We start from the raw sequence: 52,545 nt of genomic DNA on the forward strand, positions 1-52,545 counted from the left end.
CCCTTGACTTATTCCACATGTTGCTGTGTTACAGCCTGAATTCAAAATGTATTAAATATGTTTTTCTCACCCAACTACACACAACCCATAATGACATAGTGAAAACACGTTTTAATATTTTTTTCAAATGTATTAATAAAAAAACAACAGAAATATCACATGTAAATAAATAAGTATTCACACCCGAGTCAATACATGTTAAAATCACCTTTGGCAAGCGATTACAGCTGTGAGTCTTTCTGGGTAAGTCTCTAACATGCTGACCACACCACGAGCGTTGCAAAATAAATGTACATATATATGCATGTTATTCAAACATTGCACTGAGACCAACACTTCAGTCCAGTTGGTTGTGGTGATGCACCTTAACGTTGGTTGCCAACCGCCATATAAAGTCCAAAGAAGAAGCCTGAAAGAGGAGAGATTTCTAGAAACAAACTCGGTTCACCGTTTTATCTGTAGATTAATTGTCAGCATAGAGGCCCTTGTGCATTTCAAGTAAAATAACAACCTAACGTTTATATCCCAGGACAAATTAGCTAGCAACAGCAAGCTAGCTAGCTAAATTACTCTAAATGTTTAATGCTTTTTGACATGTCCCCAAATTAATATAGTTGGTTCAGAGTTTGATACTTCAACCTGAGTGTCCTGATTGCGGCTGGTGTGGGGGGCCAAAATCAACATGTGTGCGATGTCACCTGTGCCGTCTGGTCATCATGTAAGAGCTATGCACACCTGGATTGTACAATATTTTAACATTATTATTTTTTAAATTCTTCAAGCTCTGTCAAGTTGGTTGTTGATCATTGCTAGAAAGCCATTTAAGTCTTGACAGATTTTCAAGCCTATTTAAGTCAAAACTGTAACTAGGCCACTCAGGAACATTCAATGTTATCTTGTTCAGAAACTCCAGTGCATATTTGGCCTTGTGTTTTAGGTTATTGTCCTGCTCAAAGGTGAATTTGTCTCCAAGTGTCTGTTGGAAAGCAGACTGCACCAGGTTATCCTGTGGGATTTTGCTTGTGCTGTAATGGGTGCGTGTTGGTGGCAGGGAAGTCAGGCGCAGGAGAATGAACTTGGTATAAACGGAGTCGTTTAATAAGTGCTGACCAAACTTCAAAAAACAAAATTTATAAAAATAACAAAGTGGGTACAAAACCCGTTGCACACCAACACATACTAGCACAGTCACATACAATAAAACAATCTCAGACAAGGACATGAGGGGAAACAGAGGGTTAAATACACATGTAATTGATGGGATTGGAACCAGGTGTGAAGGAAGACAAGACAAAACCAATGGAAAATGAAAAATGGATCAGTGATGGCTAGAAGATCGGTGACATCGACCGCCGAACACCGCCCGAACAAGGAGAGGGACCGACTTCGGCAGATGTCGTGACATGGGTTTAGCTCTATTCTGTTTATTTTTATCCCAAAAAACTCCTTAGTCCGTGCCAATGACAAGCATAACCATAGCATGATGCAGCCACCATCATGCTTGAAAATATAAAGAGTGGTACTCGGTGATGTGTTGTATTTGCCCCAAACATAACACTTTGTATTCAGGACATGAAGTTAATTTCCTTTCCAATTTTTTTTGCAGTTTTACTTTAGTGCATTATTGCAAACAGGATGCATGTTTTGAAATATTTGTATTCTGTACAGGCTTCCTTCTTTTCACTCTGTAATTGAGGTTAGTATTGTGGAGTAACTACAATGTTGTTGACCAATCCTCAGTTTTCTCCTATCACAGCCATTAAACTCTGTAACTGTTTTAAAGTTACCATTGGCCTTATGGTGAAATCCCTGAGGGGTTTCCTTCCTCTCCAGCAACTGAGTTAGGAAGGACACCTGTATCTTTGTAGTGACGTTGTGTATTAGTACACCATCAAAGTGTAATTATTAACTTCACCGTGCTCAAAGGGATATTCAATGTCTGCTTTTTTTGTTTTTACCCATCTACCAATAGTTACCTTTATTTGGGAGGCATTGGAAAACCTCCCTGGTCTTTGGTTGAATCTGTGTTTGAAATTCACTGCTCGACTGAGGGACCTTACAGATAATTGATAAATGTGGGGTACAAAGATGAGGTAATCATTCAATAATCATGTTAAAAACTATTATTTCACACAGAGTCCATGCAACTTACTATGTGACTTGATTGTGGAATTGTGGAAAAGGTCAAGAGGTGTGAATACTTTCTGAAGGCACTGTACCATAAGTATCCCTACTTTAGCAACAACACAAGCAATGTAATGTTTAACAAAAAAGGTTGTTTTATTGCTGTTTTAAATTACATACATCCAAACTCCCAACACCTGGGATGAGATGGCTATCTACATGAAGTTAAATAAAACTAGTAAGTATAATGGGAATTCATCATAATACAAAATTAATAGCATACACCCCCCAAAAAATTGCAACATCCAATACTCATACAAGTAAGTCCTACACTCACACAAAAACGCACTCATAGACAGACAGACAATTCAATCAAAACAATTCAATTCAGGTCAGAAGGATAAGTGAAAGGCAACATCCGTCCTGCGCAGCAACACAGCCTTGAATTGATATGCAGTTATGTCTCTGTTTTTTTCCCCACACTTAAATTCCATGCATTCGTTCAGTACAAGAGCAATTTCATTTTCACCATATCCTGAAAACCTGGATAACTGAATTGACTGAGTCGGGCCCAAAGCTTCATTGATACTTACTTGGTAATTTGAAGCACTGCTAATTTATTCTTCACAATCAGAGTGGCCACTACTGTATGTTTAGAAATGATATAATACAAACCCTTTTGCATCCCTCAATGTTAGCTTGTGCTAACAGACTTGTAATAATGCCACGTCAGGTGTAATATGGCAACCAAAAAAAATGGCTGGGCTTCTGAATGGTGTCAAGGTGGCCCTGACAGTTCAAAGCCCTGCACTACAAGACTTCACAGTAGGCAGAAAGTAGATACTAGTACCGATACTACTACCGACAGACTTGCAAGACTGAAGACAGAGACAGACGAACACAGACAGATAGTTGTAATTCTACAGTACAACCCTCTAGGGAGGTGAAATGTTTTGGTCAACGGGAGAGATACATGTTTGTAGTTGCTGTAAATTGAAAATTACGATCTGTAATTGTATAATGGCTATGTTTTCAAGTAAGCAACCATATTTCCCATCTATAGGAGATGGTGCGCAGTTCAGCCGAGTAAAGACATTGAAAGACAGTGGAATTGAAGGGTTTGGGCAGGACTGCAGCTCTTCCGGTTGGTTTTCTTTTTTGACACGATTGGAGATGCATGTGATAGACAGGCTTTTCAGTCAGAGATGAGACGGTCATATAGAATGACAGTGTTTTGAAATGAGAGAGCGTTGGATTTGAGGAATGATGGTGGAATAAAGGGAATTTAAAGGTTTATTGAGGGGGAACATCGTCCTCCTTTTGACAGCAGAAGAAAAAAAGGAACATTTGTGTTTATTTTTTTGACAAGTCCAGGGAGTCCCTCCCTGTTTCAGTTTGTCTTCACCCATTTGGTGCTTAATGAACACGACCCAGGTTTCTCATGTTGGGTTGAGCTGTGTCTCCCAGTGTTTGTGAATGGCAGTCGTTCTTTGGTGCCCTCTAGCTGGGAGAGAGGGCAGGGCTGTTGTCTGTGCTGATGTGGACCAGGCACTCGCTGGACTTAAGGCTTGCCAGGGACTTGCAGCTGGGCAGGGAGTTTAGAGAACCACACAGGACCATCATGGAAGGGGTGTAGTCTTTATCTAGGGGAAGGACATATGTTGTCAAAACCAACATGAAATGTGTGTTAGCTGTAGGTGTGTTCATGGTTTTATATTTATGAGAGCACAGGAGTGCGTGTGCACGTGCATAATTTCTGCACGCTTGCGTGTGTGGCGATCTTATGCATGCATGTGTCCATGGCTCCATAGATGCGTTGCTGTCTGTGTGTGGTGTAATGGCATGTATCCTTATTTGTGAACAATACGGGTAGTGTGTATGAGTGTGTGACTACAGCACCTGCTGTGCACCACGCCTCTCCATTCTGCTGCCCTGCTGTATTCTGGGAGTCGGAGTCCAGGCTGACCACTGACAGCAGCTCTGTGCTGGGGAAGCTCCTCCTACAGGCATATGGGGACATAGTAAATATACTCTCGTTCTTTTTTTCACACTCCCTCACTCGCTCTCTCAGCGCTGACACGATCCCCGATTCTACATGACAAACAATCATATCTACCTCATATCGTTAATTTCAATCTGAAAGTTCTGTCGTGTTTCAAGGCCAAGCAGACAAATATTTAAAAAACAAACATAATTGGCTGCACCTTTTCCTCCTTATTTCAATTGACTGATCAACAAAATAACCTCTTTATGAATTTAGGAACTAATTAAACAAAATTGTTGCTACATAGATGCAGTACAAAGACAAGCATTTTGCTGGGAGGATGTAGTCACACCTGCGAAAGAGCTTGCCATCGTCATGATTGTTGTAGGGCTGTTGCCATTGGTTGACGAGAGGGATTGACAGGTTTTTGGCCAAAATGTTGGAGTCACACGGAATCAGGCTCGTCCTGCAAAACACAAGAATCCCAGTATAATCAAAGCATATGCAAATTGTGTCAATATGGTAGGCTTTTACAGTGATATCCCTGTACTTCACAGTGAATATGTGTACGCCACACCAAGCTAACAATTCTAGGGAGAGAACATTTTTTGTAAAGTTACCCGTAATGTTACCCTAATGTTTGAGTGTCCAGTTTTCTGTTAATTAGGGGAATATTCTATCTATGTTACAATGTTCTTAGAATATACAAGATGTAAGACATTACTGTTCCAAGCACATTTCATGAGAACGTTGCAAGAACATTCGCGTGTCCAGTTTTCTGAGGGTTAGGAGAATATTCAATTGATGTGACATCAAACATACACAGAACATGGTTGCCATGTTCTCAGAACGTAAGATATTAAAGTTTGAAACATGTTTCATGGGACCGTTGCAAGAACATTTCTCGTGTATCAGTCAGGATGTCACCTGATGGTCCCTTGTTTTCCCCAAAAAATAATCAATACATATCATGCCTTAATTACTACGGCCAAGCCCATCAAGGGCCTGATTGGTGATTCACAACTCTTTTTGTTTGTTGGCAAGGGATACTCACACACAGGGATTTTAACATAGTGTTTTTATCTTACATACTTGACACGCATGATTACATTGTGCATGTTCATTTAGAAAATGTTCAGACCCCTTGATTTTTCCACATTTTGTTACATTACAGACTTATTCTAAAATTGATTACAGTTTTTTTTCATCAATCTACACACAATACCCCATAATGACAAAGCAAAAACAGGTTTTTAAAAGTATATTAAAAATATAAAACAAATAGTTTATTTACATAAGTATTCAGACCCTTTGCTATGAGCTCAGGTGCATCATGTTCCCATTGAGTTTGCCAAAAGGCACCTAAAGGATTCTCTGGTCTGATGAAACCATGACAGAACTCTTTGGCCTGAACGCAAAGCGTCACGCTTGGAAACCTGGTACCATCCCTACGGTGAAGCATGGTGGTGACAGCATCATGCTGTGGGGCTGTTTTTCAGCGGTAGGGACAGGAAGCCACTCCTCAGTAAAAGGCACATGACAGCCCGCTTGGACAGACCATGAGAAACAAGATTCTCTGGTCTGATGAAACCAAGATTGAAGTCTTTGGCCTGAATGCCAAGCGTTACGTCTGGAGGTAACCTGGAACTATCACTACGGTGAAGCATGGTGGTGGCAGCATCATGCTGTGGGGATGTTTTTCAACGGCAGGGACTGGGAAATTAGTCAGGACCGTGGCAAAGTACAGAGAGGTCCTTGATGAAAACCTGCTCCAGAGAGCTAAGGATCTCAGACTGGGGCAAAGGTTCACCTTCCAACAGGACAACAACCCTAAGCACACAGCCAAGACAAAGCAGGAAGGCTACCCAAAACATTTGACTTAAGTTAAAAAATTTAAAGGCAAAGCTACCAAATACTAATTGAGTGTATGTAAACTTCTGACCCACTGGGAATGTGATGAAAGAAATAAAAGCTGAAATAAATCATTCTCTCTACTATTATTCTGACATTTCACATTCTCAAAATAAAGTGGTGATCCTAACTGACCTAAGACATGGAATTTACTAGGATTAAATGTCAGGAGTTGTGAAAAACTGAGTTTAAATGTATTTGGCTAAGGTGTATGTAGACTTCCAACTTCAACTGTATATAGCTGAGCATCTCAAAGAGAACTCCATAGTATTTTTGAACTCGACACCACATACCATGTCGAACAAACATCTGTCATTGAGAAACTTATTTTAATTAGATCAGATAGGTGCATCACAGGGGCCATAATGAATTAGTTGGATGGGAATTTGATTCTATAGAGGGGCACATTCTTTTCATGGGACCTTCTGCATGTGCACGCGCTTGAACTTGCACACATTTTTGATTGGATATTACAGTAAAGACCATAGGCGGCGCGTGAGTTTCAAGTTTGGGGAAGCTTACAATTTATAATACCATTTCTACCAATCTCTGTTCCAGTTATGATTTTCATATGCGCATTTTCGTGGAACAGTTTAATTTCAATACGAACATTTTAATTTCTCAATCCTTGTCACGTGGTTAATCGTTAAAATTTGAATTAAAATGGCAAATATCTAAAAGTTAAAATTCAACTAATGCAAGAGCACCAGCCATTTAACACATTGACACACTGATCGATTGGCGGTTCCAAAAATATTTTCCTATAGGCCAATGCAGCAGTAAGCGTTTAACTTCCATCGTCAACTAAGTAAAATACATAAGCCTAAAGACAAAAAAAATAAAAACAGCAGAGAATATCCTCATGAAAATTCCGGATCTTTTAACCACATTAATCTCTCTACTCAGTCTGTCTGCCTCTCTATCTGTCGTTACTTTAGCTAGCATTGTATCAAATCAATCCGAGAACTTGCAACATTGTATCAACTAGCCTATTCCGGGCCCTCAGAGTTTTCCATGCCAGTGAGCTCGGTACAGACAGCTGTTTTTGAGCAAGGGAGAAGTGTTCAGGTATTTTATGACGTTTACACTGGATATATGGGATCATCCGATCATGATATTTGGCTTGGTGATTATCGGGGCCAGGAGAGTGTTGGAAAGATGTTTAAAATACTGTGAGGAACTATTATCATTCTCAATGGATGTAAAAAATATATATACTTTTGTTGACTTACTGTGTGAGGTGAAGAAAAAATGACAGCGAAGCTCAGTTTATTAGCAGTGGACATGGTGAGTTATAAATGGCCAGAAATCAGATATTTCCAAAGGGGCACTTTCCTACATTTGTGTGCAGCAGGCCAAGTACTTCTATTCGTGCTCAGGTATGCACGCTCCCGCATAATCAGGACAGAGAAATCAGACATATGCTCATTGCTCACATGGAGCACTCCAAACAAAAGCCAATTACATTTTTATTTATTTTTACAAAACTTGGAATTGATGATTATGAAATAAACCAAAACTGATTTCTTAGAAGTGTAGCAGGTTGTGAACTCTGCAAATAACGTTTCCACCACAACAATGAGAATCATAAATTACTGTAATTAATACATGCATTAACAGAAATGAATGTAACCAAATGATGGGGATTAAAGCTACATTTACTGCTGGTGACATATGTAATGGGAAATTTATCAAAATAACCATTCAAAGGGAAAATAATTCCCACAATGAAACTGTGAATGCGCAAGGATTGGCTGTAGATATCGGAGCACATTCTGGAGAGCTGAGTGCATGCACTCTAGAGAGAGACACGTCATATCTTCACCAAACACCCATCCCCTTCGTGTCTCAACATTTCAATTATACTCAAGACACATTATCTTCATACACATTTAGATGCTTTTCACTGACCGCAAACCAATAATCACCTAGGCTGCCCAAATTGCTACATAGGCGTACATTAGGAGGCCCATTATCATCAACCATCACTCCTGTGTTCCAATGGCACGTTGTGTTAGCTAATCCAAGTTTATAATTTTAAAAGGCTAATTGATCATTAGAAAATCCTTTTGCAATAATGTTAGCGCAGGTGAAAACTTTTGTCCTGATTAAAGAAGCAATAAAACTATCCTTCTTTAGACTAGTTGAGTATCTGGAGCATCAGCATTTGTGGGTTCCATTACAGGCTCAAAATGGCCAGAAACAAAGACTTCTCTGATGAAACTCGTCAGACTATTCTTGTTCTGAGAAATGAAGGCTATTCCATGCGAGAAATTGCCAAGAAACTGAAGATCTTGTACAACGCTGTGTACTACCCCCTTCACAGAACAGCACAAACTGTCTCTAACCAGAATAGAAAGAGGAGTGGGAGGCCCCAGTACACAACTGAGCAAAAAGACAAGTACATTAGAGTGTCTAGTTTGAGAAACAGACGCCTCACAAGTCCTCAACTGGCAGCTTCATTAAATAGCACCCGCAAAACACCAGTCTCAACGTCAACAGTGAAGAGGCGACTCTGGGATGCTGGCCTTCTCGACAGAGTTGCAAAGAAAAAGCCATATCTCAGACTGGCCAATAAAAATAAAAGATTAAAATGGGCAAAAGAACACAGACACTGGACAGAGGAATTCAAAAAGGCCAGCCAATGGGGAACGAACTGAACACTGTCCCAATAAGGGTTATCTCATAGGCATGTGCTTATTGGGCCAGTAGAGTTAGGCCCTGTCCAGAAGAAACCCTAACCCCTCCTCCCTAGGCATTTACACTTATGTAGATGAAACAACTTGATAGGTGTAAGCAATAGGGTGAATGCACTTTGAAGTAAATCTCAGCTCTGTTAAAAGTGCACTCAAGAAAATATATTTTATTGATCATAGTGATTCAGGAGTATCATTAAAACATGTTAATATGCCCAACCAACATTAGACAACTATAGAGAAAGGCCTTAAATAGCTGAAATAGGTCAGAATAGTCATATTAACCAATACTTGACATGGACATGGTGTCATACCATAGCGGGAAAGATCAGAGTACCATGAACCAGGAGATTGTGAGTTCAAATTCCAGGTGAAGACAAATTGATTAATAATTACCGTATAAAATGCACAATGTAATCAAGTGTGAAAACGTCTAAAAACACTGTATGTTAAAAGTATCCCTTGCCAATAGACAAAGCGATATGAATGGATCAGTCGTTCACCAATCCGTGCCTTGATTGGCTCAGCAACAGTGACGTGATGTGTACATTTTTTTTGTGGGGGGACACAAATATTCTTGCAATGTTCCCATGAAACATGTCTAGAACATGAATATATTATGTTCTGAGAACATGGCAACCATATTCTGTGTATGTTTACAAAAACGGGAAATTCCATAATTTGGTGTGTCTCAGGTACCTCTCTAGAATGTCCCATAATTCTTAAATTGGTTTAAGATCTGGTGACTGAGATGGTCATGGCATACGGCTTACATCATTTATGCTCATCAAACCCTTCAGCTTTGTATTTACTGCAGTTTACGTTGCCCTCGAAGAGGTTGAGTGGACCTAAACCATGCCAGGAAAATACACCCCACACAATAACAGAGCTGCCAGAACCCTACCCAGCTAACAATTCTAGGGAGAGAGACATTTTTTGTTATGTTATCCGTAATGTTCCCCTAAGATTTTCCATTAGTTAGGGAAACTGCTAAGAATGTGAGAGTATATACTGTGGCCGTAAAATGTATATAGGTTCAGAACTTTTGTGAAACAGCACAGTTAAAAATATATGGCAAATATACAGTTGAAGTCGGAGGTTTACATACACCTTAGCCAAATACATTTAAACTCAGTTTTTCACCATTCCTGGCATTTAATCGTAGTAAAAATTCCCTGTTTTAGGCCAGTTAGGATCACCACTTAATTTTAAGAATGTGACGGGGGTGGCAGCAAACATTTGACTGGTACTCTACATATGGGGGATTGGAAATAATGTAGACCGTTACATTGATGGAAGCTACAATGTATCTGCAATGTTAAAGCTGATCTAACCCCCCCCCCCCCCCCCCCCCCCAGCAAAAATGTTTAAAATAAAATAAAAATGTGAGAGTAGGTAGTCTCCCTATCGAATCCAAGGGCATCAGTACCAATGCTAACCACTGTTTTAAAGTCACCATTGTCCTCATGGGGAAATCCCTGAGTGGTTTCCTTGAATCCATGCAACTTATTATGTGACTTGTTAAGCAAATGTTTATTCCTGAACTTATTCAGGCTTGCCATAACATTGTATTTAATTAATACATTTCAGCACTGTATTTAATTAATTAGTAAACATTTCTGAAAACATAGTTCCACTTTGACATTGTGTGTAGGCCAGTGACAGGTCTCAAACCCAGGCCACCAGCACCAAAGCAAATGGCCTAACCATTGTCCCAATAAGGGATATCTCAATACATGTGCCTATTGGGACAGTATAGTTAGGTCCTGTCCAGAAAAAACCCTAACCCCTCCTCCTCCCTATGCACTTGTGTAAATCTGAAACAACTTGATAGGTGTAAGCAATAGGATGAATTCCATTTGAAGTAAATCTCACCCCCCTTACAAGGACACTCAAGAAAATATGTTATTGATCATAGTGATTCAGGAGTAGGATTAAAACCAGTTAATATGTCCTACCAAATTAAACAACTATACAGAAACCCAGCTAATAATTCCAGAGGGAGAGAGTTTTTGTAATGTTACCGTAATGTTCCCCTAATATTTGAGTGTCCTGTTTTCTGAAGGTTAGTGGAACATTCTATCTATGTTAGCAAAAACCTTCTGAGAACATTTTTTTAATCATGTGGCATTAAAGTTAGTGAAAAATTATCGTAATGTTAAACACAACATACCCATAAATATTCCTGCAACAACCCCATGAAACATGTCTACAACATTAATATCTTATATGTATGTTTGGTGGGACGTTGACACGTATGTTTCTTGCCTAGAACACTAATATTTTACACTTAGAAAAAAGGGTTCTAATAGGGGTTTTCCACTTTTCCCCATAGCATAACCCTTTTTGGTTCCAGGTAGAACCCTTTTTGGTTCCAGGTAAAACCATTTTGGGTTCCATGTTGAACTCTCTGTGGAAAAGAGTTCTATATAAAACACAAAGGTTTCTACTTGGAACCAAAAGGGTTCTACCTGGAACCAACAAGGGTTCTTCAAAGGGTTATCCTATGGGGGACGGCTGAAGAACCGTTTTAGGTTCTAGATAGCACCTTTTTTTCTAAGAGTGTATGTTCTGAGAACATGGCAACCATGTTCTGTGTATGTTTTGTGGGACGTTGATGGAATATTCTCCTAACCAACAGAAAACTGGACACATGAGTGTTCTTGCAACGTTCCTATGAAACGTGTCTAGAACATTAATATATAACATTCTGAGAACATGGTAACCAAGTTCTATTTGACATTAAGGGAACGTTCTCTACAGTTGTGGGAATGTTTGTTGTTAGCTGGGTACCTGTATGTGTCTCTCTAGTTGTGTGTATAGTGTGTGTATGTTGTATGTCTACATGTACGTCGCATGCATGCTCGTGTCTGCACGTGCATGTGTGTGCGTGTGTGTAGCCACTCACAGTTGCTCCTGCAGCTCCAACACGATGGCCTCCAGCTCCCTCTTTTCCTGCTGGCTCTGCTCCTCCAGCTCCACCAGCCTCGCGTTCAGCTCCTTGTTCTCCGTCTCCACGTTTGTCAACTGGGATTCCCGCAGACGCACCAGCTCCTCCAAATAGCCCTGGAGACAAGCACACATCAGGGCTGTTTTTTTTTTCTGGAAGAAAACGGGCTGAAATGGAGTCAAATGGGGAGGTACTTGTCAAATAAGAAACTTGTTTTTGTTGTTGTTTTGAAACATTTTGCTACAGTGTGCCCTATGACCCAGCTACACATATCCAATGATGCCTTCCATCTACTTCTGTCTTATCAATGAGTCCTATGATAGACTACAGAGAACAATTTGTGAGCCACATTATCTCTTGCAGATGAGGCATTTCAAGTTATGGTTGGGCAGGAGCAGCATCTTCATAAGAACAAACTGTGCAATAACATTCAGCCCTGATCTCTGAGGTAACTGTCATTTGGGGCATGCCTGGGCACGTGTATACACCACAATATAGACCTAGTGTCTAGTTTGTGATTATATCAAGGGCTAGTGTACAAGGATACACCTATGACCTAGTGTACACCTAGGAGCAACCTACCCTAGGGAGCAAGTGAGCTGTGAATAGTTATTACAGTACTTGAAGACACCCAACAACAACTATCTTGTCCCCTGTACTTGAGTGCCACTCATAGGCTTACTGTGGGGATCTACAAAGATACAAAATGGCTACCCACCTTCTGAGCATAGACAATCTTGAACCTCTGCTCCATCTTGCGGCACTTGTTGGCCCAGCTCTCCTCGTCGGTGACCAGCGGGACGTAGGGGTGCTCAGGGACACTGTCATCGCTCGTGCTGCTGTCGATGCTCCGACGGTCGTCGTCGTCATCACTCAGGTAGTCATAGCTACACAGACAACAACAGATGACAATAATAGGCCTATTTATGCTATGTAATATTGGGCCCGTTTCCCGAACCCAGATTAAGCCTAGTCCTGGATTAAACATCTTTCTCTATAGAGGATCACCATTAAAAGCATGTTTTAGTGTTGGCCAACGCAGCTGTTTTTATCTCAAAATCAAATAATTTCTGGGTAACAATCAAGTATACAGTATAGTATACAGCCCCCGTGATATGCAGCTGTTCAGGGAAGCTAGAAACCATTATACACAGGCAGTTAGAAAAGCCAAGGCTAGCTTTTTCAAGCAGAAATTTGCTTCTTGCAACACTAACTCAAAAAAGTTCTGGGACACTGTAAAGTCCATGGAGAATAAGAACACCTCCTCCCAGCTGCCCACTGCACTGAAGATAGGAAACACTGTCACCACTGATAAATCCACCATAATTGAACATTTCAATAAGCATTTTTCTACTGCTGGCCATGCTTTCCACCTGGCTACTCCTACCCCTGTCAACAGCACTGCACCCCCAACAGCAACTCGCCCAAGCCTTCCCCATTTCTCCTTCTCCCAAATCCATTCAGCTGATGTTCTGAAAGAGCTGCAAAATCTGGACCCCTACAAATCAGCCGGGCTAGACAATCTGGACCCTTTCTTTCTAAAATTATCTGCCGAAATTGTTGCCACTCCTATTACTAGCCTGTTCAACCTCTCTTTCGTGTCGTCTGAGATTCCCAAAGATTGGAAAGCAGCTGCGGTCATCCCCCTCTTCAAAGGGGGGGACACTCTTGACCCAAACTGCTACAGACCTATATCTATCCTACCATGCCTTTCTAAGGTCTTCGAAAGCCAAGTCAACAAACAGATTACCGACCATTTTGAATCTCACCATACCTTCTCTGCTATGCAATCTGGTTTCAGAGCTGGTCATGGGTGCACCTCAGCCACGCTCAAGGTCCTAAACGATATCTTAACCGCCATCGATAAGAAACATTACTGTGCAGCCGTATTCATTGATCTGGCCAAGGCTTTCGACTCTGTCAATCACCACATCCTCATCGGCAGACTCAACAGCCTTGGTTTCTCAAATGATTGCCTCGCCTGGTTCACCAACTACTTCTCTGATAGAGTTCAGTGTGTCAAATCGGAGGGTCTGTTGTCCGGACCTCTGGCAGTCTCTATGGGGGTGCCACAGGGTTCAATTCTTGGACCGACTCTCTTCTCTGTATACATCAATGAGGTCGCTCTTGCTGCTGGTGAGTCTCTGATCCACCTCTACGCAGACGACACCATTCTGTATACTTCCGGCCCTTCTTTGGACACTGTGTTAACAACCCTCCAGGCAAGCTTCAATGCCATACAACTCTCCTGCCGTGGCCTCCAATTGCTCTTAAATACAAGTAAAACTAAATGCATGCTCTTCAACCGATCGCTACCTGCACCTACCCGCCTGTCCAACATCACTACTCTGGACGGCTCTGACTTAGAATACGTGGACAACTACAAATACTTAGGTGTCTGGTTAGACTGTAAACTCTCCTTCCAGACCCATATCAAACATCTCCAATCCAAAGTTAAATCTAGAATTGGCTTCCTATTTCGCAACAAAGCATCCTTCACTCATGCTGCCAAACATACCCTTGTAAAACTGACCATCCTACCAATCCTCGACTTTGGCGATGTAATTTACAAAATAGCCTCCAATACCCTACTCAACAAATTGGATGCAGTCTATCACAGTGCAATCCGTTTTGTCACCAAAGCCCCATATACTACCCACCATTGCGACCTGTACGCTCTCGTTGGCTGGCCCTCGCTTCATACTCGTCGCCAAACCCACTGGCTCCATGTCATCTACAAGACCCTGCTAGGTAAAGTCCCCCCTTATCTCAGCTCGCTGGTCACCATAGCATCTCCCACCTGTAGCACACGCTCCAGCAGGTATATCTCTCTAGTCACCCCCAAAACCAATTCTTTCTTTGGCCGCCTCTCTTTCCAGTTCTCTGCTGCCAATGACTGGAACGAACTACAAAAATCTCTGAAACTGGAAACACTTATCTCCCTCACTAGCTTTAAGCACCAACTGTCAGAGCAGCTCACAGATTACTGCACCTGTACATAGCCCACCTATAATTTAGCCCTATCAACTACCTCTTTCCCAACTGTATTTAATTAATTTATTTATTTTGCTCCTTTGCACCCCATTATTTTTATTTCTACTTTGCACATTCTTCCATTGCAAAACTACCATTCCAGTGTTTTACTTGTTATATTGTATTTACCTTGCCACCAAGGCCTTTTTTGCCTTTACCTCCCTTCTCACCTCATTTGCTCACATTGTATATAGACTTGTTTATACTTTATTATTGACTGTATGTTTGTTTTACTCCATGTGTAACTCTGTGCTGTTGTATCTGTCGAACTGCTTTGCTTTATCTTGGCCAGGTCGCAATTGTAAATGAGAACTTGTTCTCAACTTGCCTACCTGGTTAAATAAAGGTAAAATAAAAATAAATAAATAAATAAATCTTACTGTTATTATTTATTTTCAATTAAAATGGTCAAAAATATTTAAAAAATTGCTTCTTAGTAGAGAGGAATTTCTCAAGCAAGAAGGTTGCTAAGACTGTCTAGCTGTGGTCTGAGTGGGGAGGGGAAAACTGAAAACTAGCTGTTATTGACAGAGAGGTTTGGAACTCTCTTTCGTACTGGGCTATTATCTAAATTTACCACCTGGTGATGTAGGCAGGCAGGCCAAAACTCCATCCCACCCAAACATGCTGAAATTTCAGACAGTCATTTTAAACAGCTCTTACACTGTTCAACTTAATACAAAAATAGAAATTAAGAAAGTACAGTAAGTGCAAAATAAAGTAACATGGTTGACGATTTCATCTTAAATCAGCCATAAATCCCCTTGTGACAGGGGGAATGGAAGCTTGTTGTCTGTAACAGGGAGAGGCAATTGAATGCAAAATAATAATAATAATAATTGTAAGAAATTGTTAAAAACATTTCTAGCCTGTCCATCTATGGGTAACAGTGTTGACGTGTTATGGTCGACCCGCTCAGTTTTCCACCACAAAACACCAGAATATGGCCAAAAATAGTAGAACGAGCTCACCTGCTTTTGGGTCTTTCTATAAATAAAAGGGCCAATGTGTGACATCAGGGTCAACATTTTTAAATGTGATCTTCTGGCTTCACATGTGTAGTTACAGGAATAAGAGTCTAGATAGGTACAATGAGACCATAATTCTTACCAACAACAAAACATCTACATGTCGTTCAAAATGTCACATGAAACATGGACACTGCATGTTTCTTTTGCCTAGTAGCCAGGTCTGTTTGTGCTTTAGTCTACTTTTCTATATTTTATAGCCATGGTAAAGGTTGTAGAATAATGAAAACGATAAACAACAGAATTTCTATTTTTTTTTTTTTTTTAAATAGTTGATATAATAGAATAATATAATACAATGGGTTCTGTCAACAAAATCATTGACAATAATAATAACCAATAATTAAATCATTATAATCAATTAACTCTTCAAGCAGTGTATGTGTGTGCGTGTGGGTGCGCGTGCGTGTGTGTGAAAACTAGGAAAGAGGATGCAACAAATCAAGGAAATGCAAATGAGATTCTCTCAAGGAAGGAGGAAGCAAGTATTTGACAGATATTACATTTTTTGACAGTGCCAGACTGACTGACTGACTGAGCTTCCATAATACCCATGGCATGTCCAGAAACAACCCCCAGCCCCTACTGCCCAGAATCTAGACATGTGTAGATCTGAGAGGGATTAACTTGTGGTGACATGGTGAGAGCTCCACCTTACCCTCTGATAGGCTTATTGGAATGTTGGTGGTATTGCGTACACCTTTCCAATTCTCTCAGATCTCCACAAGTGTCTAGGGGTAAGGGCTAGGGGTTGATTCTGGACAGGACCCCACAACCCTTTGGGTGTGTGGTGGACCTACAGCACGACACTTGAGGCATTGGTTGAATGTTTAATTCCATTGGTATACGCACGCAGATTTGCACCGGTGTAAGCTGGACACACCCATGGCACTGTATCAAGCTGATCAAACAGGTCAGGGTAGCTGGAGACCTGCTGTAAACAGTTAAAGGATATAATGTCTACTATTCACACCCGTGCTTCATAGATATGCAACCACTGACTAACTATAGCTAGGGCATATCTCTAATCAAATCAGATCAAATCTTATTGTACACATACACGTGTTTAGTAGATGATATTGTGGGTGTAGCAAAATGCTTGTGTTTCTAGCTCCAACAGTGAAGTAATATCTAGCCAGTAATATCCAACAATTTCACAACAATACACACAAAACAAACAAATCCAAGTAAATTAATTAAGAATATGTAAATATATGGACGAGCAATATCAGAGCGGCATAGACTAAGATACAGTATATAAATATGAGATGAGTAATTTAAAATATGTATACATTATTAAAGTGACTAGCGTTCCATTTATTAAAGTGGCCAGTGATTTCAAGTCTATGTATATAGGCAGCAGCCTCTAATGTGCTAGTGATGGCTATTTAACGGTCTGATGGCCTTAAGATAGAAGCTGTTTTTCAGTTTCTCAGTCCCAGCTTTGATGCACCTGTACTGACCTCGCCTTCTGGATGATAACGCGGTGAACAGGCAGTGGCTCGGGTGGTTGTTGTCCTTGATTATCTTTTTGGCCTTCCTATGACATCGGGTGCTGGTAGCTTGCCGCCGGTGATGGGTTGGGCAGACCACACCACCCTCTGGAGAGCCCTTTGGTTGTGAGCAGTGCAGTTGCCGTACCAAGCGGTGATACAGCCCTCACCTCCTCGCTGCAGCCTGTCTCGTCATTGTTGGTAATGGTCTGAAAACTTGATGATTGAGTTGGAGGCGTGCGTGGCCATGCAGTCGTGGGTGAACAAGGAGTACAAGAGGGGGCTGTGCACGCACCCTTGTGGGACCACAGTGTTGAGGATCAGAGAAATGGAGGTGTTGTTTCCAACCTTCACTATCTGTGGGCATCCAGGCAGGAAGTCCAGGACCCAGTTTCACAGGGCGGGGTTCAGACCCAGGGCCTCGAGCTTAATGATGAGCTTGGAAGGTACTATGGTGTTGATTGCTGAGCTATAGTCAATGAACAGCATTCTTACATAGGGATTCCTCTTGTCCAGATGGGATAGGGCAGTGTGCAGTGTGATGGTGAGTGCATTGTCTGTGTATCTATTAGGGCGGTATTTTTTTTTAACTGGGTCTAGGGTGTCAGGTAAGGTAGAGGTGATATGATCCTTGAACTAGTCTCTCAAAGCACTTCATGATGACAGACGTGAGTGCCACGGGGCGATAGTAATTTAATTCAGTTACTTTTGCTTTCTTGGGTACAGGGACAATGGTGGCCATCTTGAAGCATGTGGGGACAGCAGACTGGGATAGGGAGAGATTGTAAACACACAAGCTAGCTGGTCTGCGCATGCTCTGAGGACGTGGCTAGGGATGCCGTCTGGGCCGGCAGCCTTGCGAGGGTTAACACCCTTAAATGTCTTACTCACGTCAGCTACGGAGAAGGAGAGCCCACAGTCCTTGGTAACGGGCCACGTCGGTGGCACTGTGTTATCCTCAAAGCGGGCAAAGAAGGTGTTTAGCTTGTTCGGAAGCAAAATGTCGGTGTCCGCGACATGGCTGGTTTTCCTTTTGTAGTCCATGATTGTCTGTAGACCCTGCCACATACATCTCGTGTCTGAGCCGTTGAATTGTGACTCCACTTTGTCTCTATACTGACGTTTTGCCTGTTTGATTGCCTTACGGAGGGAATAACTACACTATTTGTATTTTGCCATATTCCCAGTCACCTTGCATGATTAAATGTGGTGGTACGTGATTTCAGTTTTGCGCGAATGCTGTCATCCACGATTTCTCGTTAGGGTAGGTTTTAATAGTCCCAGTGGGAACAACATCTCCTATACACTTCCTGATAAACTCAGTCACCGTATCAGTATATTCGTCAATGTTATTCTCGGAGGCTACCCGGAACATATCCTAGTCCACCTGATCAAAACAATCTTGAAGCGTGGATTCCGATTGGTCAGACCAGCATTGAATAGTCCTTAGCACAGGTACTTCCTCCTTTAGATTATGTCTATAGGAAGGGATTTGCCGAAAGGAGGGTGGGGGAAGGCCTTGTAGGCATCCTGGAAGTTGGAGTAGCAGTGGTCGTGTGTTTTAGCAGCGCGAGTACTGCAGTCAATATGTTGATAGAACTTCAGTAGCGTTTTCCTCAAATTTGCTTTGATAAAATCCCCAGCTACAATAAATGCGGCCTCAGGATATGTGGTTTCTAGTTTGCATAAAGTCCAGTGAAGTTCTTTGAGGGCCGTCGTGGTATTGGCTTGAGGGGGAATATACACGGCTGTGACTATAACCGAAGATAATTATTTTGGGAGGTAATGTGATCGGCATTTGATTGTGAGATATTCTAGGTCGGGTGAACAAAAGGACTTGAGTTCCTGTATGTTATCACACAATGAGTATTTAATTATGAAACATACACCCTGCCCTCCTTCTTCCTGGAGAGATATTTATTCCTGTCTGCGTGATGAACTGAGAACCCAACTGGCTGTATATCAGTATATCCCGAGAGAGCCATGTTTCCATGAAACAGAGTATGTTACAATCTCTGATAACTTTCTGGAAGGACATCCTCGCCCTCAGCTCGTCAACTTTATTATCCAGAGACTGAACATTAGCGAGTAATATACTCAGATGCGGTGGGTGGTGTGCGCACCTCATGAGTCGGACTAGAAGTCCACTCCGAGTACCTCTTCTTCTGGCGATGTTTTGGGTCAGCCTCAGGAATCAGTTCAATTTCCCTGGGGGGTATGAACAAAGGATCAGATTCGGGAAAGTTGTATTCCTGGTCGTAATGCTGGTAATACTGGTGAGTTACCGCCGCTCTGATATCCAAAAGTTTTTCCCGGCTGTATGTAATAACACAAAAAAATGTCTGGCTTAATAATATAAGAAATAACACATAAAAAAACGAAATAGTGCAAAGTTGCCTAGGGGCTAGAAGCACGGCTGCCCTCTATTGCGCCAATCTAGCAATAGATACTGTTGCTTTGGCTGTATAGCATAATTTAATAAGATCCCCAATGATTAGCTAGGTAGCTAGTACTGATGCGCGGGTTGACTCGGTTATATCCGCGGGGCAGACGGGTTTAGGATCATTAAATATTGTATGACTGAAGGGCGGGTGGGTGGTGGGCAATAATACCTTTAAAAAGATCCATCAATGTATAATTATTGTGCAATTTATATAGGCTACATTAAGATTTTTCTTCAATTATTTTATCTGGTATTAATGCATTAGCCTAAACTTTAGGGCTACAGGCGCCAAATAGCCTACACAGCCAACCGCCAAATAATGCTTTCGGGACCTGCCAGAAAAAGTTCAGGTCAATCTATGGAGGCAAAAAGGACATGGTTTCATCCAATAAGACAAAAGGAGAAAGGAGAGTTGGAAATAAAGAGAAGGGAGGGCCAGAAAAGTAATGTTTGGAAAATATTTGGTGAAGTGGTAAAAGAGGATGATAGCAGTGCCGGCTATGTTATGTGTAATGATTGTGAGGCTTTATACACATTTGACAGTCACAAGACAAGACTTCAAATAGGCCTATAAGTTCATGTCAAGGGAACTGTACCATACTGGGTTGAATGGAATCTGAAATCTGGACATTGACTAACCCGAATAACCTACTGTTTTCTGGCAAACTCCCAAGTCCTCTGATAATACTAGTCCCGTGCGAATCGTCATCCCTGTGTTTTGAGAGAAATGTCTGAGTTCGACAGGTTTTGCTCGCGGTTTGAGCAAGAAAACAATAACTGATCTGATTAAATGAAAGGAGTGCTGCTCATAGCCTATATATGAAGGGCCAAAATGTGTCAACTTTCACAGTGAATGCTTTTGTGCGAATGAATGGAACATCACCAAATGCATCATTAAATGCATATTGTGCCGTGTTTTATACAACCTTGCTGTTAATAAATCACAAAGCAGCATACAACTGAACTAAACAAATGGAACAAGTTCACTTTCTCATCCATAGCCTAAAAAAGCATATCAAGTGCAAGTTAGCTGTTTAGCTCATATCTGAAGGCTGGGGGGCATTTAGGACGTATTCTACTCCGGATCGCTAAAATATTTGAATGATTATGATCACACTTCCTCAATTCCAATATTATGATGACACTATACCAAAGATGGTTTGGTATGATTTAAAAACTTGGGAACCAAACTTGAGTTATCCATGTAGCTAGCCTTTTATCGCCTGGACTTGTTGAAACATGTTCACGCCTTGAAAAATGTATTTAGTCTTCTAGGGCAACATATGACATAAGAGAAGCTACATGTATCTAATTATAGACACGTTTATTAACAAATAACCTCCCAAAATGTCGGATATTACACTTACGGGATCTCCATACAAAAAAAGAGTTGGACAGCAATATCCAGGAATTTCACAGGATCAAGGTCAAAGTGTAATTAATTTGTTAAATACTTAGTATATGATACAACAACAAACAACAGTATCATAAATGTAAGGAAAGAAACGTAGTGTTTAGTGTCACACGATTTTTGCTAAATCTGTGAAGACTCCAAGCATGACAAAGGGTTTAAACTAGGGCTGACCCCATTTAGTCGACTGGTCGATTGTTTAGTCGATGGGATGTTGGTCGACTGAGATTTCTTTAGTCGAGCAGTAGCAATTAAAAAATCTATCATGGTGTACAAGACTAATTCATTGTGGAGGCCGTGGGATGGCACAATCCATCACTCTAAGACATGTGCTACTGAAATTGTATATGGTGCAACACTAATAAAAATTATATTATTTTATAACAAATGCGCTTTCTCCCACATTGGATACTGGCCACTGTCTGCGGTTCTGAAACACATCAGTGCGCTGTTGAATTGGCATATTTTCCTAGACCATGTTGCTATGTGCATAATAGCAAAGTTAACCAGCATATTGGTGATGAGAACAATGCGGCGGAGGAAGCAGCAGAATGAAGAGACGGGAAAACAACCCTTGCCTTATTGTCTAAATATGACCCGTTTCAGGAAACTAAGCATACAGTGCCCTGCGAAAGTATTCAGCCCCCTTGAACTTTGCGACCTTTTGCCACATTTCAGGCTTCAAACATAAAGATATAAAACTGTATTTTTTTGTGAAGAATCAACAACAAGTGGGACACAATCATGAAGTGGAACGACATTTATTGGATATTTCAAACTTTTTTAACAAATCAAAAACTGAAAAATTGGGCGTGCAAAATTATTCAGCCCCCTTAAGTTAAAAGTTACTTTGTAGCGCCACCATTTGCTGCGATTACAGCTGTAAGTCGCTTGGGGTATGTCTCTATCAGTTTTGCACATCGAGAGACTGACATTTTTTCCCATTCCTCCTTGCAAAACAGCTCGAGCTCAGTGAGGTTGGATGGAGAGCATTTGTGAACAGCAGTTTTCAGTTCTTTCCACAGATTCTCGATTGGATTCAGGTCTGGACTTTGACTTGGCCATTCTAACACCTGGATATGTTTATTTTTGAACCATTCCATTGTAGATTTTGCTTTATGTTTTGGATCATTGTCTTGTTGGAAGACAAATATCCGTCCCAGTCTCAGGTCTTTTGCAGACTCCATCAGGTTTTCTTCCAGAATGGTCCTGTATTTGGCTCCATCCATCTTCCCATCAATTTTAACCATCTTCCCTGTCCCTGCTGAAGAAAAGCAGGCCCAAACCATGATGCTGCCATGACCATGTTTGACAGTGGGGATGGTGTGTTCAGGGTGATGAGCTGTGTTGCTTTTACGCCAAACATAACGTTTTGCATTGTTGCCAAAAAGTTCAATTTTGGTTTCATCTGACCAGAGCACCTTCTTCCACATGTTTGGTGTGTCTCCCAGGTGGCTTGTGGCAAACTTTAAACTACACTTTTTATGGATATCTTTAAGAAATGGTTTTCTTCTTGCCACTCTTCCATAAAGGCCAGATTTGTGCAATATACGACTGATTGTTGTCCTATGGACAGAGTCTCCCACCTCAGCTGTAGATATCTGCAGTTCATCCAGAGTGATCATGGGCCTCTTGGCTGCATCTCTGATCAGTCTTCTCCTTGTATGAGCTGAAAGTTTAGAGGGACGGCCAGGTCTTGGTAGATTTGCAGTGGTCTGATACTCCTTCCATTTCAATATTATCGCTTGCACAGTGCTCCTTGGGATTTTTAAAGCTTGGGAAATATTTTTGTATCCAAATCCGGCTTTAAACTTCTTCACAACAGTATCTCGGACCTGCCTGGTGTGTTCCTTGTTCTTCATGATGCTCTCTGCGCTTTAACGGACCTCTGAGACTATCACAGTGCAGGAGCATTTATACGCAGACTTGATTACACACAGGTGGATTGTATTTATCATCATTATTCATTTAGGTCAACATTGGATCATTCAGAGATCCTCACTGAACTTCTGGAGAGAGTTTGCTGCACTGAAAGTAAAGGGGCTGAATAATTTTGCATGCCCAATTTTTCAGTTTTTGATTTGTTAAAAAAGTTTGAAATATCCAATAAATGTCGTTCCACTTCATGATTGTGTCCCACTTGTTGTTGATTCTTCACAAAAAAAATACAGTTTTATATCTTTATGTTTGAAGCCTGAAATGTGGCAAAAGGTCGCAAAGTTCAAGGGGGCCAAATACTTTCGCAAGGCACTGTATATGTAGTGGGTCACTACTTCACAGGAGAGCCGTTTGAACATAAACTTTTTTTTAAATCAAAATGCATTTTTTTTGCAGAAACGCCTTCTCGAACATGTGAACTTTCATGTGCCTTAATAATGAACTTGTATACCATCTGTAAGCATGAATAAAATTGTTAAATTATTAGCTTAGTTAGTTTAGACACAGAAAAAGTCAGCAACCTTCCCGCTAGCCATGATTGGCTGAGATAATGAGTGTGCTGGAAATGCAGAGAGATTAGTTTGGATTGGTCTGCCATATAGCACACTTCTGTCTATTTGAGATGGTCAATATGTGTAGGTAATCCTGTCTAATTTGTCTTTTTTATAGCGTAGAAGTGCTGCATAAGTGTTGCTCTCCACTTTCTGGAGGACCGAGTTTTGAAATCAATGGAATTGGAGTATGATAGCTAAGGAGATGGAAAAAAACACCTGTCTCCGGATTACATCTTTAAACTAAGAGCAACCATGTCTGTAAAAATATCTGAACATTATGAAGTGGATATGAACACACACGTACTCATTTACATGCTTGCTTACACATACAGACGTATACGCACACGTGTGCACACACACACACACACACACACACACACAATCTCGCTCTCTTCTATTCTCTCCCTCTCTCTCTATTGTTGAGAACTGTTTTATAATTGAATATGTTTATTGTTTGTCTATATTTTTTATGTATTTGTCTACAAGTTTATATATGTTTACAACAAGCAAGGGGAAGATATCAGAATAGAGGCAATGGGGAATAATAACATATTGTATGGCATATATTTGTACTGTAGTGAAGCCGTCTCTAGAGTAATGCAAGGTCTCTTTCATGATCATGTGAAACGTCAATTGCTATGGAAATGCTGGGATGTGTATTTCAATTATGTTAAAAGTAATTATGATGCAACTATGATGGTGATACGATATGGATTACAATTATCATCATGAATATTAAGGCTATACACACTACGTTACACACATAGACACTTAACCATGCAAATTGGCAGAGATATTATTTATTTGGACAGTCTCACTCTTATACAGACATTGTACACACTCTTACTAAATCACATCCAATATCATACACATCAACCTACTCAGATTTACTACACACATAATATCTTGTCTGAATTTTCTAACATCTGTGGCATTGGCACACAGGAAAGGAAATAAAACAAGTCAGTTAAGAAAAAAATATTATTTTCAATGTCAGCCTAGGTACAGTGGGTTAACTACCTGTTCAGGGGCAGAACGACAGATTTGTACCTTGTCAGCTCTGGGATTTGAACTTGCAACCTTCCGGTTACTAGTCCAACGCTCTAACCACTAGGCTACCCTGCCACCCCTGGAACCTAATTCTAAATATCAGACATTTAAAAGCTCTAGTTTTGACCATCATAATACCTCTGTTGACAGTAACTTTACAAACACTAATTATGGTCAATTTAGGCTGAGAATAATATCTAGTTACGGTAAGGGGTGAAATAAGTATAGCCAGTTATAATTGTATTGGTTTAGCAGATTATAAAAAAAGAAAATCAGTCTTTACATGGCTAAACGGAATATAATATATACTGTTTACAGGAAACTCAATCTACATCCTTAGATGTAAAAAGGAATGGGGTGGTGAAATAATTTTCTGTCATGGACAGAAAATAACTAAAGGAATTTGCAGGAAGTCGTTACTGAAGATGGAGTCATCTATGATTCTCCGAATGATATTTTAAAAGAGGAAGCTAATTATTTTAGGCAGATGTTCTCTTTTACATCTCATCCTCTCCCACTGAATGAAGATTATGGTAAGGAATTCTTTCCAAAAAAATTAACAAATGTACAGAAAGATCAGTGAGAAGGCCAAATTACAGAGGGAGAACTTTTTGAGGCTATTAAATCGTTTCAGTCTGGAAAAACCCCAGGGAATGATGGCATCAAGTATTTTTTGATATACTAAAAGCTCCATTGTTAGATTGTTTTAACTACTCCTATAGAAATGGTAGTCTGTCAGGTACTCAGCAGGAAGGTCTGATTTCTCTATTATTAAACAAGACCCATATGGCAAATATAAAGTTTTATCTAAAAAACTGGAGGCCCCTTACACTTCAATGTTGTGATGCAAAAATACTAGTGAAATGCATAGCACTCAGAATTAAAAGGGGTTTACCAGGTATCGTTCATCCTGATCAGACAGGTTTTTAACATGGACGATACATTGGAGATAATATACAACAACTACTAGAAATAATAGAACATTGTGAAACATATAAGAAGCCAGGAATGGTATTTATAGCGGATTTTGAAAAGGCATTTGATAAAGTAAGACTGGATTTTTTTCAATTCTGGTTATGCTCTTACAAAATGGGTAAAAAATAATGTATAGCAACCCCAGGTGTAAAATAGTAAATAACGGCTACTTCTCAGAGAGTTTTGAATTGTCAAGAGGAGTTAAACAAGGATGTCACCATATCTATTCGTTATGGCCATCGAAATGCTATCTATTAAAATCAGATCCAATAACAACATTAGAGGATTAGAAATCCAAGGCTTAAAAACAAAGGTGTCCATGTATGCCGATGACTCACGTTTTATATTAAGTCCGCAAGCTAGATCCCTACAATGTCTCATTGAAGATCTAGATAATTTTTCTGTACTCTCTGGACTAAAGCCTAATTATGATAAGTGTACAATATTACGCATTGGATCTTTAAAAAATAAAACTTTTACATTACCCTGCAGCTTACCTATAAAATGGGCTGATGGTGAAGTAGACATACTCGCTATTCATATCACAAAAGATAGAAATAAGCTCTCACCATGACTTTCAATAGAAAACTTGTAAAAATAGACAAGATCCTGCAACCATGGAGAGGTAAATACCTGTCTAGTTATGGAAAAATTGCCATGATTAACTCCTTAGTCATATCTCAGTTTACTCATTTACTTATGGTGCTGCCTACTCCTGATGATTCGTTTTTCAAATCATATGAGCAAAAAATATTTAGATTTATCTGGGACGCTAAACCGGACAAAATAAAACATGCCTATCTATATAATGAATATGTATTGGGTGGGTTGAGATTATTAAATACAAAAGCACCAAACCTCTCTCTAAAAGCTTCACTCATTCACACGTTTTATTTGAACCCTAAATGGTTCTCAAGTAGATTACTAAGAAAAGCTCATCCATTGTTTAAAAATTGCCTATTTGTCTTTGTGCAGATTGCCATGTCTCATTTTCATTTTCCATCAATTGAACATTTTCAAACAAGCATTGTTTGCTTGTTTGGCAACAATTTCAATTCCACCCCCCTGAAAAGATAGAACAAATATTACAACATATATTATGGCTGAACTCAAATGTGCTGGTTGATAAAATACCTGTATTTATGGAAAATATGTTTGAAAAGGGTATTTTGTTTGTTTGGGAAGGTCTGCTCAATCCAAGAGTACAACCAATTCAATACAGCATTACCCCAAAAATGGAGGAGGCAGGTGGCAGCGAGAGGAGGTAGGGAACTGGTCTGTCTGCCCAATATAAAGGATCAAAACTGGCGGAGGAATAAAAATAGCATAAATAGGAAAGTATACCAGTTTCATTTGAGGACCAGGATGTTGACAACTGTGCCATACAGATTGCAAAAGAGTTGGGAAGAGATGTTTGATGTACCGATTTCATGGTACAGGGTGTATGAGATGATATATAAAACAACGCAAGATTCAAGACTTCGTGCTTTTCAGCTAAAATTATTATATAGAATTCTTGCCACCAACAAAATGTTGAATATTTGGGTCATAAAATCATGGAAGCTCTGCAATTTTGTTGTGAGGATACAGAATCAATAGACCATTTATTTTGGTATTGCCCTCAGGTAGCCTGTTTCTGGTCTCAGGTTCAGGAATGGCGGAAAATGCATAGCATTATTATTATTTTTTTTTTATAAAACATAATAAAAAGTACATTTGAATGGGATCTTGGTGGGTTCGGGTTCACGTTTTTTGGCCTGGTGGTAGATCGGTCAACGTGCCCTTGAGCAGGGCATTGACACTGGATGCTTCTGTGTGTCGCTCTGAATGGGAATCTGTTGGATGACTGGTATGATGTAGTTGTTGAGCGGCTTCACTGCAAGTATATTGTATGTTAAGAATATTCAATAAATACATTTTTACAAATATTTTTAAAAAGGGCAACCATGGCATCCATGACAGGAGACGTGTCCATCTATGATGTAATGTTAAACGGGTAAGATAGTCTAGCTAGCTACATTTTCTGATATTACGTGTTTCTAATTTTGACAGAAAGTGGTTTCATTTCAAGTTAGTGTATTGTTAGCTAGCTACCTAAAGTTAGCTGGCTGGCTAGCTAATGTTACATATATGATCTTATTATTTGTATCTCAGAGTCATTTGATTAGCTAGTTATATCATAATGTTAGCTAGCTAACATTGAACCTGGTTGGTTAGCTACCTGCAGATTGATGCAGGGTAGTAACGTCATGAGTTGGGATTATGGCTAATTGTTTAGCTAGCAGGCTAGCTAGCTACATGTCTTAACAAAAGACTCTACTATGCAAGTTTCGAGTGCGTTCGTAAATTCAGTCTGGCCAGTCTACTCTGATTTCAGAGCCCTCTCATCTGAGTGTGCCAGAGCGCAGAATAAATGATGAATTTATGAAAGCTCAACCCCCGCTGAATTTGGCCGGTGTCAGTAAAAAAGCGTAAATACATTGTTTTCAGCAGCACAGTTGCAGTCACCAACTCTGGATAACATGAAAACAGCCTAACCAGCTCTGCTAGGGCGAGTAAAATGGTCAGAGTTTGGGTGGGGGCTAAAGCTTAAGCGGGTGTGAATGATGCTGAATGGGTGTAGACAAAGAGGAGTTCTCAAGTAGGGGCAAAACATTCAAAGGCCATTTTCTCAAAAGTGAGGATACAAGTTTATCAACTTTCAAAGCAGAATTACTTTCCCATTGTTCCTCAAATGCAGTGTATGATATACCATTTTGTAGCTCTGTGTCTCTGCTTTTATCCAATGTCAAAAACACCATTTAAAATTTTGCTACATAAGACCGAATCAAGGCGGTCGGTCACAAATAGATAGATATTTGTGGGCTATACTCGGCCTAGTTTCGGCCTTGTCTCAGGATGGTAAGTTGGTGGTGGAAGATATCCCTCTAGTGGTGTGGGGGCTGTGCTTTGGCAAAGTGGGTGGGGTTATATCCTTCCTGTTTGGCCCTGTCCGGGCGTATTATCGGATGGGGCCACAGTGTCTCCTGACCCCTCCTGTCTCAGCCTCCAGTATTTATGGTGCAGTAGTTTGTGTCGGGGGGCTAGGGTCCGTTTGTTATATCTGGAGTACTTCTCCTGTCTTATCCGGTGTCCTGTGTGAATTTAAGTATGCTCTCTCTAATTCTCTCTTTCTCTCGGAGGACCTGAGCCCTAGGACCATGCTTCAGGACTACCTGGCATGATGTCTCCTTGCTGTCCCCAGTTCACCTGGCCGTGCAGCTGCTCCAGTTTCAACTGTTCTGCCTGCGGCAATGGAATCCTGACCTGTTCACCGGACGTGCTACCTGTCCCAGACCTGCTGTTTTCAACTCTCTAGAGACAGCAGGAGTGGTAGAGATACTCTTAATGATCGGCTATGAAAAGCCAACTGACATTTACTCCTGAGGTGCTGACTTGCTGCACCCTCAACAACTACTGTGATTATTATTATTTGACCATGCTGGTAATTTATGAACATTTGAACATCTTGGCCATGTTCTGTTATAATATACACCCGGCACAGCCAGAAGAGGACTGGCCACCCCTCATAGCCTGGTTCCTCTCTAGGTTTCGGCCTTTCTAGGGAGTTTTTCCTAGCCACTGTGCTTCTACACCTGCATTGCTTGCTGTTTGGGGTTTTAGGCTGCGTTTCTGTACAGCACTTTGAGATATCAGCTGATATACGAAGGGCTATATAAATACATTTGATTTGAAATTTGATTTGAAATTTATAAACCATGTATAAACAAACAATGTATTGTCCAATGTTTGTTTAATCAAGATTGTGGCTTTAACATAGCTAGCTCTACATTACCTCTGTGTGAACTTTAGGTATGGCGTGTAGTCGATGACAGCAGAGGATTTTCCATCCAGGGCCTCCCCCTTTAGACAGAAACTGTGGACAGAAAGTCATAACCCAATCAAACACGGACCTATGGACAGCAACCTTGTCATATGACTATGTCCATCACAGAATAACAAGGCCCTCTTGATTTCCTCTCCTGGTGCCTCTCTGCCATTGTTGCTGTAACTTCCTCAAACTTTCTCAAGGCCTTGTTTTTGAAAAGCATTTTCTGACAAATGCATTTTTTAAAAGCACTAGAAAAACAATTGATTTCTCTGATTTCATCGAGCATGTTCTCCCAGCCTCACCTGAAGTCTATGGCTCCGAGTCCAATAAGCATCCCTGTTAGGACCGTGGCTTCTTCCCTTAGCATGATGGCCCCATCACCATAGAACCTCCTGTAGCACACACACACATAAATATAGGTGTGTCAGGTACCCTAGGTGTTTGTTGGGATTGTTAGTTGTCGTTAAGGTTGTGGCGGTCATGAAATTTTGTCAGACGGTTATTGTTATGCAAAAGACTGCCGGTCTCACGTTAATTAACATGTTCAGCATCTCCAGGCCTCCACGGAGTCCACACATACAAGCCACAGATGCACGCATTTAGAACATTTAAAAAAAAGTCAAAGTAATCAATTTAATATACACCATCACAATAAATCAATTATTTTAGTCAGGTCTAAAGAAACGTTATGATGTGAAGAATGAACAGAATATGGAGGGCCTACTGTATGTTATCTGGCTATGCTCAATGCCATAGGCTGTAGGCGTGTTAATTTAGCTGACAAGTCCTGTGCCATTATTTTATATTATACGATTTATAGTAAGAACAATATAATTGAACTTTTCTGAATAAAATAGAAAGGGTTTGAAACAGGGCCTATATGCTTGATATAGAGTTATTTGGCAACTTTAGTTGTGAATGATACAAACCTTTGAAAGTCTTATAAATCAAAACATATATAGGCTATTGATGATTTGAGAAAGTCGCAAAAAAAGCTTGTGCTCTGTTCCTTGCCTCATGCTGCACAGCTGTTTTCTCTTCAAGAGATCATATATTAACCCACATGATGTCAGCTGGTCCTTTTGTGGCAGGGCTGAAATGCAGTGGAAATGTTTTTGGGGGATTCAGTTCATTTGCATGGCAAAGAGGGAATTCATCTGATTACTCTTCATAACATTCTGGAGTATATGCAAAATACCATCATACAAACTGAGGCAGCAAACTTTGTCAAAATTAATATTTGTGTCATTCTCAAAACTTTTGGCCACGACTGTATATCCACAGTAAAACGAGTCCTACATCAACATAACCTGAAAGGCCGCTCAGAAAGGAAGAAGTCATTGCTCCAAAACTGCCATAAAAAAGGTTTGCAACTGCACATAGGGACAAAGATCGTACTTTCTGGAGAAATGTCCTCTGGTCTGATGAAACAAAAAATAGAAATGTTTGGCCATAATGACCATAGTTATGTTTGGAGGAAAAAGGGGGAGGCTTGCAAGCCGAAGAACACCATCCCAACCGTGAAGCACGGGGATGGCAGCATCATGTTGTGGGGGTGTTTTGCTGCAGGAGGGACTGGTGCACTTCACAAAATAGATGGCATCATGAGGCGGGAAAATTATGTGAGGCAGGAAAAGTATGTGGATATATTGAAGCAACATGTCAAGATATCAGTCAGGAAGTTAAAGCTTGGTCACAAATGGGTCTTCCAAATGGACAATGACCCCAAGCATTCTTCCAAAGTTGTGCAAAATGGCTTAAGGACAACAAAGTCAAAGGATTGGAGTGGCCATCACAAAGCCCTGACCTCAATCGCATAGAACATTTGTGGGCAGAACTGAAAAAACATGTGCGAGCAAGGAGGCCTCCAAAACTGACTCAGTTACACCAGCTCTGTCAGGAAGAATGGGTCAAAATTGTAGAAGGCTACCCGAAATGTTTGACCCAAGTTAAACAATTTTAAGGCAATGCTACCAAATACTAATTGAGTGTATGTAAACTTCTGACCCACTGGGAATGTGATGAAATAAATAAATGCGGAAATAAATCATTCTCTCTACTATTATTCTGACATTTCACATTCTTAAAATAAAGTGGTGATCCTAACTGACCTAAGACAGGGAATGTTTACTAGGATTAAATGTCAGGAATTGTGAAAAACTGAGTTTAAATGTAATTGGCTAAGGTGTATGTAAACTTCCGACATCAACTGTATATATATATATAGGTCATGCCTCCCGGGTGGTGCAGGGGTCTGAAAATCAATCTGTAGTTTTTCCTAATTACATTTTGTGCCATGATGTAAAACGTCTGTTGTGTAGATTTGTGAACATATCAAAATACTTAAACTTACATGCAAAATACCTGCTGTTAACTTTTAAATGATTGGAATGAATTATCCAAAGAGAGTGTAAAGATTTTCACTGCATCTCAGTGCCAAGAGGCTTTACTTCAGTCCCTGGATCGAATACAGGCTGTTTCACATCCGACCGTGATTGGGAGTGCCATAGGGCGGCGCACAATTGGCCCAGCATCATCTGGGTTTGGCCGGGGTAGGCCGTCATTGTAAATAAGAATTTGTTCTTACCTGACTAGCCTAGTTAAATAAAAGGTTACATTTTTAAAAACAACTGGCGGCAACCGCGGCACAATCAATAGGAGATGAACAGTGGCTGGTGCTGAAAATATAGCTAACTTGTTATGCAAGTGTTGCACACCAACATATGGAGAAAACCTACACCAGTCGAGCAATTAATTTTAACAATAATCTTCATTTTAATTTGACTTTACAAACAACAAAATGGCTTAATTGGAGTCTATTTCTTTGGAGCCCAGACCTTTATAAAATAACAACTGGCTGAGGTAGTCAATGAGGCTTAACAGTCTATTAAAAGTTGGAATTGTTTTATTAGGCCTAGTTACAATTGCAACTGGTCAAAAATGTAGCATCCTACATAAAACAATCAGAAATAAGTCTGCACGTTCGAACTAAAACAATGTAACTAATAATGAAAAGCGTACATTTGTAAAGTAATTGGAAAGGTAGAGACAAATTATTTGTGACATTGTGGTTACAATAAAGAATGTAAACAAGATGTGATCAAGATGATGTGTTTTTATTTACAGTAGTGATGGACAATTGGAAACCGTTTGAAAACAATTTGAAAACAGGTTTTCAAACACTTGTTTTTCACAAGTGTACTGTAGTACTGTAGCAGGTGTAGCACATCATGCAAATGTTTCCTATTAGCAGGACGATAGAATTTTTATAGCGCGGCTACTGTTGTGAAAATCCCTCGACTTGCAATGTATTCGATGCTTAAGTACTCTAAAGTGTTACATTTTCTAACTCAAAACAACAGTACAGTATTTCTTCATCAACATCTTTATGCTTTCGTTAATAAAATAACGAGAAAAAATACATTCAAATGCGGACGCTTATTTTAACTACATTTTAGTCGCACTTCCACCCAGCTCCACGACCACAGGTAAAACCTTGCTGAGATGATCAATGTATTTGTTGCATTGTTGTATCGTCAATTTCTCAAGCCAAAACGTCTTGATGGCCTTGACCAGTTCATTTTTGCTTGTCGGCTTGGCAGAGTTACAGATGAATGTTTTCAGTTGATGCCAAACAAGTTAGATCAGGTTTAAATCAGGAGACCTACATGTAGAGATTAAAAAAATAGATATATACCGTAGGCCTACCATAGGTGTTGTAGGGCTTTCATTTATTTATTTTGTTTTTATTTAACCTTTATTTTACTACATAAAGGTCTACATACTCTGCTGGCGTCTTGACCCAGTTTATGCCCTCAATTGCGATGCAAACCCGGGCGGCAGTGTGTTTTGGGTCGTTGTCTGCATTTGGAGAATAATAAAATACATTTAGCGTAACAGCCAACATAAGGAACAATACTAGAAATATACATGTAAATAGGTCTAAACATAAAATATTGCTATAATCCTACCTTGAAAGAAACAATGTAGTCCCCAGAAACACCTCTCTGACATAGGGTCCAGCATATCTCTTGATGATTTCTTCCTCAAATAAGTCTCGAGCCATGGTACCTGAAAAACAAGGCAAGAGTGAATTATAGTTGAACACATAACAGTCCGCGAGGTGTAGGCTACAATATTTGATGTACCTTTTGCTTTGTAAATAGCCAAACTTACCATCAAAAATCAAATGTGGGCCTGGTCTCTTGCGAGAAATTTGAACGGATGCTTGGGACTCGGCTTGCTTGATCTTCTTCCTTTTTTTCTGTAACAATTTTGAGCAAATTGCTCAAGGGCCACGGTTGATTCGTCATGTCATTGAATGTCTTGCCAGCTTTGATCCATGCCAGTCAACACATATCTTAAGAACATCATGTTCAATTATTTTCCATGATATTCTTAAGATATGTGTTGACTGAATATAAGCAAGTGATGTCTGCTAAATAATCAAGTTAGGTTTCTCCAGAAATAAATATGCTAAATAACAAACTGGCTTTATTTACAAATTAGTGAGAATGTCTCACCCCATGTTCAAGAATTGCCTTTTTTTTTCTCGCTCACTCTAGGTTAAATGAAAACGAAATCTCCAAAATATCGTTACTTTTTAAACAAAGCGATTATTATTATTATTAATTCATTTAGAATTATATAAAAGCCCCTTAGATATTGTCACGGATCTTAACGGAAAATGCTCCTTAGATATTAATTTAGAATCCTCTAAATGTAATTATTGTCAGAGAGTCACATCATTGAATTTTTTTTATTTTTAGATATACTGTAGGCCTCCCATAGGCAAAATTAGTCTCACCAGTGTTGAGTAATGTGATGTTAAAAGTGGTGTAGGTCTTATTTATTTAAAAAGCATATTGAAGCAATAGTTGAACCCTGGTCTCCGGCGTGCCCTGCCCGCACAACACAGGGATTCTTTAGCTAAATAGCCCAGTACTGTACTGACGACCGTCACGTTGTACAGCTCCATATTTCCCGTTCCATCCTAACGGAAACCCAGAGGGTTTTTGTTTTTCTTGGAACAGAAACACCATAATATTAATCAAATGAATTAAGCAAGTACCAGTCAAAAGTTTGGACACACCTACTCGTTCCAGGATTTCTCTTTATTTTTACTATTTTCTGCATTGTAGTATAATAGTCAAGACATCACAACTATGAAATAACATATGGAATCAGTTAAAAACAAATTCGTACTTACAAGGACAGTCTACTCCTTCCTCCCCGTCGGGGGAATTTACACCGGTCTCCCGCATTCTCTAGTACAGACATGGCCTGCTCTCCCTTATGTAAGGAATTAGGCAATTTCCCATGTTTACTACAGTATGTATTGTAGGCTATGTTTACTTGTCAGACAGCACAGTAGCCTAATAAACAAATGCAGGTGGCTTATATCTTCAAAATGCTTTAAATGCTTTATTTTACAAATGTAAAAGCATATATTGTACAGTACTGTATTTCTTCATCTTTATGCTTTTATGAACAAAATAATGATAAAAATACTCTTTCAAAATACTGATGTTGATTTAGTTATGGATCCATAACAAATTACTGTGGGAATAAATCTCACTGATTTACAGAAATATTGGAACAAAGTTGTCTAATGAAGGCAAACAATTTAGAATCCTCCAATGCTGTAGCCTACTCCCAACTGTCACATTGTACAGCGCTATATTTTCCATTCAATCTTAACGGAAACCCTGAGGGTTTCATTTTTCTCGGAATAGAAACACCATAATATTAATCAAATTTATTAAGCCAAATTTCTTAAAATCAATCCCATGTACTATATTATGGCAAAGGTTTTATGTTCTCTAGTAATGCCAACATGGGAGACTATCAAATGCTTCTCAATGATGCCCTCTGGTGGTCAAACTAGCACTAACCTTGCATTAACATAACAAGTTACTGACAATTAAATAACGTGCCATAGAATGTGGTGTGTTGCAGTATGATACCACTTTTAAAGGAGGAATATGTAGATATTCCATAAAAAATCTGCCGTTTCCAGCTACAATAGTAATTTCGAACATTAATGTCTACACTGTAGTTCTGATCAATTTGATGTTATTTTAATGGACAAAAAATTAGCTTTTCTTTCAAAAACAATGACATTTATAAGTGACTCCAAACTTTTTAACGGTAGTGTATATTACTTAGTATATGTTTTCCCCATTTCCCCGGTTTTCCCCATTAAGCAGCGAGTCGGAGTCAGAGGCCGAGTCTTCTCTGGTCTCTACTCCTCCCGTTACGGGGTCTGAGACGCCGAAGCTTCCCACCATTAGCTCTGACAAATTGAAAACTCTAGTCATTGGCGACTCCATTACCCGCAGTATTAGACTTAAAACGAATCATCCAGCGATCACACACTGTTTACCAGGGGGCAGGGCTACCGACGTTAAGGCTAATCTGAAGACTTGCGAGTGTAGAGAGTATAGAGATATTGTTATCCACGTCGGCACCAACGATGTTAGGATGAAACAGTCAGATATCACCAAGCACAACATAGCTTCTGCGTGTAAATCAGCTAGAAAGATGTGTCGGCATCGAGTAATTGTCTCTGGCCCCCTCCCAGTTAGGGGGAGTGATGAGCTCTACAGCAGAGTCTCACAACTCAATCGCTGGTTGAAAACTGTTTTCTGCCCCTCCCAAAATATATAATTTGTAGATATTTGGCCCTCTTTCTGGGACTCACCCACAAACAGGACCAAGCCTGACCTGCTGAGGAGTGACGGACTCCATCCTAGCTGGAGGGGTGCTCTCATCTTATCTACCAACATAGACAGGGCTCTAACTCCTCTAGCTCCACAATGAAATAGGGTGCAGGCCAGGCAGCAGGCTGTTAGCCAGCCTGCCAGCATAGTGGAGTCTGCCACTAGCACAGTCAGTGTAGTCAGCTCAGCTATCACCATTGAGACCGTGTCTGTGCCTCAACCTAGGTTGGGCAAAACTAAACATGGCGGTGTTCGCCTCAGCAATCTCACTAGGATAAAGACCACCTCCATTCCTGTCATTATTGAAAGAGATCATGATACCTCACATCTCAAAATAGGGCTACTTAATGTTAGATCCCTTACTTCAAAGGCAATTATAGTCAATGAACTAATCACTGATCATAATCTTGATGTGATTGGCCTGACTGAAACATGGCTTAAGCCTGCTGAATTTACTGTGTTAAATGAGGCCTCACCTCCTGGTTACACTAGTGACCATATCCCCCGTGCATCCCGCAAAGGCGGAGGTGTTGCTAACATTTACGATAGCAAATTAAAATTTACAAAAAAAAAAAAATGGCGTTTTCATCTTTTGAGCTTCTAGTCATGAAATCTATGCAGCCTACTCAATCACTTTTTATAGCTACTGTTTACAGGCCTCCTGGGCCATATACAGCGTTCCTCACTGAGTTCCCTGAATTCCTATCGGACCTTGTAGTCATAGCAGATAATATTCTAATCTTTGGTGACTTAAATATTCACATGGAAAAGTCCACAGACCCACTCCAAAAGGCTTTCGGAGCCATCATCGATGGGTTTTGTCCAACATGTCTCTGGACCCACTCCCTGTCACGGTCATACGCTGGACCTAGTTTTGTCCCATGGAATAAATGTTGTGGGTCTTAATGTTTTTCCTCATAGTCCAGGATTATCGGACCACCATTTTATTACGTTTGCAATTGCAACAAATAATCTGCTCAGACCCCAACCAAGGAACATCAAAAGTCGTGCTATAAATTCACAGACAACACAAAGATTCCTTGATGTCCTTCCAGATTCCCTCTGTCTACCCAAGGACGCCAGAGGACAAAAAACAGTTAACCACCTAACTGAGGAACTCAATTTAACCTTGCGCAATACCCTAGACGCAGTTGCACCCCTAAAAACTAAAAACATTTCTCATAAGAAACTAGCTCCCTGGTACACAGAAAATACCCGAGCTCTGAAGCAAGCTTCCAGAAAATTGGAACGGAAATGGCGCCACACCAAACTGGAAGTCTTCCGACTAGCTTGGAAAGACAGTACCGTGCAGTACCGAAGAGCCCTTACTGCTGCGCGATCATCCTATTTTTCTAACTTAAATTGAGAAAAATAAGAACAATCCGAAATTCCTTTTTGATACTGTCGCAAAGCTAACTAAAAAGGATCATTCCCCAAGAGAGAATGACATACACTTTAGCAGTGATAAATTCATGAACTTCTTTGAGGAAAAGATTATGATTATTAGAAAGCAAATTACGGACTCCTCTTTAAATATGCGTATTCCTCCAAAGCTCAGCTGTCCTGAGTCTGCACAACTCTGCCAGGACCTAGGATCAAGAGAGACGCTCAAGTGTTTTAGTACTATATCTCTTGACACCATGATGAAAATAATCATGGCCTCTAAACCTTCAAGCTGCATACTGGACCCTATTCCAACTAAACTACTGAAAGAGCTGCTTCCTGTGCTTGGCCCTCCTATGCTGAACATAATAAACGGCTCTCTATCCACCGGATGTGTACCAAACTCACTAAAAGTGGCAGTAATAAAGCCTCTCTTGAAAAAGCCAAACCTTGACCCAGAAAATATAAAAAACTATCGGCCAATATCGAATCTTCCATTCCTCTCAAATTTTAGAAAAGGCTGTTGCGCAGCAACTCACTGCCTTCCTGAAGACAAACAATGTATACAAAATGCTTCAGTCTGGTTTTAGACCCCATCATAGCACTGAGACAGCACTTGTGAAGGTGGTAAATTACATTTTAATGGCATCGGACCGAGGCTCTGCATCTGTCCTTGTGCTCCTAGACCATAGTGCTGCTTTTGATACCATCGATCACCACATTCTTTTGGAGAGATTGTAAACCCAAATTGGTCTACACGGACAAGTTCTGGCCTGGTTTAGATCTTATCTGTCGGAAAGATATCAGTTTGTCTCTGTGAATGGTTTATCGTCTGAAAAATCAACTGTACATTTCGGTGTTCCTCAAGGTTCCGTTTTAGGACCACTATTGTTTTCACTATATATTTTACCTCTTGGGGATGTCATTCGAAAACATAATGTTAACTTTCACTGCTATGCGGATGACACAGCTGTACATTTCAATGAAACATGGCGAAGCCCCAAAATTGCCCTTGCTAGAAGCATGTGTTTCAGACATAAGGAAGTGGATGGCTGCAAAGTTTCTACTTTTAAACTCGGACAAAACAGAAATGCTTGTTCTAGGTCCCAAGAAACAAAGGGATATTCTGTTGAATCTGACAATTAATCTTAATGGTTGTACAGTCGTCTCAAATAAAACTGAAGGACCTCGGCGTTACTCTGGACCCTGATCTCTCTTTTGAAGAACATATCAAGACCATTTCAAGGACAGCTTTTTTCCATCTACGTAACATTGAAAAAATCAGAAACTTTATGTCCAAAAATGATGCAGAAAAATTAATCCATGCTTTTGTCACTTCTAGGTTAGACTACTGCAATGCTCTACTTTCCGGCTACCCGGATAAAGCACTAAATAAACTTCAGTTAGTGCTAAATACGGCTGCCAGAATCCTGACTAGAACCAAAAAATTTGATCATATTACTCCAGTGCTAGCCTCTCTACAATGGCTTCCTGTCAAAGCAAGGGCTGATTTCAAGGTTTTACTGCTAACCTACAAAGCATTACATGGGCTTGCTCCTACCTATCTCTCTGATTTGGTCCTGCCGTACATACCTACACGTATGCTATGGTCACAAGACGCAGGCATCCTAATTGTCCCTAGAATTTTTAAGCAAACAGCTGGAGGCAGGGCTTTCTCCTATAGAGCTCCATTTTTATGGAACGGTCTGCCTACCCATGTCAGAGACGCAAACTCGGTCTCAACCTTTAAGTCTTTACTGAAGACTCATCTCTTCAGTGGGTCATATGATTGAGTGTAGTCTGGCCGAGGAGTGGGAAGGTGAACGGAAAGGCTCTGGAGCAACGAACCGCCCTTGCTGTCTCTGCCTGGCCGGTTCCCCTCTTTCCACTGGGATTCTCTGCCTCTAACCCTATTACAGGGGCTGAGTCACTGGCTTACTGGGGCTCTCTCATGCCGTCCCTGGAAGGGGTGCGTCACCTGAGTGGGTTGATTCACTGATGTGGTCATCCTGTCTGGGTTGGCGCCCCCCCCCCCCCCCCCTTGGCTTGTGCGGTGGCGGAGATCTTTGTGGGCTATACTCAGCCTTGTCTCTGGATGGTACAGTGCCTTGCGAAAGTATTCGGCCCCCTTGAACTTTTCGACCTTTTGCCACATTTCAGGCTTCAAACATAAAGATATAAAACTGTATTTTTTTTTGAAGAATCAACAACAAGTGGGACACAATCATGAAGTGGAACGACATTTATTGGATATTTCAAACTTTTTTAACAAATCAAAAACTGAAAAATTGTGCGTGCAAAATTATTCAGCCCCTTTACTTTCAGTGCAGCAAACTCTCTCCAGAAGTTCAGTGAGGATCTCTGAATGATCCAATGTTGACCTAAATGACTAATGACGATAAATACAATCCACCTGTGTGTAATCAAGTCTCCGTATAAATGCACCTGCACTGTGATAGTCTCAGAGGTCCGTTAAAAGCGCAGAGAGCATCATGAAGAACAAGGAACACACCAGGCAGGTCCGAGATACTGTTGTGAAGAAGTTTAAAGCCGGATTTGGATACAAAAATATTTCCCAAGCTTTAAACATCCCAAGGAGCACTGTGCAAGCGATAATATTGAAATGGAAGGAGTATCCGACCACTGCAAATCTACCAAGACCTGGCCGTCCCTCTAAACTTTCAGCTCATACAAGGAGAAGACTGATCAGAGATGCAGCCAAGAGGCCCATGATCACTCTGGATGAACTGCAGAGATCTACAGCTGAGGTGGGAGACTCTGTCCATAGGACAACAATCAGTCGTATATTGCACAAATCTGGCCTTTATGGAAGAGTGGCAAGAAGAAGGCCATTTCTTAAAGATATCCATAAAAAGTGTCGTTTAAAGTTTGCCACAAGCCACCTGGGAGACACACCAAACATGTGGAAGAAGGTGCTCTGGTCAGATGAAACCAAAATTGAACTTTTTGGCAACAATGCAAAACGTTATGTTTGGCGTAAAAGCAACACAGCTCATCACCCTGAACACAGCATCCCCACTGTCAAACATGGTGGTGGCAGCATCATGGTTTGGGCCTGCTTTTCTTCAGCAGGGACAGGGAAGATGGTTAAAATTGATGGGAAGATGGATGGAGCCAAATACAGGACCATTCTGGAAGAAAACCTGATGGAGTCTGCAAAAGACCTGAGACTGGGACGGAGATTTGTCTTCCAACAAGACAATGATCCAAAACATAAAGCAAAATCTACAATGGAATGGTTCGAAAATAAACATATCCAGGTGTTAGAATGGCCAAGTCAAAGTCCAGACCTGAATCCAATCGAGAATCTGTGGAAAGAACTGAAAACTGCTGTTCACAAATGCTCTCCATCCAACCTCACTGAGCTCGAGCTGTTTTGCAAGGAGGAATGGGAAAAAATGTCAGTCTCTCGATGTGCAAAACTGATAGAGACATACCCCAAGCGACTTACAGCTGTAATCGCAGCAAAAGGTGGCGCTACAAAGTATTAACTTAAGGGGGCTGAATAATTTTGCACGCCCAATTTTTAAGTTTTTGATTTGTTAAAGAAGTTTGAAATATCCAATAAATGTCGTTCCACTTCATGATTGTGTCCCACTTGTTGTTGATTCTTCACAAAAAAATACAGTTTTATATCTTTATGTTTGAAGCCTGAAATGTGGCAAAAGGTCGCAAAGTTCAAGGGGGCCGAATACTTTCGCAAGGCACTGTAAGTTGGTGGTTGAAGATATCCCTCTAGTGGTGTGGGGGCTATGCCTTGGCAAAGTGGGTGGGGTTATATCCTTCCTGTTTGGCCCTGTCCGGGGGTGTCCTCGGATAGGGCCACAGTGCCTCCTGACCCCTCCTGTCTCAGCCTCCAGTATTTATGCTGCAGTAGTTTATGTGTCGGGGGGCTAGGGTCAGTTTGTTATATCTGGAGTACTTCTCCTGTCCTATTAGGTGTCCTGTGTGAATCTAAGTGTGCGTTCTCTAATTCTCTCCTTCTCTCTTTCTTTCTCTCTCTCGGAGGACCTGAGCCCCAGGACTACCTGACATGATGACTCCTTGCTGTCCCCAGTCCACCTGACCGTGCTGCTGCTCCAGTTTCAACTGTTCTGCCTCATTATTATTCGACCATGCTGGTCATTTATGAACATTTGAACATCTTGGCCACGTTCTGTTATAATCTCCACCCAGCACAGCCAGAAGAGGACTGGCCACCCCACATAGCCTGGTTCCTCTCTAGGTTTCTTCCTAGGTTTTGGCCTTTCTAGGGAGTTTTTCCTAGCCACCGTGCTTTTACAACTGCATTGCTTGCTGTTTGGGGTTTTAGGCTGGGTTTCTGTACAGCACTTTGAGATATCAGCTGATGTACGAAGGGCTATATAAATAAATTTGATATGCAAAGACACGATTAAATCAAGAATAGTCTAATGGGTGACAATATTAGCATATCCCTTTTTTTGCGTGACTATTTCAAATCAGTCGCATACCTCATGTAGCCTAGCCCATAGGCCTATATGTTTTGATAAGGTTTGTATCACAACTAAAGTGGCCAAATAACTTCTAAAAATGAAGCACATTAATCCGCTTTACAAGGGGTGTAGAGCCTAACTGGCATACATAAGTAGCGCGTGAGTTTCAAGTTTGGGAAGATCATTTTCACATAAAAATGCAAATTTATAATAAAAGCATTACATGCATAATCGCATTTGCAGTCACTTCTGATCATGTTTTTTTTACCACGAATGGAACATTTGCGCTTATAGCCTACTGCAGTGTATGCATTGCTGCTCTTATAATGTGAAGAAATAACCTAATAGTTTATTTCAAAAATTTGCTAAACGTTCTGATCTGTTGCATCAGCCACATTGCGGAAAAAGCGTTTTGGGATGCTAGTGGTTGTATTAATTTGGGATCTATCGCATCCCACAAATGTCCCAAACAATGTTTGGAATATTGATTTATTGCACTGAATAGAATAGGTCAATTTTTGTACTATGGGGGATAGTAATTTGACACAGGCTAGTGCTTTTGCTGTTCGTAGGACTACTCATCTTGTTGGCTGACGAAAAGTAAATGTGGACAGTTCTTCCAATATCTTCAATATGCACCTTGAAATTGGATAAGGAAGCGTTCAGTTGCATCCCCGATGTGTCTGTCTTCACTTCTAGCCTGTGAGAAAGACCCGATCGATCACGTGATGGAGAGCCATGTGAGTGAGCGGTGATTCGGATCACGCAGCACTTAGGGAGAAAGGCACAACACAGCACCCTGGGCCATGGGCACAACGACCACTAGCCGCAAAAGGCATGGATTTTTTAGGGTGCATTACGGCCACACACAGGGGATGACACCAGGAAATTTGAGGCAAAATCAAGTGCTTGTAAAATTGTGAATGTGAGACGGAGGAAGTATGTTCAGCCTGCGCAAAAAACATGCCTTTCAATCAACTTTTTTCAAGTCATCATTAGAGTCGCATCATGCAGCCTTACGGTGTATTAAAAATCTAAACATATAGCCCAACATGTGTAAAACAACTAAAGTTACATTAATAACGCTGAATTAAGCATATAAAAGTACCGCTTTCGCTCAACACAGAATAGCCGCATGTGAGCACTCCCTCAAGTCATTTGGAGAAAATATCCTTTTTATTTTATTCAGCTTTGTTCAATTGTATTCTTCATATTAAAAAATGATATAAAATAATGACATGGAATTATAAGCAAATCTTGTCTGCTAAATGAACTAGTGAAGCCCACAGCCATTTGGCATAGCCAGATCAGGACCTAACAACTCAGAGTATGCTATTCTGTTCTTCTGCAATAGACTACAATTTCTTCGTATCGTGTTTCTTTAGACCTGTCTAAAATAATGTATTTTTGTGAAGGTTTAGGCTATATTACATGGATTTATTAGACTTTTTAAAACGTAGATGTTCCAAAGGTTTGCATCAGTGGCTTGTAAACTATGTGTGGAGGCCAGGAGATATGAAATATGTTTATGTAAATTAACGCTCAATTACCTTGAGACCGACAGTTATTTGCTTGACAATCACCGGCTGACGAAATGTTGTGACTGCCACAGCCCAAGTCCTGACTCATGACTCCCAGTGCAGCGGTAATACAGTCAAAGCAACAGCCCTAGTTGTCATGCTATGCACCCAGTTTGTGTGCCTGCATTAGTTGTTTGTGCACACTGTATGGTTGTGGCTTAGTTCAGGTATGGTTGTATTGTGGACTTTGGTGAACATTGTATAGTCATAGTGGCTGTCAATAGTTGCTCATGATCATGTGAGGAGGTAGCCCCACCTGCGAACTTCAAAACCAGTCTCTGCCCTGAGGCCAAGATGGAATATCCTCTTGGTCTAACACGTTGGTTGTTCCCGTGGGTCACGTCTTAGACCGTTAGTCCAAGAGGAAATTCCCTCTTGGTCCGAGGGAAGACACTGGTTTTGACATTCGCAGGTGGGGCTACCTCATCACGTGACCATGAGCAACCATGCCAGACTCATATCCGCTACAATAGATTGGTTGAGGCATGGTTGCACTGTAGTCAGAGCATACTGCTGACCTGGTTGTCCGACTGTCCCTCAGGGCAGTGGATATGTATTCAGAGAGTCTCTTCTCCATCAGGGCTACTCGAATCCAGGCTCGACCCTGCAGAAGACAGACAGGCAGACAGCCAGACACTATTAATGACATTTATTTATTTGTTTATTTGTCAGGGACCATGTACAACATGCCATTGCACCAGATTTAGCTTGATAGCTACATTTAATCTGTATTCCCTGCCAAATGCCAGTGAGACAAACATAGTGCTACTAGGCTTTAAGTAAGTAAGTAAGTAAATAAGTAAGTAATAAGTAAGTAATAAGTCAGTCAGTTATTCAGTCAGTCTAAGTAAGTAAGGATGCCGATCTCTTGCCTTGGCCCGCGAGGTGCTGATGTTCTCCATGTTTTCAATGCTGCTGATGCAGCTGCCAAATGCCAGTGAGACAAACATAGTGCTACTAGGCTTTAAGTAAGTAAGTAAGTAAATAAGTAAGTAATAAGTAAGTAATAAGTCAGTCAGTTATTCAGTCAGTCTAAGTAAGTAAGGATGCCGATCTCTTGCCTTGGCCCGCGAGGTGCTGATGTTCTCCATGTTTTCAATGCTGCTGATGCAGCTGTTCTGGACCTTTCCGCAGGCCAGCCTGATGAAGTCCCAGTAACTGCGCTGTCCATCAAACCAGCTGCCCGACCCTGACCCCGCCCAAAGAAAGGGTCACTCTCAAAACACTGCTTTTTGGAATGCATCCCTCTTCTGATTGTGATACTTTAAAATGTTATGTCTTTGTGTACTGGCAACTATTCAAATGTATTTGATAGTATGTCAATGTTCTATGGTTTATGCTAGTTTTACCTGTGAAGCCGTGGCTGAGGATGTGCTCGAGGACAGCTGCGAAGTTGATGAACTCCTCTGATGAGTCATCGATGGGCTCGGCGGTGTACTTCTCCAACAGAGTCTTCACTGAAAACCTATCAGGAAGAGAGAGATGGTTAGTTAGTAGATGGTCACTACTAACTGATCCTTTTTCCACCAATCAACACAAAGACTGTTTCATGTGAATGTTGAGGGTGGTAACAGACAAACAATTACAAACTATACTTGAAGCAACTTGTTTTACCTTCATGAGACTATAATATCATTACAAATTAGGAAAATCAAATAATGATGCCAATAATTTTAGAAAGAACAGGAGTCTGTCAGGAAGCTCTCAAAAGAAGAGTCAATCAGCTTTTACAGGGTGGCTCAAATCAAACACTGCATGGATAAGACACTTCTAGGAAATTACTCAGTGTAGAAAGAAAACAGCACATGCTCCAACAAAAGTAATAACAGTATAATTTGTAAGTTCAATGTGACAAAGACAAGATCTGCCTATTGTAGGCCTATATGTTCCTCTACATACAATACGTTTTTCCTTTCACCAATATGTTATGGTAACTAAGAGATATTGCTTGCAGAGCAAAACACTCACGCACTAACTTTTACGCTAAATAATTCAGGAAGTCCTTTCACAGAATGTCCAATGAGACGGAGCTATATTACTGGGTGAAAATAGCCATTTGGTCGCACTGGCCCCTGCTGAATAACCATTTCAAACCTCCTACATTTCCTAAGGTCATTAGACTCTGATGGGTAGGCTACTGCAGAGCCAGATAGATAAGGATACTATAATAGAGTCTACAGTCTTAGTGTTTTGTCTTGTTTTGCACCCTAAAGCACTGCTCAGAAATATTAGCGTGCCTCCCGGGTGGCGCAGTGGTTAAGGGCGCTGTACTGCAGCGCCAGCTGTGCCATCAGAGTCCCTGGGTTCGCGCCCAGGCTCTGTCGTAACCGGCCGCGACCGGGAGGTCCGTGGGGCGACGCACAATTGGCCTAGCGTCGTCCGGGTTAGGGAGGGCTTGGTCGGTAGGGGTGTCCTTGTCTCATCGCGCACCAGCGACTCCTGTGGCGGGCCGGGCGCAGTCCGTGCTAGCCAAGGTTGCCAGGTGCACGGTGTAGCCTCCGACACATTGGTGCGGCTGGCTTCCGGGTTGGATGCGCGCTGTGTTAAGAAGCAGTACAGCTGGTTGGGTTGTGTATCGGAGGACGCGTGACATTCAGCCTTCGTCTCTCCCGAGCCCGTACGGGAGTTGTAGCAATGAGACAAGATAGTAGCTACTACAACAATTGGATACCACGAAATTGGTGAGAAAAATGGGTAAAAATATTAGCGTGAGACTGTATGTAAATGGAGGGCCATTCATGTTCAGGTGGTCAGTCACTGTGATGAATTTCAGGGAGGGGAGCGAGCGAGCGAGCAGGCAGTCAGGAGGTCAGCCAGTGACACACACACACATCACAATGCTTATTCTAACGGTAGTTTGGTAACAAGCCCAGGCAGGGAAGCAAGTGATTTCACTCTCCATTGTTCGGAGGGTAACAATGTCTCCTTCAGCTACACTGGGGCATCCCGGATACAAGAGAATAATTGGTTGACAATACGGGAAGCCAGCAGTGCATATATTCACCTGATTTTTCATTGTACTTAAAAGGAGCTAGGGCAAGACACGAGAATTTATATCCATCCGTTAGTTCAGGTAGTAATTTTTTCTTTAAATTCTAATGTGATCTGGATCATAATGTAGAATATGCTCTATATTTTTAGCTCTGATACAACTATAGGGACACTAGTGGCACGGGGGGGGGGGGGGGGGGGGTAAATCATTGGATCTGATTCATTTGATTCAATGCAAGTCGATCTTTGAGGACTGCAACCATAGAAATGCAATGTATTTATGCTACTAATAAGATATTGTCAACTTCCTGTCTATGGTTATTTTGCTCACTGCTCAATGTCAATTTCTCACTGTCAACCTATGAGTGCAACTATTTCTGATTTTGCACAGACATTTTTGGGGGTTTCAAATGCAACTGGAGCCAAGTCAATTTTTAGGCAACTAATTTCGAATTCACCGGTGGTATCTTGTGTGACTATAAAAGTCTGTCCGCGACCAGGCACAGTAAAATAATTTGTTTGCAAAAGTTACTGGCCTGCCTTACATCATAGAAGGCCCTTCAAAATATAATTACTATTGTGATGCATAATTGCTATGGTAATTTGGAATGTTCAGTCAATGAGCCCCACTGGGCACAGACGTCAATTCATTGTCTATTCTACATTGGTTCAACGTAATTTTATGAAATTAAATTACATGGAAACAACATTGACTGAACCAGTGTGTGCCCAGTGGAGCATTATGGGTAAGGTAGTCAGTCTACAGTTTCCAAATTGGCCCACAAATGCACACATCATATGCATTGTGACAGCACTGTTACCTAAGGCAACCGCGGCATTCCAAAAACAAAACCTGGGAAAAAAAACAATAATACAAAACATAGCGGAATATAAAGTGGCCAGTGGCATGTAATTGGGTGACGAGCTTCTTTTGAGCCTAAAATGAAGACAAATGCTGCAAAATTGTGGGAGGCGATTCCCCTGTTCTGTGGCTTACTGTATAACACTATAGAAGACTGGAACCTTAAAAAGACTAAGGACCACTTCTAAGGACATTGCATTTCCAATGACTCAACATTGCAATAGCCTATTACTCATCTTCCTATTGTAGGCAATTTTAATGGTCTCCTGAGCCTATGTATCCTGACTCCCTGGGGTACCAGCTGCTATGCTATGTCCTTGCCCATAAAAGGTTGTCGTCATAGCAACGACACCATCCGCGAGGAGACATGATGACATGAGACACTCTCAACTCACAAGAGCCAGGTCGATGGAAAGGATTCATTAACAACTTTAAAAAACAGTCAAGCTTGTGCTGTGTTAATATATTTGTAGTTTCGCTCATGAACATTTAATAATAACGATATGCCCCCATCCAAGTCATCTTGTTACAGTATAGGCCTATGGATGACGTAATTGCTTCACAAGCTACAGTATGGCTGCTGTAGCCTATCTTGCAAGTGCTCTGTATTGAAGGGGTGGTGGAAATGCTGGGTCTCTTAGTTTTGAAGGTTGAGTGTAAATGTCAAAATGATTCATAAGAAAAACAGGAGATAGCACATCACAATACGCTATTGTAGACCTAAACCTAAGGAGTGAGCGAAATCTATAGGCACACCCATTTTGTAATAGCCTACATCTTAAAAATGCGCACATTACCTGCAAACGGTGATGAGGTTCTTGCGCTCCACCGCAACACTCCGAGAAATAGAGGATGTTTTTTTTGAGACATCAAGCATAGCCATAGTTGCCTGCACACAACTCGGCTCCATACGGAGATGGCGGCACCGCTCAGCCCACTGTTATGAATCCTGCACCACAGGACCCCTCCCTGCCCAGGCGATGCTCCTCATCCACTTTTCTGTTGTTAGGGGTAAAAAAAAAAGATGACACTTTTCTAAAGACACCCTCGCATGCCTCCACGTTAAAGTCTACAAGCTGAACCTCGGGACCTGCATTGACAATAACAGAGAGCCGAATAATCTATACCGGTATTCCGCTCTCCTCCTGCTCTCTTCTCAGTCGGCGAAATGTCCTTCCGTAGGACGAGGGTCTCGACAAAGAACCGGTTGGGTGATTGGTTTAGCTTTCTTGAGTGCGTGACGTCACACAGACGCTATACTGTCTGTTATTATTTTATTATATATTTTTATTTAACTAGGCAAGTCAGTTAAGAACAGATTCGTATTTTCAATGACGGCCTAGGAACTGGCTTGTTCAGGGGCAGAATTACAGATATTTATCTTGTCAGCTCGGGGATTTGATCTAATGCTCTAACCACTAGGCTACTGTTTCTGTATGATATGTTGGATAAAGGAATAAAGACAGACACCAATTTCAGGTTCAATAGCCTTGTTTGTGCATTGTACAAATCCCTACAACTGGAGTCCGGGGAACAGTCCGGCTAGTCGATTACCTATCAACTAGACTCCGTAACAGCTACCTGCCGCCAAACCACTAGGCTACCTGCCATTAGCTAGCTCACCATTGTCATGAGCAGTAGCACATACCTAATGATCTGGGAAACCCAACTTCAGCTTTTGATCACTAAATTAATTGGGAAATAAATTAAAGCTTCCCCAGCTCTACCCATTAATTTTAGTTTCACTGTCCAATCATTCCCCCCAAAATGTGCCCACTAATTGCAATGTTTACCTTTCCATAAACTGTTTGGTATGCATTACCAACGTGGTATTGGAAACCCATTGTTCGAGACTGGTGTTTGCTTGTTTGCAGACTTTTTTGTTCATCTTTGACAGTGCTACTGATAGTCGTGGTGGTGCTTGGCTTGCACGTGCAAATTCCGAACACACAACATTCTATAATAGAGCTGTGTTATTTGAAGTGTCATTAATGCGTCAAATAGTGTAATTGTCAAATAGTGCTATTTGACATGTATCTTTTTTGACACGCAAAGACCCAAACAGGGTTCCATAGTATGTCATGAAGGCAATATCAGTGACGCAAATACTGTGTAACTCCGGTAGGGCAACATGATTGTCAAGGGCAATGAATTCCATTATCTTGGCGTTAATGGATTTCGCCTTTGAGTTGTCTCACTGAAATGTTCTTACTCTTTCAAATGACTGCTCAACTTGTTGACTGCTCGATCCACACAGCAGACATTGTGGGCTAGGTTAGGAATGCTGTGTTGCACATGTAGCGCAAACTTTTATGTGGTGTCATTGTGTCATGTACCTACATTATATAGGTATGCACGTAAGCTTTGACATCTCTTTTGCACATCGCCTATTAAACTAGACATCGGGCCGATACCGATGTTGGCATTTTTAGCTAATATCGTCCGATTCCGATATGCTCACCAATATATTGTGCATCCCCACACATAATGTAACATCACTGTTTGACTCAAGTGATAATACTGAGCCGTGCGACACATTAACAATCCCTCCACCTACTGAAAAAGCTCATGCAGTCACAGCTAGTACAGTTGATGCTACTCCACCTACTGACAAAGCTCATACAGTCACAGCTTGCACAGTCAAAACGACACCAAATACTGATTTTGCAAGCTATGAGAAGCTTAGCAAGACATTTCTCCCACATGTTCCCGTACCTACCTCACAGCCGGTGTGACACACCCAAAACACGTGAAGATGATCTCCTTAAGAGGCCTCTCCTACCTCCACCGTGGGGATTTGAAAATATAGAGTGGTCAAATTGGTGACTGCACATCAGACATCACCTACAACAGTGTGTGTAAGCAGTTAGAGGAAGGAATCAAAGAAGACTTCAGTGATTCGGAAATGGTCAGAGGCGTGCTCAGAATAATAAAACCAGAACATTTCAAAGACATGTTGATAAATAAAGAGGAAATGACAGTAGCGGAGCTCAAGGGGTTCCTCCAGGCCCACTTAAGAGAAAAGAACAGTACTGAACTATTCCAGGAGCTAATGGGCGCTAGACAAGATCAGCAAGAGACACCACAACAATTCCTCGACCATGTGATAGGGCTAAAACAACGAATCCTAAATTACCTGATGCAGGCATAAAATACAGTGCAGCCACTGTTCAAGATGTTTTCCTACACACTGTGCACAAGGGGCTTGGGTGTAAATGCACCGAAATTCGCTGAGACCTCAAACTCCTACTCTCAGGTAACGATGTCAGTGATGAGACAATATTGAGACTTGATGAGAATAGCGAGTGAAGGAAAGTGAAAGACAATGAAGGAAAGGCTCCATGCTTCGTCAAAACACATCACATGCACACAGATAGCAGTCAGGGGTAGACGCAGTACCAGACTCCAGTGTCAAACCAAAGGCATCTGGGCGTAAAAACAAGATTGACACCATGGAACAACTTTCAGCCAAAATAGATGCACTCACGAGTAGGGTTGCACATTTTTGGGGAATATTCAGAGGTGGAAATTTTCCGTGGGAATAAATGTGAATATATGGGAATTAACGGAAATATATACAAATTCATATTAATACCATTTAAATGTAGATGTGTTTTGCATAGGATATATTCTCCATTTCATATGGAGACAGAAACATAAACCTTTAACCTTATAATAAGTAGACATAATTGAAAATGATTCAATCATTCCAATTGAAATTTTAAAAACTATTTAGTTACGAATTGAACTTTAATTAAATGAGTTGACTCTTCACATGGGATGATTTCACTGAACAACAAAATAAAGGGTATATTGAATGATCCCCAATGATTCATCGCATCTCTCAAAAACGTTTTCAACATACATCTGTAAAATGATAGTCTAGAAACGAAAGCTTTGGTTGTCTTCCTCTCAGGTTTCCATGTCTTCTCCCTGGACCTCCTCAATGTCAACCTCTTGAACATCAGGCTTTGAGGACTCATCTTCACTGTCACTTTCCAACCTTGTTGAGGATGGCTCGTTATCACGCTCAAAAAGCCTCAAATTTGCCCGGATGGTCACCAATTTTTCAACATTTGTATTGGTCAGCCTGTTGCGTGCTTTGGTGTGTGTGTTCCCAAACAAGGACCAGTTACGCTCTGAGGCGGCTGATGTTTGGAGGATGATGGCGGGAACAGGGGAAAGAGTCTCAGATCCACAAAGTCCCTTCCACCAGGTGGCTGATGAGATATGTTGGCATGACTGCCAAATTGCAACTCCATTCCAAAGCCCTTGCTTGGAAGTGTACTTCGCCAGACTGCCAATAACCTTGCCCTCATCCAGGCCAAGGTGGCGAGACACAGTAGTGATGACACCGTAGGTCTTGTTGGTCTCTGCACCAGACAGGATACTCTTGCCAGCATACTTGGGGTCCAACATGTACGCAACATTGAGCTACAACTGGCTAGGCAGTTGGTAGTCTAAATCCTGTCTGATGTTACTGCTGTTCCTAAAGCCATTGACATATGTTAGCCTAATGTAACCACACACACAGTGTGTGTGTGTGTGTTAAGGTTGGGCGGTTGTGTACAAGCCTACATTGCCTAATTGTGCCCCATAGCGATCCTCGATAGTAGATCGCTATTGGGGGGGTCTTTCTTATGGCTACCCATGTATTATTTGTAAAGTAATAAATATATTTTTAAAAGCATTCATGACTTGCATAAACGTAATATACTAACTATTACTCCTGTTAAAAATATGAAATGGTATTACAATTGGTGAAGAGCACATTATGACTTGTTTAGGACTCGAAACTCAGAGTTTAGGACTTGAGACTTGACTTGAGACTTGTTGGTCTTGACTTGGGACTTAAGTGCTAAGACTTGAGACTTACTTGTGACATGTAAAACAATGACTTGGTCAATGACTCTGTCAGATAGTGCCGGTGGCATGTTCCTGTAAAGATGAGATAAAAAATAGCAAAAAATACCCATGGTTCAGTTAGATGAAACAATTCCTTTGTAAGATAAAAGTTTTAAAATGAAACATGTGGAAACAGGTGAATTAACACTCCTCAGTTAGCAGGCTC

General features: G+C 41.0%; 1 protein-coding gene across 1 annotated transcript; it reads right to left on the reverse strand.

Moving 5' to 3' along the window:
* Positions 1 to 2,256: 2,256 nt before the first annotated feature.
* Positions 2,257 to 48,691, reverse strand: rundc3ab (RUN domain containing 3Ab). The gene is made up of 11 exons (XM_021565436.3): positions 48,272 to 48,691; positions 44,971 to 45,086; positions 44,683 to 44,810; positions 44,140 to 44,225; positions 29,764 to 29,853; positions 29,426 to 29,506; positions 12,384 to 12,552; positions 11,624 to 11,781; positions 4,461 to 4,574; positions 4,024 to 4,124; positions 2,257 to 3,767 (listed from the first exon to the last, which is right to left on the reverse strand). The coding sequence occupies exons 1-11, from the start codon at positions 48,382 to 48,384 to the stop codon at positions 3,625 to 3,627; spliced, it is 1,299 nt and encodes a 432-aa protein (XP_021421111.1). The 5' UTR covers positions 48,385 to 48,691; the 3' UTR covers positions 2,257 to 3,624.
* Positions 48,692 to 52,545: the final 3,854 nt, after the last annotated feature.

The sequence above is a fragment of the Oncorhynchus mykiss genome, chromosome 16 (genome assembly GCF_057628025.1).
Source record: "Oncorhynchus mykiss isolate SJ-2025 chromosome 16, ASM5762802v1, whole genome shotgun sequence".
NCBI classification, from domain to species: Eukaryota; Metazoa; Chordata; class Actinopteri; order Salmoniformes; family Salmonidae; genus Oncorhynchus; species Oncorhynchus mykiss.

Bases quoted from the DNA above. Each gene is read 5' to 3' on its own strand.
- rundc3ab (XM_021565436.3), bottom strand. From the start codon at position 48,384: ATGGAGCCGAGTTGTGTGCAGGCAACTATGGCTATGCTTGATGTCTCA. The intron at 11,782-12,383 runs GTGGGTAGCCAT...GCTTGTCTCCAG, and splicing joins AGATTGTCTATGCTCAGAAG to GGCTATTTGGAGGAGCTGGT. The intron at 4,575-11,623 runs GTGAGTGGCTAC...TGTGTTTTGCAG, and splicing joins TTGGAGCTGCAGGAGCAACT to GACGAGCCTGATTCCGTGTG.